The 62,599-nt window shown below is 34.8% G+C and overlaps 3 protein-coding genes across 3 annotated transcripts; 2 read left to right on the forward strand and 1 right to left on the reverse strand.

Annotated features, from left to right (window-relative positions):
* The first annotated feature begins 22,614 nt into the window (after positions 1-22,614).
* LOC130727744 (ornithine carbamoyltransferase, chloroplastic-like) lies at positions 22,615-26,148 on the forward strand. The gene is made up of 5 exons (XM_057578979.1): positions 22,615-22,898; positions 23,139-23,473; positions 24,494-24,625; positions 24,735-25,010; positions 25,769-26,148. The coding sequence occupies exons 1-5, from the start codon at positions 22,730-22,732 to the stop codon at positions 25,949-25,951; spliced, it is 1,095 nt and encodes a 364-aa protein (XP_057434962.1). The 5' UTR covers positions 22,615-22,729; the 3' UTR covers positions 25,952-26,148.
* A 20,723-nt stretch (positions 26,149-46,871) lies between these two features.
* On the forward strand, positions 46,872-50,299 carry LOC130727746 (mannan endo-1,4-beta-mannosidase 7-like). Its single transcript, XM_057578981.1, has 5 exons — positions 46,872-47,310; positions 47,587-47,781; positions 48,270-48,392; positions 49,278-49,471; positions 49,613-50,299. Exons 1-5 carry the CDS (start codon positions 46,996-46,998, stop codon positions 50,040-50,042), a joined length of 1,257 nt encoding a protein of 418 aa, XP_057434964.1. The 5' UTR covers positions 46,872-46,995; the 3' UTR covers positions 50,043-50,299.
* Positions 50,033-54,200, reverse strand: LOC130727745 (glucose-1-phosphate adenylyltransferase large subunit 1-like). Its single transcript, XM_057578980.1, has 14 exons — positions 53,591-54,200; positions 53,390-53,515; positions 53,125-53,298; positions 52,901-52,993; positions 52,716-52,799; positions 52,567-52,622; positions 52,317-52,410; positions 52,020-52,205; positions 51,824-51,904; positions 51,388-51,474; positions 51,186-51,290; positions 50,625-50,731; positions 50,474-50,534; positions 50,033-50,403 (listed from the first exon to the last, which is right to left on the reverse strand). The coding sequence occupies exons 1-14, from the start codon at positions 53,837-53,839 to the stop codon at positions 50,302-50,304; spliced, it is 1,605 nt and encodes a 534-aa protein (XP_057434963.1). The 5' UTR covers positions 53,840-54,200; the 3' UTR covers positions 50,033-50,301.
* Positions 54,201-62,599: the final 8,399 nt, after the last annotated feature.

Below are 62,599 nucleotides of genomic sequence, written 5' to 3' on the forward strand. Positions count from 1 at the left end.
AAACCAGCTGTCCAAGTTGCTTTACAGGTTTTGTGCCTACACTCTATTTTGAATTCACCCTTGTATACTGTAAGCAACAAATTCTCCCTGTAAATTCTCTCATTGAGCATATTCATGTTGTTAATCTCGTCCTCTCTTCAACTGAATTTCAGTTTAATTGAACTTCTCTTTAATAAAGTGGCTTCAAGATCTTTTTGGATTCCCTATGGTAACTTGATGGTATGTGTTTATAAATTGGCCCTTTGTTTGTGTGGTTTCTCATCCTTGGGTTCTTCATTAAGTTTCGTTAGTAGTTTTGCTTTCTCCTGCTGTATTGATTCTCTCCATGGGTTTTTATCATGTGCCCTCTCCCATTCTTCTTTTCTCTCTTTTAAAGAGACAAAAACTACCATCATTCAATGCTATTTGTATTTTGGTCTGTTACTGCAGCGATGGTCAAGTGGTAGAAACAGTGCTCTTTATAACGAGTATGCTCTTTATACTATGACGTTCTTCAGTTGTGTTGCAGACAATTTTAGAAACAGTGCTCGGGATAAAAAGGAATCCAAGTAAGTATTTTCCTCCATTTGATTTTGCATACACGTAGTCTTCAATCTATTAATGCATGTAATATTCACATTCTTCGTAGGATTTTAATCTTGGAAATTTTTAACACAAAGTTATGGATTGAAAAATGCACGAGACACCTAATGCTAAGTTGTTAAGTAACAGATTAATGCTTTCACTAAAGGGGTTTAATGTAATTTTATGTCGTTGTATTCAGGTTCGTGATTTTGAATACAATCCCGAAACACATGAGATTCGAAAGGAGAAGATAGATAAGTTGGTGCAAGATCAGGAAAGTTTGAGGGGTACTCTATCGCAATGGTGCTACACCAGTTATGGAGAGGTATTGTTCATTTATTTATTATGTCATTTAATTTACAGAAACACCCAAGAATATTGTGGGAACAAGCACGTTGAGTTAAATGACTGTTTTCAAGCTGGATTTCATATATCTTGATGTGTGGGTCTCTAGACTACCCTCACATTTTGTGAGATTGACACTGGTATTCCTTAGGTTTCCCTGTTATGTTCAAATTAGTAGTGATAATTGTCCTTAAATTTCTATTTTTCCCACTTCAGTTTATTCTTGCCATGTTATCCTAAAATTCCACGGTTCTTCTCGCCCACTACTTTAATTTTATATCTTCTGAAGGTATTCACCTCCTGGATCCTGAGAGCATTTTGAGATATGGTCTGCCACCATCTTTCTTGGTAGTACTCTTTATAAACCAAAGTTTCGTCTCCTCCCCCTCCATTTTTCTCAAATAAATGTCACTGACCATTGGGTCCTGTACTAATTCCAGGCATGCGTTCTAGCTCCAACTGTAAAAGCCGAGAAGAAAGTACCTTCTATCCTTGAAGGTTCGAGTGATAGCACAAACAAGTAAGTAGCTTCTTTGATCCTTATGTATTTTTCTTCTGAATTCTTTCTACTGATTATTGATTTTGGGTTTTGATGTCAAATGGCGATATATATGTATGTTTTTACTTGTGCCTATCATTAACAATCTTCCTCCATCAAAACTTATTGATCCATGCTCAGTAGCTGGTCCTGCATATGTAATTTTTATGTGCTATCGGATTTGTCGTAACTCTTCAGAATGAAAATAGGACAAAACCAATTCAGTCGAAGCCGAAGAAGTTAATTAATTTTCTCTTCCGCTTCTCATCGTATAACATATACTTTATAAAATGTTAAATATGTTTGCTTTATATGTACATATTACCAAGGAACATAGTCATTAATACATAACTTTGTGATCGTATGTAGATGATGGAATGCTGGTACCAATAATCTGCTGAGGAGAGAATATCTCCTCCAACAGTATGTCCTCCTTCTCCTCCTCCACCAAAGGTAAAGAAAGATTATTTTTTTTTTGAAGTTTTTCTCCAACTCTGTTTCTGCATGAGTACTTGCTTTTCTCATTTTGGTCAAACAAATTATGATTTTAACTAGTGATTATACCCGTGCGATGCACGGGCTCTAAATCATTAATTTCGTTGAAACAATTGCGATTAATTTAATCCAACAACGGTTAATTATTTTATTATCATTTATCAGATCCCAACTACTCATATATTCACATTAATTATTTTTTCACAATGTCAAAACTAAGTACACAAACAGGAAACATCAACACATACAATACGCTAAGAAACATACAATACGCTAAGAAACATAGAATCAAAGTTATTACATACTTCAATTGAAGCTATTAAACCGCCACACACTCAAGGGTTTCGAACAACTACAACTTGAAAAGAATCAGGCGCTTGCAGCTTGAAAAATCTCAACTGATCGGTGAAATTAAACCTGCTTGCCCTGCAATACTCATACCACCCGATGTCTATCATGCATTTAGGGTAGCTCGTTTCGTCCCAATTCAAAAACCACTCAGTAACATAGTCATTTGGCAACATCATGTTAATAAAGGTAGGGCGGTGTGCAAAATGATCTTCTAGTACTCCAGTTGTGATAGGCTATTACGGGAAAATAAAAGCTAACAATACTGAAGGTTAAAACAATTTTAGGATTAAGATGGAAGAATAAAGTACATACCAATCATTTTTCACCCCTGCAAAGTACACGCGTTAAATTTGTTGTCCATATGAGGTCACGACCAGCAGGCTCTCCATGATTAGGGTCAACATAATTTATCTCCATCTCATCATCACCAAATATTCGTATGTCATAATGATTATCATGAATATGGCGGAGGTGAATTATATATGTTCCTTCCAAGTTGTGCTTGTTGCAGATTCTATCAAATACTTCATCAAACTGAACTCATGTTCCACAACTTGTAACCAAGCAATGTAAAACATTCCCAACAGGGTCAAATAAAACTGCCATTTCACTTTGCATAACATCTGCATGCAATGCACAGGGTATAAATCATTGATTTCGTTGAATTTTTTTTTAGTAATTTAATCCAACAATGATTCATTATTTTATTATTATTTCTCGGATCCCAACGTACCTCATATATTTATATTATTAATTTTTTAAATTTAAAATTTTTAAAATTAAAATAATGCTCCAACTACAATTTATTTAATTAATATTTGTAATTATAAGATTTAGATATAGATTTAATTAATATTTAAATCCGGACAAAGAGGTACAAAAAAGAAGCAAAACTCAGTGACTATCAAAATCAACTTTGTGTAGGCATGAAGATCATACTTGATGAAATATATAAGATAACACCTATAAAATTAAGCAAATCAATAAGCAACATGCACTTGGTTGCAATATTCTAAAAAAGACCAACAAAATACTAATCTGCTCAAGTACACCAATTCTAATGTGGCATACTGCCACTACAATGCTAGCAACAGAATTGATGGTTCCATTCAGAGAAGCCATAAGACCTAGACATTCAGAAAATTCGAGCAACAACACCAAACAATCAGGCATAGAATAATACTTGACCGGACATGGCAGATAGTGCATCTTAACCCACTTTTTATAGCAACCATAATCAATAACTTCAGTTATTCAAGCTTAGGGTTAGGGTTAATTTCGGTAGAGATCCTAAGGGTTTATCAGCGAGTTGTCCTTCGAAATCTCCAGGAAAGATTTTGCGGCGGTGGTAGATTCGTATGACAGAGAAGATCAGTAGGAGAGAGTCGTACCTGTTCTACCTAGTAGTTGTATCAGATCATTAAAAAGTAACACATAGAAGACAACCAAAGTACCCTCATCTATTGCATTGCTTACATTCCCACCTATTCCAATCAAAATCTCAGGCAAATATAACCAAGCAACATGTCCAGCATTGTCACCTTCCTAATTTCCTTCTATGCAACCACCTTCCCTTGAAAAGTTTGTAGTTTCTCCAATCATCCTCATATTAAAGGGAAAAAACTTACACTCAAGACTGAATTGGGCCACACTTAGTTTCTCTGCAGACCTGAAGTACACAAAGGTAGTTTCAACAACATTTGTTTTTCTTTTGACTAATGGGGTAGCTTGAGTGGTAACATTTAACTAATTAAAAACACTATCCTAGATTCAAGGGCTGCAAACTTGAGGGGCTTTATATAAAAGGACCAAGAAAGTAAAACTCAGCAATTATGCTAGGTTCTAATCCCAAATGGAATTAATGAAAAGAAAAACACAACATATTAAAGAAGGATGCAAAACACAGCACATAAGCCAGATGTGGACCATATATTTTCTTCTTCTTTTTCTTAATTTCAGCTTCTGTGATGTTTCTTAATATACTTTAAATTAGAGAAAATTCATGGCTATGATAGGCATAGTGTCAAAATACATTCGCTCAAATGGAATATATATTTAAGGATTATGTCTCTTTTATCACTAAAATGGGAATCACCACCTATTTAAACCATTTCTCCTCTTCAGATGCTAACCCTACCTTATCAACATAAAAAAATTTCTTAAAATGTATCACACAATATAATTAAGATTATTTATATAGTCAAAATGATCAATTCATCTGAAAAACTAATGTGAAATAATATTAACACATCATATTATATTTATAAAATCATGCATATAATTTATATACTTTTACCTTAACTATTTTTTAATTTGCCAACAAAATAATAATTTTACAAAGGTATGCCATTATTGGAAAATTGTGCAATAATATTAACGCAGTCAAATATTTGTATGAATTTATTCAAATTTGAAAGATGATGAATTTTTGAATTTGCGAAATTAGTCAACTTAGACATTAAATAGAATTAGTGTAATTATTAATTAGAAGTCGAAATTCAAATTCAAAATTATTCATCAATTTATTCATTATTGCTAATTAAAGCAAAATATCAACACTAAAACAGAAAATCAATTTTCCTATTCACTATTTAATAATTATTGTTTCTAAACTTATTTCTTCCTTCTCCTTTTCTTCTTTTCGTATTTCTATAAAAACTATAAACACAATGATTAATTAAATAAAATATTACTTAATTAATTATAAATATAATTTAATTTAAAATATTATCTATAAACTATATAAAAGAAGAGTTTTTGCAACCTTGAGGGTAAATCTGTCAATCAACAAATAATTTCAAAGACTATGAAGCTTGACCATGGATATTTTGGTAAAAATGTCATTTATTTCACTTGGATTGAATCTCAGCCGTTGATTCACAATAAGTTATTAGTTACGGAATAAATCTCCACCGTTGAAATCCTCCAGCAATCTTGATCTCCTTCTGTATTTCATTGATGTTTTGGTTTCTCATTCTTCATCCGTTTTGTTATAATTAATTCAGATCAGATCTTGGCCGTTGGATTGGATGCTTTCAATCTTGGCTTTCTGTATCCTCATTCGGTTGTTCAGTGTTTGAAGTTTCATCGTGCGTTATGTTTTGGCGTTCTGGATTCTTAGAAATTACCATTTTCATCTTAAAGGAGAGACAGTCGTCATTTACATCTATCAAGGAAGCGTTCGAGCGAAGAAGCTTCTCCGCATCGCATTTCATGATTTTCGTTGCATTTTTGTTTGTCATCGCGTCTGCCTCCTCTGCGACCTACTGCTCGCCTCCTCTTCACCAGGTATATATGTGTTGGTTTCTGGTGAAAATGGGGGAGGGAGCCGTGTGGAGCCAAGCCTTTTGTTCATTGCTTCTCATATTATCCCTCAATTCCGTGCGAACCCCGTTATAGATCGTGTGAGCAGAACTGAAACAGATTGCGAGTGAGGCGAGACAGATGAGATTGACCAGGTTATTCCTTATCTTCTGGGCTTTATGAATCTCTTATTGTTGTTTGTTCTGGTGATTTTAGTTTGCTTCTTGCAGGCGGTGGTGGAGCGACCTGCGATCTACCTCATATGGTTTTTCTCTGTGTGACTCTTCTCGGCAAAATCAATTCATTCATTAACGATGTTGTTTCTACCCTACCTCTACTTCCATCATCTGTTTTATCTGCTCTTTCAGGTTATTTTCCTGATTCAACCCTTCAACTTTATGATTATACCTTTCCAATGCACAGATAGCTCTAATAGTCTTGCAATGTTTTTGTGGTTTAGCACCATGTCTGTGGAGGCTATGGAGGAATTGGTTGATTTAAAATTGTTTTATGATTATTTGTATTCTCAGCACACCTTTCAGCAATATGCTTTGATGGTAAAATGATCAAAATGAGCCACTTTCATCCATAATTTCAGGTTCGTGCCCACGATTTTGATTGTGTGTTAAAAACCATTTGGTAGCTGCTTTTGTTTTCCATTTTACTGCCATCTTGATTATCTGACGTACTCTGAACTAGCCATGGAAAAACACTGCATCTCAGGCAAGATTGAGAAGAAGAGTACTTAGGATGTCCAAAAATATCCTTCTATCTCCATTACAAGGTACTCAACAAGATCAAGAACCCCTGCATCTATTCTCTCTTCATACTCCCTGCTGACATATAATCTGTATGTTTTACTTCATTAACTTTTGCAGATCAATTTTTCAAAGACATGTTCACCTGTGGAAGGAAAAATAAGGGTAATAATGAGAAATTCAAACTATCCTCTTTCTATTTTGTTGTCTTTAGTTTATTTGAATATTTAAATCTTTTATCTCGATGCTATTGCTCACATCTGTTAACAGCAAAGACTATTGCACTAAAAACATGCCTCTTTCATAGATCTTTTTGTTCTTTTGGTGCATTGTGCAGCTCCTTCACGACCTGAGATGGATCCCCATGCAAAGCGGTTCAAACCATGGAGGTTGCACGATGCGGCGACAGGAACCCGGAGCGTGGGGAGTTCCGATCTTAAATCCAGTAAGAACAAAATCCTCCTCCCTTCTCTTGACTTTCTTTTTCCCACCTTCTCCTTTAAACCCCTTTTCTTCTATGCCTTCCTTTCGTTGTTAGGGAATTTTCTTTGTCGGACTTCATTCAAGTTTTCGTTACAAATTTCTGATTAGAAAGTAATTATTGATTAGAACATAAATGAATTACTCTTTTTTCTGTGTTTTGTTTCAATTTTTGAAGCTTGAGAACTGCATATCCAAGATCAGGGTGGAGAATAGATTCATTGCCTGCCAATTAGCCAAGTCACTGAGGTTAGTGAAGTCAAGCTTTTATGAGTTCATATCCTCACTTCAATTTCCTTCTCTAATTTGCTTACAGGAAGATTGAGGGCATGATCATGAATGCTTATTTAATTTAAGCTAGCTAGGTTTGAACCCAATACGGTGATTATTAAATGTGGCGTGTTACAAATAGTTGGTTGTACAATGGTGGATTTCCTGAAGTAGTACATTGTTGCGGAACATGTTGAAAACTATCACTGCAACCACTGTTGGCATAATGCTACAATCAAGTATCTTTCCTTAGTGGAAGGAAATGTGGACATCCATGTCTGAATCTTTTTTTTTTTAAATTAAGAGATAGATAAAGGTAACTGAGGGATGCATAGACATTAGTTGTTGAATCTAGAAATTAACTGTTCTTTATGTTGCTAATTTCTGAATCAGGTAAAACTTGAAAGACAAGGAAGTGTTCTTAACAAGAACTCTGCAATTTTCGTAAAGTTTATAATCTTGATAAGCTACCTTGGTCAAATAGGTTCTCACATGTTCTGAAGCTCCTAAGTATTTCCAAATGTCCAAGGGTTTGTGCGTTCTGATCTGTATCACAAATTTTTATAAGAGTTTATTCGTTTATAGTTCAATCTCTGAACTGCTGATACATTTTATTGCTTGGTTGCAGATTTTGTAACCAATATAAGAAGTTTGTTGAATTATCTAACTTCTAACGTGCAAACAGACCAGTAATACATGGCTTGATACATATCTAATACCATTTCATCTGTAGTTAAGTGGGTGGTGTTTTCCCAATGTAAATTATCAATGTTATAGTTGTAGAATATAGATATTAGTCATGCATCAATTTGTTTTTGAAATCAAGACTTGAAGAATATGCTTTGAGTTTTCGTTGTGATGGCATGGCATGACATGGTGTTACTGTAGTTTTTTATTGCAAAAGAAAAGTTTCCTATATGTACTTTCACTCTTACTTCTTATATGTTGCCTTTGACTCTAAGATATGCTTCCTATATGTGCTTTCATTCTTCCTTCTTATATGTTTCCTCTGACTCTTATGCTCTGTTTGTTTAGGGTGATTTTGAGTGCAAGGAATACAACATCACTAATTTTGGCTAGAAAATACAATTTTGAGTTGTTTGGATCAATCATGAAAATAAGGGGAAAAGGAAAACCATACTGAGACAGGGTTGTGTCATAAATCATCCCTCACATGCGATGAAAATGGGCTAAGGAGCAAGAAAAATAACATTCCTATTATACCCTTCTTCTTCTCCATCTTTGCAACCGGTATGGGGAGAAATTTGGAGGTGACAGTGGAAATCTGTTCATCTTCTCCGGCATGCTCAACCATGTCAGCAGTGGTGGTGGTGGTGGCAGTGTAGAGCATGGCGGTGAAGGCGGTGGTGATGGGGGCAGTGGAGGGTGGCGGTTGATTAAAAGTAGCCTTATACATCACAATTCTATCACGCTTGAGCCATTATTTATTGGGTGGATTGAATAATCCATAATTTTTATGTATAAGAGTGATTGATTGATAAACTTACACAATACAATGTTTGCACCAAACAATGTATAAATCTATAATGTATTGTATAAGTTTATACTATCATGCCTAATACAGGTATCAAACAAGTCCTTAATAAACAAAAAATACCTAATTATCACAAAAAATAAAATTTTCTCCTTTTCATACAAATAAATAATTTTAAAAAATCCATTAAAAACACAATACAAAATAAAAAACAATGCCCCCCGTGCAACGCACGGGTAAAAAATACTAGTATAATTTATATTAATAATATTTTTCAAATTTGAATTCAAGTAAGTTAATAAATTAATAAATGAAATCATCAATACCAAACAATTACTACTACATTCATGACTCTTTAATACAACTTTTATTTCTTATTTTGTATATGTTTAATTTTTTTAACCAATTAAATATTAATAATTCAAATTCCCTAAAAATAAAGAATTAAAGGTATGTGCACCGTCAGTGTAAACAAATTTTACACATTCATCCAATTGAATTCCGCCACATCATAAAATATGTCTTTGTTTTAATTAAAATTTAAAGCGAAAGTTATTACTCCTCCTACATGACATGTTATGATCGGTTGTCTGTGTAAAATTGTTTTACACCGATAGTGCATATTCATTAAACTCAAAAATAAATCAAAATTCTTCGACTATTATTAAATGATAATTTTGAAAATTATATAGCAAGTTAAGCAAACAGGGAAAAAAAGTAACCAATGTCTTCTAAACATTTTGAACTTGCTTACTTAAATCACGGAGGCATTTTGCAATATGTCATCAGAAACTTGATCAATGATAAACATTGAATCAGATTTAAAAAGTTTGCAAAGTGAGTTGCTAGCACCCACTGGCTCTGGTTTTTAACAGTCGAAATAATCTCAAGTTTGGGAGCAAAGGTCAGTTCAATGTGGGAGAAAATCCATGCTATTCACAACTATTGTATCAATAAACCAAGCAAAGAACTCGGTGGCTGCAATGAATGGTTGTAACTGCATCGCTTGCTAAAGAAATGTAATTCAACTTTTCTCATTTCTGTTATTCATGAAGTCCTTATAGCTTGCTGAACGGTTTCAGTTTTTGGCATTTAACTTCCAGTGCTGCCACCTTGAACGGGAGATTTGAGGATGAGGAATATTTGTTATAAGTATTGTAAACGTTTTGGTCTCAAAATAAAACCTTAAAAGCCATTTCAAAAAAATAAAAACCTTCAAAAGCAAAACAATTGGGCTTAAAATTTAAAAAGCAAGTTTAGCAATGTCTTCTAAAAAGCAAAAAAAAATGCTACATATTTTGGGCTTAAAAAATGACCAGCCCAAATCCGAATTAGGGTTTTATGCTACTCAACCCTCTTTTCCACTCAGCCGCAACACTCTTCCTCTTGCTCGACACAGCCGCACATCTCACACACCTGTACAACATCTTCATCTTTCCTCAGCAAGCAAGCTTCACTCTCAGACCCACTCTTTCCTCATGTATCAGCCACTCCCACCCCCTTTCACGCCCTTCTCTCTCCATCTGTCTCTCGCCCTGACCTCCATGCGAAGAAAACCGCTCATTCCTCAAGCCCCCGTGGATGGGCCAGGCTTCTTCCACGGCCGCTGTCGCTTGCCGCCGCGAAATCTTGCTAGGAAACCGCTCCGGCAACACCTCCATGGCCAGATCCACCGCCTCAGCATCTCCGGTGCTCGCCGGCGAGAGAGAAGGTGATGTTAACCGCGGCGGCGGGACGGTGATTGAAGGAAACTCAGATTACATCTCTGATCTCCCAGATGAGTGTTTGGTTGTGGTGTTTCAGTCACTAAGCTCGGCTGATCGGAACCAGTGCTCGCTCGTCTGCCGGCGGTAGCTCCAGGTTGAGGGACAGAGCCTGCATTGCCTCTCGCTCAACGCGCAGATGGATCTTCTACCGGTAATCTCCTCTCTCTTTGTTAGGAAAAACAGAGAATGGCTGATCACAGTTTGGGTTTTTATAGCTGAGGAGGGGAAGATAGAAATCGATTGATGTTTTTATAGCTGGTGCGAATGGCTGATCACAGTTTGGGTTTTTATAGCTGCCATGATAAGCATTTGAGAGAGAAAGAAGAAGGGGGCAAATGGGGAAGAGGTGAAGATTACAGAAGATTGCACTCTGCAGAGAAGATATGCCGTACTGTACTGTTTACGTGGTAGCTACCTGTTTCGGATCTTCCGTGTAGGCACCGGAAAAACCGACCCAAACCCGACCCGTGACCCGGCTCTTGCGGGTTTTCTCTTATGAACAGTGGCCAAATCCCTCTAGCTTTAGTTAGATATAGATTTTGGTTGCAAAAGCTCACTTTTCACAATAGAGTATAGATATTGTGGGCCACCCCTAAGCACACAGCTTAGACTACCCACAATGGTGTTGAATGTGGGTAGTTTAATGTTGAAAGTGGGGTTTAATGGTGTTGAAAGTGAGTGTTGAAAGTTGGAGGGAGGAGAGAGGTGTTGAAAATTTTCAACACTTGTGAAACCTGCAGCATGGGACACGTGGCACGGCCTGGCTGGTGACCGCCAGGCGCGTGCCACACACGCGCGGACAAGGCGCGTTATGGGCAGGGCGTGGCAGCAGGCGGGTCCCAGGCGGACCGGTGGTGGGACGCGTGGCACGCGTCGGTTGGGCACCGTGCGTGCCACGCGTCATAGGAGAGAGAGACGGTCTGATGAGTGACGCGTGTCACGCGTTGATTGGTCCGGGCGATTTTCTTTTATCCTAATCTTTCCAACTCAATTATTTCATTCAAAAAAAATTTTAAAAAATATAAAAAATTTACCAAAATTCATGATTTTTTTTTCTCTATAAATAGAGACTTGGTTCGTTTGATTTGGACACAGAAAAAAAAACCAAGTTTTCCATCATCTTATTCATCATAATCTTTCTACTATCCCTTTGTTAAGTGTTTTAATTTAATTTACGTTAAAAAAATATTACGTTAATTTAATTTAATTTAAATAAATAAAAAAAACATTAAATTAAATTAAATCGATAATAGTTTGTTTAATTTAATTTTTATCGTAAATTTTAATTTTATGAAATCATAAAAAGAAAAATATAAAATTAAATCAAAATATGAAATAAAAGTGGTGGGGTAGGGGGTAGGGTGTTGAATGAAAAACCATTGGAGTGGGTAAAAGTTGAATGAAGTGTTGAACTGGAGAGAGAAGGTGATGTGGAGTGTTGGGAAGAGAAAAAGTGGAGTGTTAAAGGTGTTGAATGTTGAAACCATTGTGGGTAGTCTTAGAGGTTTCCCACGTTCATACACGTCGCTTCTCTCCATTAATGCTTTTGATGACCATTATTTTTTTATTCTTTTTCTTTCCTAGCACTCATCTATACCTCATCATGACTTATCTTTTCCTTCTCAAGACCATAAAAGAAATAAACGTAGCGGAAATAGTAGCGTAAGTGGGAAGAGCGTCATGGTTTGAGAAACACACACTTATATTACATCACTCTCTTATTTATTTAATGTCATACATCATTAGGGATGGCAATTTAACCCGAACCCGTGGGTACCCGCCCGAACCCGACCCGATTTGACTGATAAAACCCGAGTTGACTGGGTATGGGTTCGGGTTCGGGTAAAACCCGATTTAAAAAATAGGGTTCGGGTTCGGGTCTGGGATGTTCACTACCCATACCCGAACCCTACCCGAACACATGTATTTACTAAATTACCCCCTGTATATATAATAGTATTAGTAGAGCTAGCCAGGTAGGGTTATTCTTCATTCCCTCTCACTCTTTCAACCCTGAATTAGAAGTTCATTGACGGCACCCCTCTTCATCGCTCTCTCTTCTCTCACCTTATCATTCTCTCATTATCAACCTGGGCGGCGACAGTTGCAGCACTTGATCTTGGTCCTCTTACTAATTGTGGGTTTCGGGTTCGGGTAGGGTTTACCCGAAACCCGATAGGGTCGGAAATGGGCATTCATTTTCTTCACCCGACATTTTCGGGTAGGGTTCGGGTTAGGGTTTTCCTTTTCGGGTTCGGGTATGGGAGATGCAAAACCCGCACCCGACCCTACCCGTTGCCATCCCTATACATCATAAGGCTTAGGCTATATTACAGGAGTTCGCCCATAATAGCAAGTGATACATCTTCACTTCATTTTATACATAAAGGGGTAACATCAAGTATGGTCGAGGGTCAGGATAGGGAAGTCATCCAAGGTAAAAGGGTCATCAAGTAGAAGGTAGGTCAGGATCTCGTAAGAGCTACTCCAAATCCATCTCCTCTCAGTTGAGTCCTTCTAGCTGTCACTGTTACACTCCATCCATCGGGACTCACGAACTCATCAACGATAGTCGGTACTAGAAGGTCCATCCTGGCCGGGTAAGGTGTCGACATCTAAAAAAAAGGTGTAAGGGTGAGATACATAACAACTCAGACATAAATAAATATATAAGTTAGTAAGTCAAAAGTCAGACAATCAATCATATTCACATAGCAAGCAATCAACAACATTTAAGACTTGCAAACACAACTATAAATCAATCAAGTAAAACAACTATGCAGTTATGTAATGCATGCCACGACGACATCCAATAAACCTCTCATATGAATGTTGGGCCCATTGGCTACACAAAGCCACCTCCCTTCGGAACCTCACTCGGGAACATAGGCACCAACTCTGGTCCTTTCTTTACCGAGTCATGAATACCATTTCAGCTTACAGTCGGGATGACACAACCTCTCATGGCCTTCCCACTCCACTAGCCGAAACACAGGGTACCCAAAATCAATGCACTAGTGTTGAGTCGCACCACTGGTTCATCCCCAGGTCACCTCATCTCTAAAGTGCCACCTCAGGTATCTCGGGTATCCACGCTGGGTGCACTCCAGGGGCTCTGTGGAAGTTTCCGCACGTTCCTTCTCCTTATTCCCCCTGCATAAAACAATGATGCCTGCAAGCATATAATACAATATTCATCAATCATCTCCCTCATACTCCTCAAGACCACACAAGGCCCACATTACTCAACTTTGAGTAATCTTCTTGAATGCATTCATAAATCCTCACTCAAACCATAACCTGTAATACCTGTTATTCAGTGATTGACAGCAAAAATCACAATTATATGCATAAACAGTTCATGCAATTAGTTAAGTCCATATTCACCTAATTAATTTCTAAATTCATTTGCCTATATGCAAAAGCTCTTCATTGCCCTGTTGATCACCGAATAACCATTCCCTGGTTCCTGATCTGCAATAATTCCAAATCACAATCAAACACAAATCTTTTATAGTTATTTTCCAAGTTTTGGTTAATTAAATCTTACTTCCTCTCTGTTCCTATTTAACTGTCCACTTTGGGTGGAGGCACACATATTAAGGGTGTAATTAATTTTGTTGATTTTTAGAAAAGTTAGGATTGTTATGTCATCTCTCCTCATTTATTGTTATGTTAAGCGCATTATATGTAAAAACATCATTTAATGCTCTCTTGAAATGTTAAGTAGAAAGTTAAATAGGAACAAAAAAAATTTCTTAAAGATGAACAGTTAAATAAGAACGGAGAGATTAAATAACTTTTAATAGTCCAAGACTCCAAGTCTTAAGTCTCATGAGCATGGTAATTCAATTAATCCTCATAATCAGTCCAAAGTCTCTATTTTTGGTCTCATCACAGCCCATAATTATGCTCCATACCTGTCCTGCTGTCCAAGCTTCCTCCACACTCCAAGTTACAAAAATTAGTCATTTTAAACTATAATTAGCTATTTTTAAGTCAAATTAACTCTTTTTAATTACCACTAATCAAGCTTGTTCCACAAGTCAGGAAAATCAGAGGAAGACATAGATCATCAGAGCTGAGAATAGAGCTCCCAGAGGTTCAGAGCCTCTGGTCGAGCTGGTCGAGCTCTTCTTCTTCCTCATGAAGATGAAGCCGAGGAGTTGATAAACCTTGTGTTCATCCTCCTCTTCTTGATTCTAGTCCAGTTGCTTCATGAAACCTGTTTATAAAAGTTCCTTCATGACCAGAGAACACCCAGAAACGAAAATATCAAACCTGAATCCTCTGATCATGAAGAACACGCATGAAAAGAGGAGATTTTCGAATTTTCCTTAACCTGCTCTGTTCATGATGAAATACTTCGAATTTCATGAAACTAATGTGATATTTGAACTCAGAAAGACGATTAGAGTCGGGATATGTAGTTTTTACCTAATTCTGGAAGCTTACCGGCGACTTCCCGGCGCAGAAGACGGTGGCAGGCGGCGGAGGTCACGGCGGCAGTAGAGGTGAGGAAAGGGGCGGCTTCGTCTCGTCTCCAGGAGTCCAGTGGTGGTTGTCTCGTGGTCTGGGTCGTCACGGTTTGAGAACGTGGTGTTTTGGCTCGGTTTTGAGTGATTTCTCTGCCCAGATCGAATATTTAGGAACGCAGAAGTGTTTTGTCATGTTATTTCAGAGGTTGGGTGAAAGATTTGAGAGAAAGAGAGGTGGTGATGTTGAGGCCGTGAGAAGGCTTGGAGAGGAAGGAGAGAAAGAGAGAAACAGAGGGTGATAAAGAGGTTGGAGTTTTGGAAAATTGTTATTTGGTCCTTAAAGAAAATCCTATTCACAAGCTTCAATCCTTAAGAAGTTTCTGTTATAAGATTAAGGACCTAAGCATTATTGAAATCTGAATTAATAATATAATTTTCCTAATTAATCTATCTTAATATAATCTTCCTAATTAATCATAAATATCACTATTATTATTATCTAAGCTACTAGGTCTAGGGTGGGATGTTACAGATATTACCTAAAACTATGATTGGTGCATTGTCAAAGGGACCTGTGATTCTAATGTACTATTAACAGGTAATAAAAGGTGAATCACTACCACTAAATTTTCCTTGAACCATTAAGCTGTTTGGTTTCATTTACAAATTCAAATGGTAGTTATTTGCTAGATTCTATAAGTATGTTATTTACTTAGTATTTCTTCTAGAATTCCATCTTTGAAATAATCATGGATAGGTTTATTTAAGTTCAACCATATTCAAATTACACTATATACCTTTAATTTGCAAAATATTGAATCACCAGCTGTGATTTTTATAGCTAATATGGTTGCTTCTAATATGTCAAGTTTTTTGAAAAATGAGAATATTTTGGGGTTGAACCTTCTTTATGTAACATTCTTGATTACGTGATGTTTGTTTTCTATATATGCATACCAAAGTACATTTAAAACATTCTCCTAGAATCCTAAAAAAATCAACTGAGATGGCATCATCCAAACAAGATAAAACTGATGGGATGATTGTACAGTATAAACCACCAGTTGGTGAAAAACTAAAGGGTGTTATTCCATTATTTCGTGGTTTTGATAAGCTTGAACTTGAGCTTTCTGTGGATGGATTAGAAGACATGTGCTGATTTTTAGTTCTTATGTGTATGGATGAAAAAGTGTGTCCACTAAATAATCATTCTCCACTTGTTCTACCAGATTTTTACCTAATGATGTTTCCTGGGAACAGATCTTGCAAGAAGAGAGGTTTTTGTAGCTTAATTATCTGCCTTTATGGGAAATGAAAAATGAGAAAGAGGCATTATCATATGTTGAGTAGATTTTTTTGATAGACGAGACACATATCAAGGTAACCAATGAATGTGTCATCTACGGGTGCTTTGACATGAAGAATCACAAGTTTCTTATTGGTTTTGGAAAATGTGTGGGGTGTTGTCTTTTCATTGTTGTGCAGAAATAGAGTTACATGCACATATTGTGTAGAAATAGAAATATATGAATCGTCTTAACTTAATAGTGGTAAGGGATAAGTAGATAACTATAGGGTTTTAAGTTTCTTGTCTCATATACCTCCTGTTGTTGGGCCATTATACTCCCTTCTTTTCCAGACTGTTTGAGATAAGATTAGTGTTTGATCTTCAACTCTTGAATTTTGTAGGTCTGTGTTAGACTGATATGAATTTGTATCACAAGGCAATGGTAGATTGATATCAATTTGTTTATCGGTGTAGGGCATTGGGCTGCCATATATTTTAATTAACTGACATTAGTTTTAGTAAAGGCTTAAATATGTTGGAGGTCCCTGTAATATTGATGTGTTTTGGTTTAGGCCCCTATAAAAAATTCTTTGGAAAAAGCCCCAAAAGACAAAATAATAGGGTGGTTTTAGTCTCTGCCGTTATAAAAATATGAGTCAGTAGACGGATCTAATGTGGGCCTTTGCCAACTCATTAGGTGGTCGTGATTCGAACACCATTCATGGAGGATCCATACACAAAATCCTTACTATTGAGCCACTGGCTCATTTTGTTATTCATGCACACAACAATATATATATATATATATATATATATATATATTATGTTAATAAAACAAAAATAACGAGAATTCAACCTCACTTAAATCATAAAAAAAACTATTATTTTGTTTTTTCAGTATATATACTCATTAGTACTTGAAAAAAGTCAATATATGAACTCTAATAAATTGCAAGATTTAACTTTTTTTTGACATTTTAAAGTTTTGTAAATTTGTCTTTCTCTTTACATTTTATATTTTATTTTGTTTCAAATTTGTACATTGTATAAGAGCCTAAAAATATGGAATTTTTAGAACTACCACATCAGATTTATTTAGCATTATCAGTTTGTTTTTAAATATATATTTAGTTTTGCACTAAAGTTAGATGCATAAATTAGGCATTGGCTTAGAGGTTAGAGCCTCCCCCATGAACCTCTATGTTTTTAGTTTAAATCATACTTACGCCGTTTTTAAATTTTTTGACTGAAATATTAGCAACTTCAGTTTAAATGAGATAAAAGGTTAGTAACACCTATTCAATGCAATGTTTAGCAAAACAAAAACAAATACTACAAACTCTTAACTTAAACCGAAAACCACAAACAATCCCCGGCAACGACACCAAAAACTTGTTGGTCAATCTATAAGTGTATAGATACCTCCGGGTTTTAAAATATCGAATCACATGGATTGTGAGTGAGAATTGTGGATTTAAGCCTAAAGTTTGCAAGTTTTGAAAGCAATAAAATTATGAAATTGAGTTTGGTTGTTGGTGACAATGAAATTGCAAAAAGTAATAGTGAAAATGTTGAAATTAACAATTGATGAAAATGTCTTGGGTTATCGATTATATAATCCACTCAAGTCTACCTATCCTATGCATGTGAAACCTTGATTCATTCCTTGTTGCTTTACGCTATATAACTACTTATTGATTCCTCACATACGCAATTCTCTCAAAATAAAAGTTTAGTCCAATTCCTTGTGTACTTAATCTTTCATTTGAGGTTTATAACATACATATTCGGGCCAACAAAACTCAAACCTTCATCTATTCTTAGTAGCAAGCATTGAAGGATCTATTTCAATTCATGTCCCTAAACTACAACAAACTTCCGTCATGATTATAATCTAGCCTATAGCAAGCATGCAATCAAGCTAAACATGCATATTGGAATTGAAATACAAGGTAGAATCAAGAACTCATGCATAGAGATAGGATTTAACAACTAAAGTTTCATAGAATCACTTAACTCAAAGCAAAAAAGAAGACTAGCCACTCATGGCTAGTGAATCCATAAAATGAAATGTAAAGTACCTGAGAAAGATAACAAGGTGGAAGCCTCTCACAAGCCCCAAGGTTCTCCTCAGCTTCTAAACTTGATCCAAAATGTGTAAAATGACTAATTCCTTCAATGAAAATGACCAAAGCCTTATTTATAAGCAAAAAAACATGAGTCTGGGCGCTCAAGCATGCTTTGTCATGCTTGAGCGCCAATTAAAAACAACAAAACAGTAGCTTTTAAAGCTAATTGGCGCTCAGACGCCAATAAAGCATGCCTGGGCGCCAATTCCATTTTCTGAAACAGTAGCTTTGGAGCGCCAATGGAGCATGCTTGAAACACTACATGAGACCAAGCCTTTTGACTTTCTTTCTAACAAAGTCAGGCGCCAATTCGCTGGAAAGCCTTTTGATCTTCTTCTTGACTCCTCTTTAAGCATCCCTTCAATTCTCCAAGCCTTTTGACTTTCTTCCTTCATCAGTTTTCAAACCTAGCTGCTTTGGAACAAAGCAAGGAAAATATTTAGGATTTCCAAGAGTTTATTAGCTCAATGGACCCTCAAATCAAGTGAAAAAGAAATGCAAGTCCTAAACTTACTTAAAATGCAAGAAAGGTCTCTATAAAACTACAAAATTACCAAAACAAAGTAAAAAAAATTAACCCGTGCTTTGCACGGGGAATATGTCTATTGTATTTGATACATCAATCATATTATAAATTATAAAAAAAAATTAAGATACTAAGAATGTAAGAACAATCATAATAAAGCAGATGATAAACACATATTAATCATGGAAAAAAAAGAATGTGTCTATTGTATTTGATACATCGATCAATGCTTTAAATTATAAAAAATTTAACATGCAAAGAATGTAAGAACAATTATAATAAAGCAGATGATAAACACGTATTAATCATGGAAAAAAAAGAATGTGATAGTAGCACAAATTAGGCTTGTGAAAGATAAATCATAAAATATGACATCATTTTATTGATTTGATGTCATCCAAGTTTGAGACAATATTGCAGGGTACCTACAAAATTTATGAAATATATCAGACTTTGTACAAAATTTACGAACCTTAAACCGAAAAAAATAATTTTGCATAGATTTGAAATTAGCCAACATAGATTTATTTTGGTAATAAATATTAGGTGCATAAATTTCTTCTCTCCATTTATAACTGAATGCATTCGGTTGGTATCCCATTTGACTTTATTTGAAATTTAACATAATATCAATCAATTAGTTTAGAATATAATGATTGTTTAAAAAAATATAATGATACTTTTTATATAAAACAAAATCTCACGTTACATATACATAAAGAAATCTCTAAAGTTAAAAAGAAGATTTTAATATTTTATGAAAAAGTTTCTCATATTTAAAATTTTTAAATTAGCCAACATAGATTTGTTTTGGTAATAAATTTTTGGTGCAGAAATTTCTCCTTTCCATTTATAACTGAATGCATTCGGTCGGTATCTCATTTGATTTTATTTGTAATTTAACCCGATATCAATAAATTAGTTTAAAATATAATGATTGTTAAAAAAGTATAATGATACTTTTTATATAAAACAATATCTCACGTTACATATGCATAAAGAAATCTCTAAAGTTAAAAAGAAGATTTTAAAATTTTCAGTGTAACACGTGTCAAAATAGGAGAAGGATTTACTTATACATAGGTGGCAACACCTTGAAACATCATTACAACAAACATTGATCTTTGCATGCTCTTTTTTGCCACCATTTATCAAGAAGTGTGGTCCCTTAGAGCTGTATAGTAGCCACCAACTGTATTTAGAATAACACATTTTATACTATCCTTGGTGTAGAACTCAGGCTCCTTTTCTTGCAAATCCATCACAGATTATCAATCATCGTCATGCTTCCTTGGTAGTTGGGAGCATCAATGTCTTTCTTTTACTCTACATTATTGGGAATGATCTTAAATTGTGCAAGATGATGCATGTGTTATAGAAAAAAAATACAAATCAAATTGCAAACCAAGCAAGAGCTTACACTGCACATGTGAGATGGACAAAACAGATTGAGAGGAACAATGAAATAATGTTTAGGTAGTGGAAAACAATTGAATTACCGAAAAAAGGTCAGCAACAGACATGCAAGTCCATAAAACCCGGATAAGAGTTAATAATCTTTTTATACTAAGCAATCAGAAGGTGTGAAGGATATAATAAATTTCTTCCCTTACCGAAGATTGGGATGATAAGTGATGTCCATAGAGCTCAACAAAGTCCCTATCCTCATTATATGAATCCATAACTGTTCATTCTGCCACCAATCTTATATACTAACCCCATTCCACATAAAGATGTGGCTATGAGTACAACTAATACCCATGCATGTGACAGGTATAAGGATGCAGTTCCCGGACCATAACCCCAAACATTCTTGAGCCAAATAGGAAACTGCCTGAAAATCAAATAGAATTAGACCTTTAGTTAAGCAAATTTAGAATTTTAACCCATGTACTAATTGAAAAAAAGCTTCCATTATTGAGATAGTAAAGCAAAATAAAAGAGACTATAGCTATGTCTAAAAGCGATTTACAATTGACAACAAAAAAAAGCTATTAATTAATAAGAAAAATAGCAAAATCTGGAATTGAAAGCAATCATATGAATAAGTATCTTACCGAAATCTCATTTCCTTAACTGAGATCCTGGGTCAAATTTGTTAGACGTCCCTTCTTCTGAAAGAGTTTATCTGCCTTCATGATGCTGACATTGTAGATGAAGTTTTGGCAGCCAAAACTGGAAGACAATGATGCAATTAAATAAACTTGCAATGGGAAGGATAAAAGCATGTAAGTCTGCTATCAATTCGCCGATTAAGTACATTCAGAATAAGGTTTGCATAAGAGGAAACATCACAACATTAGTTTATTTAAGAGATATGGAAGCATCACAAAAATCACCAACAAATACTAAAGCATATATGAAATTAAACAAAACAATCACAAAATAGGGAACAATGAACAAATTAAGAGAAAATTAAAGGCCATGACTTTTAGGAACTGAATCAATACTACCAAATATAGTGCTCACTAATTAAGTCAATCAAATTCAGCAACAAAAAATAACCTTTAGGAAGTGAAGCATAAACATTTATGTCAAACACTTACATAATTATCAACTTACACAATTATCAGCACCACATAAAGCAAGTTGCATACTCGAGTGATCTTCCTCATTTTTCCTCCATGCCAACCGGTTCACAGTAGAGGCATGTAGGGGAGGAGATGACTGATGCAGTATTAGTAAGGAGTAATTTAGGTAAACCTTAGATAATTAAGACAAATCTTTTATGAAAATGTTTCTCAGATTTAAAATTAACTTTAAAAAATCGGTTTCAAGATTTGTTATGGAAAAAAAATTTAGGTGAAGAAAAAGTTTATTTTTAGAGTATTTAATTAAATTTTATGTTAATTTTATTGAATTTTCGAATATTTTATGTTATTTTTATTTCATTTTCGATTTTTTATTTATTTAAGGATTTTATGAGTTTTTATTGTGATTTGGTAGTTTTATTAATTAAATTTTAAGGTATTTTTATTGAATTTTTAGTTTTTTATTTAATCTAGGTAAATCTTAGATAATTAGGGCAAATATTTTAAATTTTTAATATGAAAAAAAAATTCAGATATAAAATTACCTTTAAAAAATCCTAATCAAATCTAAAATTTAAAAAGGTACTAAATAAATATAGATAAAAACAATCAAAATCTAGCAAATCACAATAAAAACTCATAAAATTCTGAATTAATTAAAATTCCGAAAATTCAATAAAAATACCATAAAAATTAATTAATACTCTAAAAATAAATCAAAAATAAATTAAGATAAAATCAAGAAATAAACAACTTAAATCCTAATCAAATCTAAAATTTAAAAATAATTTTTTTATGAGAATTAACCTGAGAATGACACGTGAATTTTTTTTTTATGAGAATTAACGTGAGAATGACACGTCACTAAGAATTAACTTGAGAACGACACGTCACTAAATCAGCTTGATGAGAGTTCTTCTTTTCTAATATATATTGATATTGATTGATATTGATTGATTGATTGATATTGATATTGATATTGATATTAAATTTAGCATATTTATTAAGGATGCAACTTGTAGCCTAGTGGTAAGGATGTCGCCCATTATGCTCGAATCCCTTTCTACGTCAGCAACTTGTGGGCCCACTTGATGAGGTGGCAAAGGTCTTCGTGTGCTGACTCATGTTTTTTTTAACGGTAGGGACTAAAACCACCTATTATTTTACCTTTAAGGGCTTTTTTCAAAGAAATTATTTTACAGAGGCCTAAACCAAAAGACACCAATATTATAGGGACCTCCAACATAAATTTATATATTTTCTATAAAAATGATTAAATAAAATTGATGATTTATATGTTTGTCTTCCCTTCTCACCATATAAAAAGGAAGAAGTGAAGTTTCAGTGAAAACTGAAAAAGAAAGAAAAAGCAGCAAAACGAATTGAAGCTTGTTGTTGGTGGCTGCTGTGAAATGGGTGTGATCTCGGGTCAATGTTACAGCACTCTCGGATCCTACAACAAACCCTTCTTCTCTTCTCAGACTCTCCGCCATTCAACTCCCTTTTCCGTTTCTTCTCCGCCACCTCGACTCAGAACAACAATTTCATGTCGCGCCGTCGCCGCCGAATCTCCCCTCACCGGTAAAGCTACTCTCCGCCGCCTTTTCAATTTACTTCCCAAATTCGTTATCATTCGATTCTGATTTCAGATACCAATTGCATCAAATTAGGGTTTTAGCATGCTATAAAGGGACTTGACAAAAATGCTATAGTTAGTTAGATAGATAGTTAGTTAGTTAAGTTGCATGTTTTTAGGAACTGGGTTGGTATCAAAATCTTATCTTTTGACTTGGGTTTGTTTTGTTTTACTGATTCTCTCAGCGAAAGTTGGGCTGAAAGATTTTATCCACATTGATGATTTTGACAAGGACACCATTTTGAAGATGTTAGATCGAGCCATTGAGGTCAAGGCTTTGCTCAAATCGGGGGACAGGTCGTTTCGGCCGTTTGAAGGGAAGACTATGTCTATGATATTTACAAAGCCGTCCATGAGAACGCGGGTCTCGTTCGAGACTGGCTTTTCGTTGTTGGGTGGCCATGCTGTTTATTTAGGACCTGATGATATTCAAATGGGTAAGCGAGAGGAGACTCGTGATGTTGCTCGTGTTTTGTCTCGCTACAATGACCTCATTATGGCTCGTGTTTTTGCTCATCAGGTATGTTGCTGCTGACTGCTGATGAGTTAGAGTTACTTGCATTTCATTTGGTTTTTCGACTACAATTACTCATGTACTCATATGCTATTAGATGCGTGGTTCATATAGCTGTTTATGCCAAATTTTCGTGGTTTTAAGATGTTATTAATCTTCAAGGCCCTCTTATATTTGATATGCTTGCATAAAATTGCAAAGGAAATATATGTAATGCTTGACCTTAAATATCTGTGGTATGGGCATATACAAAGAAGACCTACAGAGGCACCAGTGAGAAGAGTTGATAACATAGTATTTAGTCCAGTGAAGAGAGGTAGAGGGGAGCCAAAAAGAACATGGGAAGATATTGTTAAAAATGACTTCATTATCAATAATATCCCTTATAATGTGGTTTTTGGTCGAGCTCAATGGCGTAGTGTGATCCATATAGCCGACCTCACTTAGTGGGATAAGGCTTTTGTTGTTGTTGTTAATTGTGTGTTGCTTTTAGATAAGAAGTTCTTAATAGATGTTGCTACCTTTGCGTAATATAAAAGAGCAAATAAGTGAATATGCAACCAAGATACTTATATGGTGCTTACTGAAGAATGATGTCTGGGTCTGTTCTGTTTGGTTGGATAATGCTTGGTTGAACGAAAATTATTTCGTTCCTTTTGCACTAATGTTCATCTGTAAAGGAACTTTTTAGTGTTTCTTTATCCTGTGATATATGTTTCCTCTCTCTTCTCACACATTTGTGCAATTTGTCTCGTACTAAATATCACAGGTCTTTCTGACCTGTACTATTGGTTTTGTGTAATGTTGCGACCTTCAAATGACTGAACAGTATCTAATAAGAAGTTAGCAGTCCCTCCCCTGTGAACCTGTTTTCTGATCTGTTGCAAATTTTGTGGGTTTAATACCATAATGAAATAAGCTCCTTCACAATTGTGCTTGAGAGGGATTTTTATTTTCTCCAGAGATTTGATGAGTCTATCTGTCAATATACAAGAACTTTTGGTTTACTTTCTTTTGTAATTGCAGGATATACTTGACCTTGCAAAGTATGCAACTGTGCCAGTCATTAATGGGTTGACAGATTACAATCATCCCGTCCAGATAATGGCTGATGCTCTTACTATGATTGAGCACATCGGTCGGGTTGAAGGTACCAAGGTCAGGTTATGTTGCTTGTCTTGAAGAGTTTGCTTCTTTCTAATTATTGGTGGCATACTGGCATTGGTAGAATAATTATCTTGATATTGTTCTGTGATACTCATGTCAGGTTGTATATGTTGGAGATGGAAATAATATTGTTCATTCATGGTTGTTGTTGGCATCAGTAATTCCCTTTCACTTCGTCTGTGCGTGTCCAAAAGGTTTTGAACCTGATGCAAAAACAGTTGAGAAGGCGAGGAAGGCTGGTATCAGCAAGATTGAGATAACTAATGATCCCAAAGAAGCTGTTAAAGGGGCTGACGTTGTGTATTCCGATGTCTGGGCCAGCATGGGCCAAAAGGAAGAAGCTGCATACCGTCGTGAAGTGTTCAAAGGATTTCAGGTACTTAATATTTTAGTCACAGAAGATATTGCTTTTGTGTAAGAAAAGATGACATGTTTTGATAAATTTGTAGCTTGAATTGTTTTCTTGTAGCCACTTGGGATTTAGCTCAAAGAGTACAAGTGGGGTGGGTTTGTGCACAAATCATAGGTTCCGTTAGAAAATCTGTGTCCCTGATGTCCTGTGATTCAGCAATGGCGTTTGAGTTGTAGTTAAAAAATGAAATGATTTAACTTCTTTGTAACTCAATTGGCAGTGGCTGAAGTCATTAAAGACTTGGGTGTTCCTGGTGTTTCCCCCTTTTCCCTTCCCATTGCCAAGTTCCTGCCTGTAACAAAAAATGGAAGTATATTGTTCTTAATTGATGAATAATAAGATAATAATTACATAAGTAAAATATTTAATTAGCAGTGCATAGACTATATGGGGATGGGCTCATTTTTTAGGAATCATAACTATTGATTTACAATACCTAAAATCCATATTGAACAACGTCCCACCCTTACTTCCTAGTTCCCACTATAAGTTATGAAACAAGTCGCTCCACGAAATATTTTCTAACACTCTTGATAGGGTTGGGTGGACTGTTCATGGCTGTGAAAAACTCTGTCAACCCTCCCCCCCTCTTTTATCCTCTTTTATCCTTGTTTTCTCTACTTTTATTTCAGTTGTAAGTTAATCGGTTATAAATGCTGTGTCTTTCACATGCTTGAATTGTTTAACTAGCATTTACGTTTAATCACAATTACATTTTGCAGGTGGACAAAATTCTTATGGATATTGCTGGTTCAAAGGCGTTTTTCATGCATTGCTTACCAGCGGAAAGAGGGGTGGAGGTAACTGACGAAGTTGTTGAAGCTCCGTATTCAATAGTCTTTCCGCAAGCTGAGAACCGAATGCACGCACAAAATGCCATAATGCTCCATGTACTTGGCAAGTAGTTTGCTAGATGATAATCTAGTTTGAGGTTGAGCAGGATTAATGTACACTTGCAATAATCATTTCCTTCTCATGCTTATAGAAGTATTTTTGGTCTATAGAGTTGGAATTTGAGTTGCGTTTTTGTTAGTACTAGCCAGTGAAGAACAGCAGAATTGAATGAACATGCTAGTATGAAGTTTCTTTTTGGCTTAAATAAGTTTTTGGTCCCTAACCTTTACCAAATGCTTGGTTTTCGTCCCTCGTCGGAGCAAAGGTGGGTTTTAGTCCCTAACCTTTGCCCCAAGATTTGGTTTTGGTCCCTCTGGAGCTCTGGGTCAACGCCGGAGCTCCGGTGACTCATGTGGCATGGCCACGTCAGTTTAATGAGCTGACGTGGAATTTTTTTTTAAATTAAAAAAGAAATTGTTTAAAATTCTAAAAAAAAAAACTAATTTATTTAACTTTAATCCCTAATCAAATTTTAATTTTAGTCCTAAATTTTTTAACTATAATCCTTCTTCGTCATTTTCACCATAAGCCCCAAGCTCAATCAACCTGCTGCAGCAAGAGGAAAAACGCAGAAATAGGGAACACAAACAAAACAGTGAATCAAACAAAACAAAACCCACCACCATAAACAAAAGGTGCATTCTTTGAGCAAATTGAGCACATAGAAAAAGAATTGAATCTCTGAATTCTTCAACCAATTTCCATTTGCTTTATTTTTTATAAGATTTGTACAGACAAGCATAGGGAAAATTCTATTCCTCTGTTTCACTCACTTTCTTTTCTGAAATTGAGAGCCACCGATATAGCAACTTCTGGGTTTCATAGAAAATTAAGAAAAAAAATCAAATTGTTGGGTTATATTTCTTTTGCCTTAGATTTGTGAGAAGTGGAAATTTTTTTGCAACTTTACCATTTATTTGGGCGCTTGAGTTTGGAATTTGGAAACCCTAATTCCCCAAATTGAAGAAGAAGCTTTTGTTTCATGGCGGTTTCTACTGTAGCTTTATACGCGAGTCCACCGAGCAGTGTGTGTTCAATGCCGCATCCTTGCCCGCCGCACACTTCCTACGACTTCGAATTGGGGTCTAGATCTTCCTCGCCGACGTCGACAGCGACGATAGTTGTCGCATGATTCGGTGGTGAAGGAGAAGGATTTGATGGTTGAGAGAGAGAAGTTGTGGGTGCTGGAAAAGGTTCAGTGGAGTAAGGGTGAAGACGATAGTTGAGAGGAGGTGGATTCAGTGGTTGACGGAGGTCTTAGTGAGAGGAGAATGTGGTGCTGGTGGTTCAAGGTCAGGGAAGAAGAGAAGCTTTTGTTTCATTTTGATTTCCCTTTTTAATGTTTAATTTAGTCAATATATGAAATTAATTAGGGGGTAAATAGGTTTTTATTAATAGTTAGTTTTTTTTTTTAATTTTAAAGAAAAAAATTCAACTTCAGCTCATTAAACTGACGTGGCGATGCCACATGGGTCACCGGAGCTCCGGCGTTGACCCAGAGCTCCGGAGGGACCAAAACCAAATCTTGTGGCAAAGGTTAGGGACTGAAACCCACCTTTGCTCCGGCGAGGGACGAAAACCAAGCATTTGGTAAAGGTTAGGGACCAAAAACTTATTTAAGCCTTTCTTTTTCCTATCCCAGCAGGATCTGCCATTTTTATTTGAGGCCTATGACGTGCCTTGAATATAAATTTCATTCGACAGGATGTATCAATTTTTCATGGAGCAGATCCTCATTTTCGTCCCCAACTTCATATTAAATCTTTGTGAAGGTTTTAGACTTATTTTCTGACTGGTCAGTGACGTTAATATCTTGCTAAGGACTAATGTGACTGACATAAATAAAGTATTAGTACTAATGCAACAAAGGTTTTAGACTGACATCTTTTAATCACTTGTGAAAAATTGTTTGCTCTTTGAGTTCTGAGTCTACTCTCTTGTACAAAAGTCATGAAGTAGGCCTCAAATTACATTGTGTTCCCCGCACTGTTCTCACCATCGCATATAAGCTTGTTCTTTAGCCAGTATTTCACTCTTGCCTCTACCACCATATTTGTTTTTCTAGTTCAAGCCAGTAGGCTAGTCTTGCAAGAACTTTGAGAAACTCCTTCAAATCATTTTGCTTTCTTTTTTAAAATTATAATTTTGCTATGTATTGTTAAGACTCTTATAAGTTGTTTGTGCTTGATAACCCTTTTATGTTATTGTGTTTGTGCAAATGTGTGTTTGGTAAATGATACATAAGGTGTTTGTTGATTTTTCTGATCCAAGTTTTTTGAACCAATTCTTTTAGATAATAACATATCTAAGCTGTTTGCACATTTTGTCTAGTTACTTTTTGATTTTCTAGCTACCGTAGAATTTTAAATAATTTAGTGTGGCATGAAACTTTTTGAAGGATTATTATTTCAAATGAACTAGTATTTTAACCCCTGCGCGAAATTTATTATTGATTTAATAAATCAATATTTTGATAATAAAAAATTTACGATACTAAGAATGAAAATACAATCATAATAAAGATGTAGATATGTAAAAAAAAAACATAAAAAATGCCGGCAATTCTAATGTATTGCTCCTCATACACCGATTTAACAAATATAAGGATACCGAACCTAAATGAATTAATTGTCCATATGGAAATATTTTACATGACATCATCAATAATTTTCTTTTCGTAACAATCATATTAATCTAAAATTATTTTTAGAATTATAAAAAAAGTGCTGAAATTATATTTGATTTTCTTTCTATTAGTTTGTACATAAAAGAATTTTATGTATAATGATCCTCTCGGTGAGAGTTTTTTAATGGAAAAAAAACAAAATCATACAAAATTTATTCTTATATAAATTTCAACATGAATGTGATAAAATACATGCTGACACATAAGTAGTTGGGGTCTGATAACCTCTAGATATATAGATACTTTTCATAATGGCAATTTCTCTCCAGTAAAGAAAAAATTAATAAATTATGATTCATGAGTTTCTACTATAATGCTATGCCAAAAAAATGAAATATCATGAACGTGAGCAATTGGTTCTTGAATTTGACCCACTGAAGAAATAGATATCCAAGTGTTGTTGTTTCTCTTGAACCCACTTTGAATGCAGAACACTTTTTTCAGCACCTAAAGAGTCTGACCATGTGACAGTTTCAACATGTCAAGTAACATGATGAAGAAGATGAACCTTTTGCTGAGTCAACCTTCTTAGGTTTAACCCTACAAATACAAAGGGGCATTTAAAATGAGGGAAATTTAAAATTAGGGAAACATTTATCAGGACTTCCCACAATGTAAGCAATAATAAGCTGAAAGAGGCAATACCAGCACATTAAGAGGTTAGCCACTAAGTAAATACAAAAGTAATGACAAAGATCGCCATAAAGCAACATCATAAAGATCTCCATTGTATATTTGGACACTAATAATTGGAGAGAGAGAGAGAGAGAGAGAGAGAGAGAGAGAGAGAGAGAGAGAGAGAGAGAGAGAGAGAGAGAGAGAGAGAGAGAGAGAGAGAGAGAGAGAGAGAGAGAGAGAGAGAGATTTGTGAGTTTTTAAAACAAAAAAAAAAGGAGAAAATGACACTTGGATTATTTTGGAGGGAAGGAATGTGGAGCTGCCGCCTAGGAATTCCACTAAAGAATTCAACCAATCAAATAATCAAATGAATGAGAAAAGACACCTAAGCAAACACTCTTATAACCCATCATGTTTTAATAAAGTTATAGATGGATAGATGTCTATTATAATTCATCTTGCTTCATTTATTCAATCTATATAACACAGATTCTATAGTTTAAAAAAGATCTTAAAATCACAACGTCGACAAATTAACCCTAAAACGTTGTACTTTGCGACATCAACTTCGCCAAGATTGACCTCTCTTTTTTTAGCAAAAACTTAATATTTTTGAAGATTTAAATTAAAATATTGAGATTATTCACTGCAACCAAGACGGAATAAATACAGTTTGAAAAAATACATAAAATTTACAAAAAGATTAAATAATAAACTTCACAATATTTTTTATAAAAACAAAAACTTCACACTCACTCGTGTCACATTCACTCACTGCGATACAAAGTTACAAACTGTCACACTCACAAAATCACACTACGCTACAAATCCTTGAGTCACCTTTCAACCTTCAATGGCGAACGATATTTTTGGCTCCTTCTTGTTAGACAGCATGACAACCTCTGGAGCAAGGTGATTAAAGCTCAATTTGAGGGTGGTATTTGTGCCTCTCCCTAGTGGCGGCAGGTGAACTGTCTGTGCTCTGGTGATAATTTGAAGGGGTTTGAGGCGGGTCTAAAAAAGGTGTTGGAGGAAGCTGATGTAACTAGATTCTGGTTGGATAATTGGCTAGGGTCGGGTACTTGGGAGGGAAAATTTCATAGACATTACAATTTGTCACGGAACAAATATGCCACTATAAAGGAGATGAGAGGCTGGTTTAGTGGGGTCTGGGGTTGGAGGTTGGCTTGGAGGCGTGAGTTACGGGGTAGGGAATTTTTGTGGTTACAGTACTTGCTGAATATTTCTGATGTTGGGAGGTTGTGTGAGGGGAAACATGATAGGCGGGTGTGGGCGCTAGGGGAGGATGGGCTCTATTCAGTTAACTTTGCTTATTCTTTTTTCAAGTACAAGACCTTGTGGGTCCAGCCGTTGATTTTATTTATGTTTGACGTGCTCCTGCACCGTTGAAAGCTTTTGTTTGGCGATTACTAGGGAACCGTATTCAGAGGGACAATCTAAGAAAGCATGGCGTGAACCTGGTTGATTTTTCTTGACCATTTTGTCATGAGGGTGAGGAAAGTGGAAGTCATCTCTTATTTTCTTGTTCTTTTTCTATGGACGTGGGGCGTGCAGTCATCTCTAGGGATTGATGTATTTTCCAATGATTTCTGTTATTTTAATGTTCTTAATGTTTTTAGAGTATCCGAAACTCTAGGGATTAATGTATTTTATTCTATGATTTCTGCTTTTTTAATATTCTTGCTGTTTTTTGTGTCTACAAAACTCTAGGGATTGAAGTATTTTATTCTTAGTTTCTTCTCTTTAATTTTTTTTTTGTCCTTTGACCACCAGTCTCCACGGGGGAAAGATGCATCACATGACTAATCTGACTCGGGATTCGGTAGTGTGTTTTTCTATTTCTCGAGACAAATATGTGTACGACGATACCGCAACTTACGAGATGATGATTGTTGTCCTACCTAGGGCGTTCTTCTATAGGCCGCACCTATTGGGTTCCCAGGAACTCCTGCGGCCCAGAGTGGGGCCTAGGGTCTACATTCTTATGTGCAGAAACCCCAACCTTTGGTCCGGAACATACAACATTAACACAAATGCTTTTTATCCTACCAGGTTTATTATTGTGCTTTCTTTTTCATTATGTAAGTTCAATAGCTTTCTTTATACACTGATAGAAAGTTGACCTAAACCCAGAAATGTTGTTTGGTCTTTATGGATTATGAGAAATGTCATCATATTCAAGGATGAGGAACTGGGGAATTCACATGTTGTGGATTTCATTCAAGCTCGTTCATGGTTTTGGATTAAGGTAGAGGTGGGAGGCTTTCACAAATTTGAATGGAAGACAAATCCATGGGTGTGTCTCTTAGTATTGTAACTTTGTTGGGAAGCTTTGTGGGTGTGGGTGTTGTGTTTTATTGGTTTTTGTCATGTTGGTGGGAGTTATGTGGTCTTGGTTTCATCTATTTGTTGTGTTGTAGCCTTGTAGGGGTGTTCTTTGACCATGTTATTTGTATTGCTTTGAACTCCTAGATTAGGCTAATTTTCTTTTATTTTTCTTCTTCCTCTTGTATATAGGTTTGACACCCCTTGTGCTAAAGTTGAATACAATTCATTGGCTTATTGAAAAATATATTAGACTTTGCCTCCATAAATCTTGGGATTAATGCTGCTATTTTTGAGAGATGAAAAAAACATTCGCTTACATTAGATAAGTGTCATACTGCATCACAAATTTTAATGCATTACAAATTTATAATAGAATGGTCTCTAGCATTCCAGACTCGACTCTAAGAACTTAGTGAGTTTTGCATCTGTGCCAGTACTTGTAGATTCGGTAGGGGTTTTCCATCAGTGGCAATAGCAGCGGGATTGTACCCTACACCAACTTCTTCAAAACCTGCTGTGAATGTGTAATTGTTATCTTTTGTTGCTTTGTGCCATATCTGTTACACCTCTTTCAGCGTCTTTCCCTTCGAACTTTTGAAGGGGGTTCCTTCCCCTACCAAGATGTTATCATAAAACAATCCATCAAAGCCATATTTATCCGCATCATTGACAGCAATAAAAATAACCTGCCCTTTATCTGGTGCTTGCTTATCAAAGCAGCATTGCATTGTGCTGCGGCCTTACAGCAGTCCAGGCAAATTGTGAGGGTTACCCCGAATGGAATATTTTGGATCGCCTCTTCCCATAATTCTATTCATGTAAGATCATATTAGGCTTCTTATATTATATTTGAAAATAAAAAAATGATGAATCATACCTGATACGGCTTCCCATTCACTGCTAAGGAAATACGCTTTACCTTCATTATCTTCAATCCCATATTTCCCGTGGGCTGAAACATATATGAAAAGAACATCATCGGCTTGAGAGGTTCCCACCAGCATATTCACCTCGTCTGTGATGTTTTCTCTTGTTGGCCTTTTGTATTTATCTCGTCCGTTCACATAACATTTTAATATTCCTTTGATAAAAATTGAAAAACCAACACAAGATTGCAGAAATGATTTCAATTGACTTCAAGCTGAATTCCAACCTTTCCTTAGGGACACCATTGCGATACGTTATCCCAATTAATAAAGCCTTCTTGCAAGGTGGTTTTTGGCTTCTCGGTTTTTTCTTAGTTTTTGGCTCCCTTTTACAAGCTTTTGGGATTTTTGAACCATGCTCATGCTTGTTTACCTTACTGGCCTTACTGAGTGTCATTGAAGTTCTTCGTACAACGAATTCGACGAACAGTGTATAACAATAAACCACAACTTACCGGCTCACCATCACCCTCGCCGCCGCCAGAGGCTTCCTCCTCCGGCGCTGCCGGCGCTGAAGGAGCACCGCCGCCGCCTCCGCCAATGGGAGAACTCTTTCCTTCGCCACGTCGGCCCGTTTGATTAATGCTGCTATTTTTAGTTTTGCATTGATTTTTCTTTAATGCTATTTAATGCTGCTATGTTGTTACTGTTTTAGTGTCTCCGAAACTCTAATGATTGATGTATTTTATTCTAGCTCACATTGATTTCTGCTATTTTTATGTTCTTACCGTTTTAGTGTATCCGAAACTCAAGGGATTGATGTATTTTTCAATGATTTCTGCTATTTTAATGTTCTTAATGTTTTTAGAGTATCCGAAACTCTAGGGATTAATGTATTTTATTTTATGATTTCTGCTTTTTTAATGTTCTTGCTGTTTTTTGTGTCTACAAAACTCTAGGGTTTGAAGTATTTTATTCTTAGTTTCTTCTCTTAAATGGTTTTTTTTGTCCTTTGACCACCAGTCTCCACGGGGGAAAGAGGCATCACATGACCAATCTGACTCGAGATTCGGTAGTGTGTTTTTCTATTTCTCGAGACAAATATGTGTACGATGATACCGCAACTTACGGGATGGTGATTGTTGTCCTAGGGCGTTCTTCTATAGGCCGCACCTATTGGGTTCCCAGGAACTCCTGGGGCCTAGGGTCTACATTCTTATGCGCAGAAACCCCAACCTTCGGTCCGGAACATACAACATTAACACAAATGCTTTTTATCCTACCAGGTTTATTACTGTGCTTTCTATTTCATTATGCCAATTTGTTCCTTACTATGAAGTTCAATAGCTTTCTTTATACACTAATAGAAAGTTGACCTAAACGTAGAAATGTTGTTTGGTCTTTATGGATTATGAGAAATGTCATCATGTTCAAGGATGGGGAACTGGGGAATGCACATGTTGTTGATTTCATTCAGGCTCGTTCATGGTTTTGGACTAAGGTAGAGGTAGGAGGCTTTCACAAGTTTGAATGGAAGACAAATCCATGGCTGTGTCTCTTAGTATTGTAACTTTGTTGGGAAGCTTTGTGGGGTGGGGGTTGTGTTTTATTGGTTTTGTCATGTTGGTGGGAGTTATGTGGTCTTGGTTTCATCTATTTGTTGTGTTGTAGCCTTGTAGGGGTGTTCTTTGACCATGTTATTTGTATTGCCTTGAACTTCTAGATTAGGTTATTTTTCTTTTATTTTTCTTCTTCCTCTTGTATTTAGGTTTGACACCCCTTATGCTAAAGTTAAATACAATTCATTTGCTTATTAAAAAAAAGTATTAGACTTCGCCTCCATAAATCTTGGGATTAATGCTGCTATTTTTAGTTTCGTATTGATTTTTCTTTAATTCAATTTAATGCTGCTATGTTGTTACTTTTTTAGTTGTCTCCGAAACTCTACGGATTGATATATTTTATTCCAGCTCACATTGATTTATGTTATTTTAATGTTCTTACCGTTTAAAGTGTATTCGAAACTCTAGGGATTAATGTATTTTTTTCTAAGATTTCTGCATTTTTAATGTTCTTGCTGTTTTTTGTGTCTCCGAAACTCTCGGGATTGAAGTATTTTATTCTTAGTTTCTTCTCTTTATTGCTGCTGTTCTTTGACCACCATTCTCCACGGGGGAAAGAAACCTCACATGACTAATCTGACTCGGGATTCGATAGTATGTTTTTCTATTTCTCGAGACAAATATGTGTACGACGATACCGCAACTTACGAGATGGTGATCGTTGTCCTAGGGCGTTCTCCATAGGCCGCGACTATTGGGTTCCCAGGAACTCCTAGGGCCTAGGGTCTACATGCTTATGCGCAGAAACCCCAACCTTCAGTCCGAAATATACAACATTAACATAAGTGTTTTTTATCCTACCAAGTTTATTACTGTGCTTTCTTTTTCATTAGGCCAATTTGTTCCTTACTCCGAAGTTCAATAGCTTTCTTTATACAATGATAGAAAGTCGACGTAATTAGATTGCTTGATACACGCCCCCCATTATGACCTTGTCTTTTTCTATCATCTTTTGTTAGGTTTTTTCTTATAAGCCAAAATTGTATATAAAAAGAAGCACTATGGGTGCTTCAACCATGTACAAAAAGTCCTAATTCTCAGTGTAGATTGCCACAGAAAAAGGGGCAAAGCACAACCAGGAGACAAGTATAAACACATTCCCTCTAAGAATCAAAGTGACACACCAACAAGCTAGTACCCAAAACGAACAACAAACATCCAAGGAACCAGCGCCAAACAAGCCATGAAACCTTAGAAAATACAGCCAGAAAACAGGGGATCCTCGTGAACAACAAAGGAAGAAGAGGTAGACATCTGTTCTCTTACCTCAACAAATTTAAAGACGACTCAAGCAATATTTCGGATCAACAGTCCAATCATACATAGTGCAGCGGAAGTCCTTCATCTTGACATTTAACAAGCTCCAAGTGCGTAAATGTGCTAGTTCAAAAGCTCTTCCTGCATCATTTTTTCCCTCCTTAAACACGTTCTGGTTACGAAGTAGTCAAATGGACAAAATCAGTGCTAGCTAAATTGCTTGAGCTCCTCTCCTCTGCCTCTTATTTCGGAATTCAGAACCATGTTGCATGAAGTGAGTCTAGCAATCTCCTAGGAGAACCGTGAGTTATCCCAGCCAGCGGTGGTAGGAGTTCCACACTTCAACAGAGAAAGGGCAGGTGAAGAGAACATGTTCCAAGGATTCTTCTACTGTCAAGCAAAAAGGGAAAAACAACGTCGTCTCCCGATGTAAAATCCCTCTTTTCCCCAGGTTTTGCCGCGTTTGGATTCACCCTGTCAAGACCCTCCAACCAAAAGCAAGCACGTTTGAGGGGGCTGCTGTTTGCCACTAGGATTGAAACGCCAAGATTGACTCTTCCATTCGAAAACCTTGAAGAAACGAGAAAGCTGATTTGACTAAGTAGTGCCCTTCGTCATCTGGCTCCCACCTCCACTTATCTTCTCTGCCTTCTATTTCTCGAGACAAATATGTGTACGACGATACCGCAACTTACGAGATGGTGATTGTTGTCCTAGGGCGTTCGTCTATAGGCCGCGACTATTGGGTTCTCAAGAACTCCTGGGGCCTAGCTCTACATGCTTATGCGCAGAAACCCCAACCTCCAGTCCGGAATATACAACATTAACATAAGTGTTTTTTATCCTACCAGGTTTATTACTGTGCTTTCTATTTCATTAGGCCAATTTTTTCCTTACTATGAAGTTCAATAGCTTTCTTTATACACTGATAGAAAGTTGACCTAAACGTAGAAATGTTGTTTGGTCTTTATGGATTATGAGAAATGTCATCATGTTCAAGGATGGGGAACTGGGGAATGCACATGTTGTTGATTTCATTCAGGCTCGTTCATGGTTTTGGATTAAGGTAGAGGTAGGAGGCTTTCACAAGTTTGAATGGAAGACAAATCCATGGTTGTGTCTCTTAGTAATGTAACTTTGTTGGGAAGCTTTGTGGGGTGGGGGTTGTGTTTTATTGGTTTTGTCATGTTGGTGGGAGTTATGTGGTCTTGGTTTCATCTATTTGTTGTGTTGTAGCCTTGTAAGGGTGTTCTTTGACCATGTTATTTGTATTGCTTTGAACTTCTAGATTAGGTTATTTTTCTTTTATTTTTCTTCTTCCTCTTGTATTTAGGTTTGACACCCCTTATGCTAAAGTTAAATACAATTCATTGGCTTATTAAAAAAAAGTATTAGACTTCGCCTCCATAAATCTTGGGATTAATGCTGCTATTTTTAGTTTCGTATTGATTTTTCTTTAATTCTATTTAATGCTGCTATGTTGTTACTTTTTTAGTGTCTCCGAAACTCTACAGATTCATGTATTTTATTCCAGCTCACATTGATTTCTGCTATTTTAATGTTCTTACCGTTTAAAGTGTATTCGAAACTCTAGGGATTAATGTATTTTTTTCTAAGATTTCTGCATTTTTAATGTTCTTGCTGTTTTTTGTGTCTCCGAAACTCTCGGGATTGAAGTATTTTATTCTTAGTTTCTTCTCTTTATTGCTGCTGTTCTTTGACCACCATTCTCCACGGGGGAAAGAAACCTCACATGACTAATATGACTCGGGATTCGATAGTATGTTTTGCGAGCGAAAAATATTTATAAGGGGCCTTTTCCAATTTTATGAGTTTAACAGGGTACGAATAAATGTGGGGAGTTCGAATAACAACTCCCAAACTATAATGTCATGTCTCAATCCAAGGTAAGCAACTAGTTTGTCATTAAATTCTTGTTGTAACAAAAAAAGGCAAACATTTCATTATAAAAGCGTCCATGGCACAAATGAGAAGGCAAACAACCTCAAACTTCTGCCTTAATTGACGCCTTTAACTTCCACAAATTGTAGTATTTTTGACTAAATAATCCATAAAACCTACAAGTATAATTAAATTTCCCATTCTTTTTCGGCGTATACATAGTACTAGATATAACTAGACTAAGACCCGCGCATTGCGCGGGTGATAAAATTGAGGTAATTGCATAAGAGAGATTTACGATTACAATATCTATCATCTTCTAAGTTTTTCAATGAAAGAAGATCAACCACGACAGTTAAAAAAGATTTGTTTAGATCAATAAAATGTCAATCTCACTTTGGATATCTATCTCAAGATACTAATTAAGAAATCCTTTGTTTTCTCGCAAAAATCCTACATTTGAAGTGTTATTGTGCTATGTGCTCTACCATCCACTCCTTTCTTTGTTAGAATGAAAGAGCTCGTACAATGGAATCAATAAAAGAAAAATGAGGTACTTGCAAAGAAGTCATTCATGGTTGAAATCAAGCAAATTGCATCCTCATTATGTTTGAGTTGAAAAAAATCAGCCAAAGCTACCAAAAAAAAAACACTACTCATTTTGTAGTTCACTTGCCAAGGAAATTTGTATTATTTAAATATGTTCTTATTTACCATGTGGAGGTTTATTTAGTTGAAAGAATAGTACGTCTCATATTTAGCAAGCTTCTTTCCAAAATAATGAAAAGTTGGATTCATTTAGCATTTTTATATTAAAACTTACCTATCCGGTTAACCAAACATTATTATATATCTTAAGAAATGTATACAAGTACATTAAATTAATGAACAATGCTTCTTTTGCAGAACTAATGCTTAAGGCATTTCCATCCTGCATAAGGCTCAATGTTTTCTTTAAAAAAGTTATTTTTTATAAGTAATTGAGACAATTTCATCCTGCTTAAGACTCAAGGTCTTCTTCAAAACGCTTAATTTTTCAAAGGATTTGTTTTCTTTCTCTTCCTCATTTTCACTTTCTCTTTTTATTTATCTCATTTTCCTATTAAATCTTTTATTTTTCTAGCTGTTCTTCCTTTCTACCTAAAGTGTAGGTGAGATTGAAGTGAGAATAAAAACTTATTGTTTTCCATAACTTATACTCAGCAACAAAAACACTCATAAATTGTAACACTTGGTTGTGGAATGCATTAAGAATGACAAGAGAACCTCTTATATCAAACCACATCTTTCTTTTTTAGCATTTTAGTAGTAGTGATAATTTAGGAGAAAAGCTTAATATAGAGAACAAACAGAGCTAATAGAGAGAGAAAATAGAAAAAAAGGAACCTTAATTTTCGTCAAGCTTTAGCATGAGAAATGACTACTCCTTTGCATCATACTAAATGAAAAAATAACAGATGAGTCATGAGATAACTAATTGTGGGTTCCAAATAGCATCATTGTACTGACATACTGATTATTGACATATGTATTATAGAGATTCAGGATATTTAGCAAGAAGTAAATAACCATATATAGGGTGTCAACCGATTAAATAGCAAACGGTTTTCTTTCTGAATCAAATAGTCTTGTACTCTTGTTGGGAACCATATATTTAGGATCGTTCTTCAGGCATGTATTTAAAAGTTCAAATAATAACGGTTTTTTTAATTTAAGTGGATGTTGAAGATTAAAGAAGATGAAATGATACTTGATAAAATGTTCATGAATTGTAGAAGATGGCACATATGATAAAAGGCTGAGGTGGACACTTTTGCAAAGAGTAATAAAGTGAGGTGTCATCACCACACTACGCGCTTCACAATTCCTATATTATAATAGAATAGATAGATAGATACCCGTGTGTTGCACGGGTTTTTTACAATACTTTTTAACATTATAGAAAAATTATTATACTTTAAATGACTATTAAAATAACTTTAAATATAAGTATTATAAAATTAAACATAATTCTCGAGACGATTTAGAGTTTTATTTGTATAAAAAATACTCACTCAAGTTTAAAATTTTATTTTAATAATTAGCATTGAATTAGTTTTAGCAATTTAATAATTCATTTATTTGTTTACATGAAAAATAATTATGCTAGTTTGAAATATTTTATATTAAATAATAAATTTTTAATATCATCAAATAATATATAATAATAACATTATTTATGTGCTTTTTTTCAACAAAAAAGTAATTTTAGATTTTAAAATTATAACAAATTTTAAATTTAAAAGCTCTTTCAAAAAAAACTTAAATAGCGTAAAAAATAGGGGTCTTGATCTCTACTATTGTATTTAATGATATGGTTCAAGTAGACATTGCTTTAGGGGAATAAAGGATCTACAAATATATTTTAAATCAATGTTTTATTAAAATATTTATTTACATAAATTATTTTTAATATTTTTTATTATTATATAACTAAAAATGTTCACATATAAATTATGAGTACTTTTATCAGTATAACTTTTTGGTCGATAAACATTAGTGTGACTTTTTTTATCAGAGTGTCTTGTTTCAGTCTTTTTTAGAGAAGTAAGTGTTATGTCGTGAAGCCTTTTGTCATGTTTTGTTCCTACCTTATACAACAAATATGAATATTAGTTGGTAGTTGAATAACTTCTTGATTTGAAATTTTTTTTTACCAGTTTTTAGTTTAATGTATTGAATACAAAGGAGATTTTTTATTTTTTGATGTATTTATAACAAAAATTCAATTGAGTTTACATTTTAGTATGTAGTTGAATAGCTAATGCCTTAGACAATTTTATTCAATTTTAATATTTTAATTTAATTTATTTAATACAAAGGAAAATGTTAATACAAAGTTCAAAGTGACTCTTACATTTTAGTAGGTAGTTGAATAGATAATGACTTAGGAAATTTTAATTAGTTTTTTATTTTTTTATTTCAGATATTAAAAGAAAGGAAATGCTTTTTCATTTAATGCATTTAATGTAAAAGAGTGCAACTAAACTAAAGTCTCCTTCTCCCTCTGGGCCCTATTTCACGCGTGGGAAGAAGGTTTGGCTTTTGGGACAATATGCGAGTTTGGAGTTCCCCGGCAACGAGGAGGAGACCATCCGTGATCTAGCAGAGTTCCTTGGAGAAAATGGACCTGCAGGTTCATAGAAGTCTTGTGTCGCTCCGTTGTTTTTGTGGCTTTTTGGGGCATTGTTTGGTTTAGTGTGGCTTTTGAGTCTTTTAGGGCTTCTTTGGGTTTTCTTTTGGTTGGGTTGTGATTCTTTTGGCGGGTTTTTGCTGGGTTTTTTTTCCGCTTATTCTCCTTTGTTAGGGGATTGTACCTTCTTTTATTTATTAATAAACTCTTTGCTCTCTAAAAAAAAACTCAAGTCTCCTTTACACATATACTTTAATTGTTGCTTTTTTTCTTCTTCTAATTATGTTAATAACTAGTATTTTTGACCCGTACGATGCACGGGGGATATTCACTTTTATTTATTTTGTGTTTTTATTATTTTTGCGTTATTTTCAAGATATTTTTGTATTAATATATTATTTTGTATAAGAATTTTTTAAGATTTTTTTATAAATGTGTTTTTTTGTTTGGTCGTGGCGTTGTGATGGATTTAGTGTGTCTTTGGTGTCTTGTCTCCCATAAGACGACACACCACGTCCTTTTAACTTGTCTTGTTTTACAACCCTTGTTGTTTGCGCGTTACCTTGGCAATATAGTGGGTTGTATCACTTATATGCAGGATTTTATGTTATTTGTTTTTACCTTGGTTGATGTTACTCTATTCAAGAGGATTGAAATACATGTTCCGTCACCAGCCTGTCGCTTCGTTGGGTTTTTCGTTGTGACGTGCTGCTGCAGGCGTCCATCTTTGGTGACAACAAATACCCATATGCGCCCAACCTCTAGGGAGCTTCCTCCGGCCTGGGCTCGACCTTTTCCAGATGTAGTGAAGGTCGATTTTGATGCTTTTGTTTCATCATTTATTTCAGCTAGTTTTGACTTTTTGTTTTGAATTATTATTATTATTTTTTTAATTATGATACAATATTTTCATGAAGTTGAAACTTCCTGTTGTTATTGGCAGTCCACAACAACAACTTCTCCTCCAAAAGGTTGGTTGAAATTGAACTTATTAGTAAATATTTTAATATATTTGATTGTTCAGTCTACAACTTCAAAATAATGCTTGCGAATATTGAGTTCTTCGTCATTTGATCTTATAGCTGTTGTTTATGCTCTCCAAATGAAAGTTTTCTCCGTTCCTCCATAACAATAGAAAAAAAAAACAACTCCCATTTATCTTAATTAATTGTTGACATGATCGTCTCATAAACACTTTTTTTATTCTAGTGTCATGTTAGATAGAAGATGTACATACTATGTTGTTAGATCTTGTCTATCATAATATAATTCATCCATAATAAGCTTATTTTGAGAAGTTGGTATTGAAGACCTATCAATTTAAGTCATTTGGGGGAAGCCGACTAATGACCTGTTGTTGCTTTGAATAAAGTGATTATATTTGCAAATGCGAAAATTTTTATTTGCTCCTTAGTAAGTTTAAATCTACAACAATATAAGAAGTAGTGTAAGAAAATTATTGCATTATCATTTTTATTTGAACAGTGGTGTTTTTATTTTTTGATAGACAAATGTTAGTTGTTAGTAATGTTAGTAAATTAGTCACTCCTCAGGATTCTAACCTTGAAACCTTCATCCTTCATTTTACCCAACCCTTATGTCTCATAACTCTTACAACTTGAGCTAACCTTGTGGAACAGTGGTGCTTTATATAGTCTTTGTTTTAAATGCACTCACCTCTACGTTATATAAGAAGTCTTTGTCTTGCAAAATAAAGCATCATTCTAAGAACTTTTTTTTAATTTTAAAATGACATTGTTTATTTTTTATGAGATCATTTTTTTTAGCTTACACTCATAAAAATCTGATTTTTTTTATTTGGTCTATGATTACTAAATGTTATGAATACCGTTTTAGATATTAAATATATGTAAATATTACACACGTTATGTGGAGTTATGAAAGTGAAAAGTTTTTTGCCTTCTGAATTTAGTTCTTTATTTTTTGTGATGATTAGACATTTTAAAGGGATATTTAAACTCAAGAATTGTTATATCAACCTTAATTATTCATTCAATTACACAATCAAAATATAAATAGATTAAATGGTATTTAAATTATTTTTTTCAATTTTAATTTAATTAAATTTCTAATTGTTGTGTTTTTAATGACAATAAATTACATTAGCTTTATGAGTAAATGATATTGAAATCATTTATTTCAATCTAATTGAATTTTAAATCAATAAAATATGAATTAAAATTAAATTAAAATTTTTATTTGTTTTAATTTAAAACTGTAATATTGGATACTTAAAATTAAAATTAAAGGCAAATTTTCTTTTAAAATATAACGTTTGTATTTATTTCAATTTGAACATATACTTTGGTATGATACATACATCTCTGACATTTCTTCCTTAAATATTTTTAAATTATTTTTAATCAAGTTTCATATATTATTCTTATAATTTAAAAAAAATTCCAACATTTTCGCATATCTCATTTATATTATTTTTTCCATCCTACCACTACAATAAAAAAAATGAGTGTCATATATTAAGATTAACTATGACATCAATTATTATAATTATTAATAAAGAATGGAACTTGAAAAGTTTGTATTCTATATACTATAAATTTATTGAATGCACTTCAATTTTATAACTTATGCCCCTTTACAATCCATTTGCAAGCTTCACTCAAATTCCATGTAAATGACATTGTTTCAGGTTCTATTACTCATATAAATTTATCAATTTATGATTAGATTTAAAAATATTATTTATATTTATATGTCTTGGTCTGTTATTTATTTTTTGCAATAGTAACATAGAACAATTTATTTATTTATTTTATCTATTTGAAACAAAATATGTGTTTTAATATATTTTCCTTAAAATTGGAACAACATAGAGTTCACTCTATTTAACTCATGAGTTGTCAATCAATCTAATGTAGTGGTGCAATGCACAAGGTCGTTGGACTCTCGACAAAATAGATCGGGAAAGCAAATAAACATTGTCCACTAACAATCACCAAATGTAGATAAAAAAGCATTAACCACTAAATTATTGCCTTAGATCAAATAAAAATATTAAACAATTTAAAAATCTTTGTTCGAAGAGAAAAATGTATAGCACCAGATAGAACCCCCCAAAACATATATAATCTAGTCCCTTAGTGTATCAACCCCATGTTATAATAAATTTTAAACTTCTTTAAGACAAAATATCCAATTCTTTTATGCAAAGAGGTTCAAAGACAAAACTAAACTTCAATTTACAAATAACACCCTAAACAAATTCACATATGCTTCATTACTTAAGAACATGGATAACTCATTAGTTTCAATCAACTTCTCTATTATATTTTTCAACCCATTGTGTTTCAATTTTAGTGTTAAATTTCTATTATGTTAATAAATACATATTAATATGTAAAACTTTTACTATTATAATTACTAATAATATAAATAAAAAGAAACAATATACCAATGAACTTGAATATTCTTCTATCAGATTTAAGTAAAATTTGTAGATTTAACATTTGTTTGGAGTAATTCAAATTGATGCACTTGTTGCTTTAACATTTCTCTGCATCACTACCCCTCCAACTTTGTTTCATTGTCTGCCATACTTTTATGGTTTTCATAACAGGCTTTGCACTATATAGACTTTATGAGCCACCAGAGTTTTCAATCTTCTTCCACGAACTTACAAAACCTTGATGAACAATGTTGGGGTCTTCAACCATCGACTATTTCATTCTTCTTTAATCCAGACTTCTAGATGTATGTGTCTTTGTTTTAGTTGGATATCTATCATTCTTTTTCGCTACCAATAGAACAAATCACTTGAAATACTTAACTCAAATTCTTGCCCATATTAGAACAATATATGGATGAGAGAAAATGATATGAATTTTTTAAGGATAAAAAAAGTATAAGAAGAGTGAAGGAATAGATACCACATCATGTAAAGATAATAATCATGAATTGGAAGTTTGGTCATCCTCAGCAATCGTATCGTAACTGTTGCAGCAACTACCCTTCATAGCCTGCATTTTCCTAGGCAATTCAATTTATCTTCCAAGTTGTTCAACTATGGAAGCAAGAGTTCATTCATCTTGATTATTTAAACCAAATTCCAAACACAGATTTTTATTTTGGTGTTTCAAAGCCACGTCAAAAAATGATGCAAGTTGAGTCTTCACCCAATAAAATAACAATTTATAAATTCAAGCATGGAAGTTTAAAGGAAAGAAATACAAATTTATTAGATAACTTTCAAATCATGATTTCTTTACACATGTGTCTTACTTTACTTGTTACCTCATAACAATCTAATTTATCCTCTTCTCCACTGGCACAGTTTGAACCTGAAATTAACAAAAACCAAATTATGATATTCTAAATTAGAAGCTCAAACGTTGATAGACACACTCACTTTTTAAAAATTTGGCAAAAGACAAAGAAATAATATAATAGAAGGAAAAAGCAAAAGATACAGTGAAAAACCATTCACTATTTGAGAGTTTGATCAAGCTTGAAGTGCCTATGACCGAATCTACTATAAACCATATATAAAGCAAAGATAAAGGTAAGAAAAATGGCAAAAAAAAAACTATGGAGCAAAGGGGTATTTATACTTGTAGTTTAAGCTTTGAAAAAGATGGAAGGTTTAAAAAAACTGAAGAATATTGAACGTTTCTTCAAAGATTTTTAGGACCCCATATGAATGAATGCATTGATTTTTACAATTAAGTTTAGTGAATGCATTTGGGAATGCAAAAAGACAATGAGATTGCAATGAAACGGACGGCTAGGATTCAATCTAAGTGAAATAAAATAAATTTTTACTAAAATATCCATGGTCAAGCTTCATGGTTTTTGGAATTAATTGTTGAATGACAGGTTTTCCCCCAAGGTTTCACAAACTCTCCCTTTATATAGTTTATAGATAGATAGATAGATAGATTGATTTGAGAGAGATTGAAGAAACACATTTTTAATATCACTGCGATGCAAAAAAGAAAAAAGTATATAGAATTGTTGCCATTCAACAACAAATAAAGCAAATACTTTAGAAATAAAAAATTATCTATTAACATCTTCAATGTGTAGCATATCGTGACTACTCACTTCGTCTCTTAATTTTAAAATTAACATTTCAACTAATGCACAAAAATGAAATATATTTGGTAGTCAATTGTTTACTGTTTAGTACGACAGTGGCGGATCCAGGACCCCCGGCCAGGGGGTTTAAATTTTTCACATGAACATATCGGTAAAAATATAATTAAAAACAACTTTAATATGTTTATACATCAGAAATTATACAAGTCATAGTTGTCCTCTACGTGATTTCATATTATGAAATCGTTGAACAATTTACACTAACAGTAGCAATTCTTTTCTCCCCTCAATCGAAGGAAAACTAAATAAAGTTAAATCTTACATAAAACTTGCAGAAATATATAAAAGCGACTTTCTCTTATTATTTTACTTACTAACGAAAATAGCAGCTCAAATAAGTAAAAACAGAGGAAAAAGTACCTGCCACTTGAAATTTTGTATATGCAAATATTTATGTATATATGCACATGTATATGTATGTATGATTCATTAATATTTATGTATATATGCACATGCAAAATATCTTAGTTTAAATTGACCAACTGAGGTGAGAAATCTAAACTGAAAACACCAGAAAAATATATTATTCTCATTGAACGTTTCCAATTCAGTAAAGATCAGATAAATGAATAATTTGATTGTCTTCAAGGAAGCATAATTTGAGATTGAACTATTTTGCATACGATGATTCTGATTGCAGTTCTCACATCTCAGTTGGGTGAGACTTAGGGTAGCGAGAGAAAGAGGATGAGTGGCTGAGTGCGCGTGTGTGTGAGAGGAGTAAGTCTTTAGTGCAAATAGGTGCAAAACTTAGTCTACTAGTGTAATTTAAAAATTTCAGGGGGTTCAAAAAATATATTATATAGGGGTATAAGTGAAAAAAAAATTGTTCAGGGGGTTCAATTGAACCCCCTCACTTACAAGTAGATCCGTCCATGAGTACGAGTATAGTGCAAAGTAATTATTCACAATTACTATTATTTGTTAGAAGTCCTACATTCAACCCTACTCTTATCTTAAAAGAGAAAAAGAGAAAAAGAGATGGCAAAAATAAATGACAAAATCTCAACTTCTCACACGGGACGGTATGGGAATGGCAAGTAGTATTTCAACCACCACACCTTTTTCCATTGTTGTGTTTATGATTCATTTGACGTTAAATAAAAAGGGGTACATATGGTGGCCCCTCATGCTCGTGCCCAGACCACAGTGACAGTGACTCGTAAGGTTGAGCTTCCACTACTGCCATGTTCACCAGGCCCACCCCATTTTCTCTTCACTCCACTACATTAACTACCATGCCTGCCGGCAGTGTAGTTTTCATCCATAATTTGAGCAATAACAAACATTACAGTAAAGTAAACCATTATTCTAGTACCTATTTATTTTTCTAATCCAGTTAATTTCCTATATACACTTACTTTATAAACAAGTATAGAATCTAAATACATTGCATTAAAATTTGAGAGCAAGGAAAGGACAAAGCCAAGAGACACACACAAGAGAAATGATGAAGTTCTTTCTGGTTTTCTTAGTTTTTTGTGTGACACTGAAGCAGGGGATTGCAGATGATGATGGTGGGTTTGTGAAAGCAAGAGGAGTGCAGTTGATGCTGAATGGGAGCCCTTACTATGCTAATGGCTTCAATGCTTATTGGTTAATGTATTTTGCCTCTGATCCTTCTCAGAGAAACAAGGTTTCTTCAGCTTTTCAAGAGGCTGCAGATCATGGACTTAACATTGGCAGAACTTGGGCTTTCAGTGATGGTGGATATAAACCCCTTCAATACTCTCCTGGGTCCTATAATGAGGAAATGTTCCAGGTACGTCTTCAATCTTCAACTTTGTTTTCTCAATCTTAAATAAGAAATGATACTTACACCCTCAATCAATTAGTACAGACACTCCACAAATACCTCAGTTTCAGTCTCTATTTCTCTGTGTTGTGTTTGTAGGGTGTCTTCACTTTAAAGATATCAACAAATCAATTTCCATCTAAAATTTATGAAAATTGTAGAGAAAAACCTTCATATCGCACACCCCCAAATAGTTTTTGTTTTTCCTCTTTATCTCAAGTTGTACACTTCTATTTTCATTAGGGGTTGGATTTCGTAGTAGCTGAAGCTGGAAAACATGGAATCAAGCTGATCTTGAGTTTGGTGAATAACTATGAGAATTTAGGAGGGAAGAAGCAGTACGTGGAGTGGGCAAGGAGTCAGGGCCAGTCCATAAATTCAGAAGATGATTTCTTCACAAATCCTGTTGTCAAGGGATACTACAAAAACCACATCAAGGTAAACACTTTATTTTCTCTTTATCTTGTTTTCCCTATTTCCATGAACATTATCCATGTTAAGGGTCAGGATCTAGATAGACAGTGTTACTCAGATTTGATAGTAATTTTTTTAACTGAAGGGGGAGACGGAGAGATTATGAAATATGAGGTTAATTTCTTATATTCACTTGACAGAGTTATCAATAATATTGAAGAGTGAATAAATCAATCACAAAAAAAAAAGCAGATGAGTGAAAGAATATCAATGGAAGACATTAAATTTCTCTGGAACTTAAACTTAAATGTTCTAATATTCTAGTGGCTGGTCAAATATTTGATGAACCTAACCAATTATTGTGGTTAAACTGCTCTGAGCATAAATGTTTCCACTTAATATGTTCAAACTTAGACCAAATAGATGCCATGAATGACACTTGTAGAGTTGTGAGTAGTTTGAAAAGGTAAAAAAGAGATCTAACATTGGAGTTTTTATCTCCTTTACTATAGACTGTGCTTACAAGACATAACAGCCTCACTGGAGTTGCTTACAAGGATGATCCGACTATAATGGCTTGGGAGCTTATGAATGAGATTAGATGTCCTTCAGATCAATCAGGAAATTCGGTTCAGGTAAACCATGCATCTTCAGCTACTCTAAATGAAATAATATATACATGATACATCTAAGTCTTGAGATTATTTTGTCAAATGTATTTATGTTTGGTCATGTAAAATGAGAAGGTAATAAGAGAATTATAAAAATAAAAATTACCTTGTTTTTTAACTTCGATGACCATCGAGGTGTTTAGACACCAAGAGAGAGAAAAGAAGAGAATAAAGATAAGTAATGAATGTGATATATGATATGATAAGAAATGAGAGATTAAAAGGAAAATGAAGTGTTTAACTTTAATGAGTATTTAGACATTTGGTGATGTATGTTTCATAACTTTTCAAACATATATATATTTTTTCTTTACTTTTTCATTTTCCTCAACTCATGCAGTTTAAAGCTTTATGACATAAAGAAACAGGCAAAGAAGCTTTATAACATGTTTAGATTCACTTTTAATCCTCCTAAAACCACTTTTCCACACACAAAACATAAGTTTCTCCTTATAATTAATTTTGGCCATAAAATCAATCATAGAATTATTTCTAATCATGCTTATTCCAGAATCAATTCTTCATCAAACTTAGAAACCTACCAGGTTGAAAACCTACACTTACATTACATTAGTATATGTTGTTTCATTTTACAATAAAGGAAGATTATTCAGTCTTACAGCCATCAATGTTTGGTGTAGGTCTTGTACATTGATTGCATTTAAAACAGAATTAGTTGTTTTGCTACTCTGCTTTTTGTGGTGATATTAATTCCAGTCCATATTTTTTTTTTCATAAGACCTATACATTAGTACTAGTTTGTTATTGATTAATTGCAATTAAAAACGTAGACAATTTTATTTTAAACATTGGAAGAGATAAATTGGATTTCCTTTTCACTTTTGACAGGGTTGGATTACTGAGATGGCATCATACTTGAAATCCATAGATGGCAACCACTTGCTTGAAGCTGGTCTAGAAGGTTTCTACGGGCAGTCAAAGGCAGAGTCTAACCCTAACTTCCAAGTTGGTACAGATTTTATTGCAAACAACCAAATCCCCGGCATTGATTTCGCAACACTACACTCCTACCCGGATCAATGGTTTGACACTTTGACTTTTTAATTTCAATTCTTCATTTTTCTTTCAAAAATCATAATGACATGAAGTGAAATATAAATACATTAGTACTTTTTTTATGTGATGATAATGATGAATTAACTTTGTTTTCTTTCCCTTTGCAGGCTAACTAGTTCAAGTTATGAAGACCAAATGTCTTTCTTGAGTGGGTGGCTCAATGACCACATCCAAGATGCACAGAACATCCTTCACAAGCCACTTCTATTTGCTGAGTTTGGGATTTCCACAAAAAATTTGGGTACCAACACAACTCCAAGGGACAGGTTCTTCAACACAGTATATTCAGCAGTATATTCATCAGCAAGTGGTGGCGGAGCCGCTGTTGGCGGCTTATTTTGGCAACTTCTGGTTGAAGGAATGGACTCATTTCGTGATGGTTATGAAGTGGTCTTAGGTGAGAGCCCCTCAACAGCTGCCGTGATTGCTCAACAGTCTCAGAAACTCAACCGAATTCGCAAGATGTACGCCAGATTGAGAAACATTGAGAAGTGGAATAAAGCAAAGGAAATTAGAAGCTCACAAGGTGGAAAATGAGGGCCAAAATGACCTATTTCTGATACAGCGTTACACTTAGGTGTCCTACAAATACTTAATCTTATAGATATAACTCTTATCAGCTTATAACAGCTGATAGAAATAAGAAATATACTATAATCTTATTCAGAAACAGATGAGCTCTTAACTTCTTATTTGGAAAACATTTCATCTACCTATATGTCGGCGAGTTAACTACTATACTAAAGATTTATGTCTAAACTCTGAAGATTAATACCACTGGATAATTTGAAGTACTTCAAATGACTGTTCCATCTTTAATTGTTGCATTCTTCAGTGTAACTGTGATGCCCGACCTGATGTAGAATCCTTCCTTAGGTCTTTCCGCTTCTTGAACACCCTGAAAAGTCAATATATTCAAGATCAGCAAAGAAGTCAATATATTTTGCAGTAGTTGAAACAGCACTTACGTCGGTATTTGCAATAACCACATTTCTTCCTATCTTGGCATTCTTGTCGATTATGCAATTCCTTAAAAAATGGTCGAGAATGAAATTAGAATAAACCAGAAATAGGTTAGCTAGGACGAATCAAAATGGTTGTTCAAGAGAATGATCTTACCTGATTTTGGTATTTTCTCCAACACCAATTGGAACCTTTCCTTCTGCCACCAGAGATGCAATTTCCGTCTCAGTTTGATAGTAATCAGCACCCATCATCATGGTATCCTGGATGGCAAAGTCCATATAAAGGCATAAACATTTATCATGATTGCTCCACGATAAAAAGGTGATTACTCAGTTAGAATAACATGAGCAGCATGTCTGTCGGGACAGCGTCTAGAGATACTTTTCCTACAAATTGTTTGAGTTAAACAAGCGTAAATTTTCTGTCCTCCTATGCACTCTACTATCTTTTAAGGAAAAGTAAAAATCAATTCCTACAAATTGGCAAAAGAAATAGGAAGGTTGATGGCTGAGAGAGGTGATATTTTTATGTACTCAACTCCTGAGAAAAAAATGCTGTGATGCAGGATAAGTGTGTGCATGACGCAATTTCCCCCTTCCCCAACAATTTTAGGTGGTACAGAGTATAGGCACCATCTTTTGAAGGATTATTATGTCATCCTCCACCCAGAAACACCAAAAAAGTGATAGCTACAGATGTGTATGAAATATTTACCTGAAGCTCCACACCAGACTCTAAACGTGAGCGTATTCCAACAATAGAATGTTGAACATTACACTCCCTCAAGAAGCAGCCGTGAGAAATAATTGCATCCACAATCTATAAAACAAATCCATTACTCAGAGTAAGATCAACAACAGAAACCAATGCAGCACTCAAATCCCATGAACAAACATGAAAATGCAGCCTGTCATACCTTGCATTTTTCTACTTTAGAGGGTGGTAGGAATCTTGGGGAAGTGAAGAAAGGTGTCTTTGGATCATAGAATTCAAATTTTGGAGGCTGCAAGTAATAACATATATGATCAGAAAATACATTCTTCCTTATGAATGAAAACTTAGTCCATAGTAAAATCACTTTTTCTCAATACTATTATAGCAAAAGCTTAGGTAACGTAGCATTAAGGCTTCTACATTTTGAAAGCTTCACTAGTTCTGCTTCACTAATAAAAATTTGACCAACTTCCATTTCTGCAGTTTATAATTACTCAACAACTGGCTCGTGGTTGAGTTTCTAAACATGCAAGAACATATAAATTGAGTGATTACCAAATTAGTTATTGTCATGGGAGACTAAGACTGATCTTTAGAAATATGAAACAAAATAATAATTACAAGATAGGTAAACAGACATGTTCTGTTAGGGCCAGATTTGCATCAAAGAAGGACTTTATAGTTCCAATATCTTCCCAGTAGTCATTGAACAAATATGCCTGAGAATGTAAATGGAAGCAAAAACATGAAGTTAGTTACTGCTAAACCTTACTTATTTTTTATTAGCATAGAAAGATTTGAAAAACGAAGAGCAATAAGAATATTCCCTTTCACCTGGACATTGTGATCACTCACAGCAGATGGGATAATTTCAGATCCAAAGTCATTGCACGAAGAATGGCTCCATCTTAATAGTTTCAGCAGGACCTCGGTTCTAAACACGTAGACACCCATGGATGCAATGTAAGGATTATTCTTTGCTTCTTCTGGAGATAACCCTAGGAGGGTAGTGTCAACATGCTGCAAATTTTGGCAATGCATTAGCTAAACAACAACTAGATTAAACTCTCTCCTAATTATTCAGGCAACAGGGATGTAAGAAAGGCCAGACTTGATATATTATTAATATACCATTGCCTTCAGATCCGATCCTTTAGGTTTCTCTGCAAACTGCACTATCCGTCCTGTTTTATCAATTTTCATCAGCCCAAAGTCTGATGCACGGCTACAGGAAAATTAACAGTTATCAATCCACATATAAATCAATATAGAACAATACAAAATGATATTATTGTCAGAGAAATTTCCTCAAGAAAATCAAGTGGCATGCCTTCATTATAAGAACTAGATAAATCAAATCATGCAGATTTTACATGTATACCTGTCATCCATGGGTAAACATGAAACCGTGATATCAGCATTTGTGTCGATATGTTTCTGCATTGACAAACTCCATCAAAATCACCACCAGTTTTACAAAACTAAATAAGGTACTAGTTGTAATCTTAGATGAGAAATTGCTATTTTTACCTGTACAAAGTCCATATAGTCCATCCGGTAAAGATGATCCCCAGAAAGTATCAAAATATGCTCAACATTCTTGTTCTTGGCATCCTGCAGGATATAATCCAGAGTTCCAGACACATATTCAAAATACTCCATCATATGAAACCAGCATTTTCAGCTAATAAGCAGATATCATAAGCTTCTTTTACCTCAAAAACCCATATGAATTGCCTCACAGCATCAGCTGTCCCTTGGAACCATTTCTTCCCTGCCTCTCCAGGTGTTTGAGTAGCAGCCAAGACCTGTTAGCATGTAAATCACATTTCAACATTACAATCACCATGCTTTCATGTTTGATTTGTGTCCTTTAAACTTGATAGTAAATCTCACTAACTTTCAAATGCTACAAATAACATGTATAGAATAATCTCACCTCCACAAAACCGTTTCCAAAATTCATGCCATTTCCAAAATTGTATGCCCGGGCCAAGTGGCGATTGAGGGAGAAAGAGTTGAACTGTGTTAAAATGAATATTTTCCTAATGCCACTATTGATGCAATTGCTCATTGGTATATCTATGAGCCTGTAACATCCTCCAATAGGGACCTAGAAATTGCATTCAAATACATAAACTTAGCAATTTCAAAGCAACCACTAGTAATCAACACTCAAACTCAAAAGGAAATTATATACATACTGCAGGCTTGGCTCTTCTGCTAGTAAGAGGAAATAAGCGAGTTCCTGCACCTCCACCCAATATGATGGAAGCCACACTTTTTGGGTCTGCTTTAGAAGTCTCAAAAGTGTGTGACTCCTGAAATGCCTGAAATCAAAACCAAAAAGCATCAATCAAACATTGAACTTAAATGCAGAAAATCAAACAGTAGCAATAAATTACCGTGGACTCTTCTTCATTGATGTCTGATGTGATAACAGCGCGTGCAACCCCAGTTCCTCTTGGCTTGAAGTTTCTAACTTTGATATGGGTTTGAGAAATCTTGCTCTTGCATGATTGAATACTCAAGAAACTTGCTTTCTGACTCCCTCTTGTAGTCTCACCCCAGAAACCACTTCCAGTGCTTCTTCCAGCTCCTTCACTGACTTTAACCAGATTGGTGGCACTCATGGCTGAACAAACTGAATCCATCACTGAATCTGATGCTGTTTTTTTTTTGTTCACTGTTTCTGTTTCTGGACTAGTGATTCTGTTTCAGTGTGTAGCTTAAGAATCCAACTATGATGATCATAGAAACAACACCAAACTTTTTGAGACCCCACAAGTGGAAGAGTAATCAAAACTAGAAAGAAGATTTTTCATCAATGATTGGGACCATGAAAAGGTATAAGTATTTATAGCACACAGTTTCTGATTCGGTTGAAGGTGGTGGGACCTGGAACAGTGTCAGGACATGTGACGGAGGAGAAGAAAGTGCAGACTGGAGAGAGATGAAAATGCATTGAACTTGAAACCGACTACTGAGAAGAAGCCTTCAAACTCGGTCTATAGTCGTCTTTATCACTGATCAGTAGGGGGCTACAGATTTCTAAAAGCATCTCGAATGATGGTAGGAACTTATTTTGGGACTTTACTCATTTTTTGTGGGACCAGATTGCCACATAGGATTTAAGACACTCATAAGGTCTTTATGCACATTTCGCTCTAGTGGTTGAGATCTTATTTTACTTTTGACCGGGCCCACAATACCCAATATATTTATATTATTTATTTCCCTCCTTATTTTTCACTTTGGTTATGGTATTGGAGGAGAGAGAACAAAATATTATTTTATTTAAGATCTCACATTTGAGAGTACCTGAGCTAAGGCACGGATGCTAAGATCTCATGCCATGTAGGATAGCTCCAATGGTGGGATCTAATAAGATTCGGATCTTATTTTAAGATCTCAAAATAAGGACTCCATTGGAGATGCTCTAAGTCTTGCTTGGTAACAGTGACACATCCATCTTCTTGTCTTTAATCGTGTTCACTATTTATTTCAACTAGTTCAATAGTTTATGTCGTGATTCAAATTTCATTGAGAGGAATTAGGAAAGAAAAGAAAAACGGGTCAACATTTTAATGTGTATTTTTGAGAGATCGTTCTCAACTTGGGCTGCTGAGGAGTGTTCACACTTTGTTTCCTAAGCAGGTGATTGTAGATTCGATTTTTAACTCTAGTGAATGTAAAAAAAAAAATCAGAATTAGTCTCAGGACTATCGGTTATAGAATGTGTAATCTGCTTGAATACATCATGTGATGTTTTAACTTGTGATATAAATGCATGTTTAAACTTGAATTGCAAATTTAAATAATTTGTTACACAAAATTATGGCAAATCAAAATCAAAGTAAAATGTATATAGCCTTTCCATTTTGAGGGCTATCAAAGAAATTGCTATAGAAAAAAAATATGCATGCTATTCTTTTTTTGTTTTGTCAACAAGTCAATTATCTATTCTATTCTTGGATCATCCGAAACAAGTGATTTGGTCTTATTGGATATTTTTCTTTAGCCCAGAAGCATTGTTTGGGTGGGGCTTTACTTTCAACCCATTTGCTCTCTGGGCTCTCCAGGCCCAAATGAAATCTTATTATATTTTTGTACATTTTCTTGATTTTTTTGGTACATGAAATCTTATTGTATAATTCCATGGTGATTGATTTCTGATTTTCTTTAAAAAGAAAAAAGAGAAAAGAAGAAATACTCTGCCATATCACAAACCGAATCTCATGTTAATTTTGACAAATATTAAAACGTCAAATACACCCAAAACTCCATAATTTCCTTTTCAAAAGAAATTAAAACTCTTCAATCAAGGATCTCAATCTAAAAAAATGTTATGTAGCAATTTCCGCTTTTTCAATTTCTCAATCTCAAGATGGAGTAATATGGATTTGTTGTAATATTTTTCAGTGAATGGGAAAAATGTATTTGTTGTAATTCATGATAGTTTTAAAATTATAAATTGTAGACTAATATAATAAAATATTTAAAATTTCTTTTTTCGCATAATAAACCCTCATAGCCTATAATTTTCTTATTGTCTTATATATACTATTGAAAAAAGGAAAATATACCAACAACAAAAAAAAATGAAAATGATAGGTGAACATATACTTTTGATTCAATATATGGCTTTGCGACGGTTTTTAACTGTCTGCAACGGCTATAAACCGTAAATAAAGTGTGTAGTTGCTGGATGTCCGGTCATGTGGTCATACTTATATGCAGGCACGGACCTACGTTATAAGGGGTGGGGGCAAATGCCCCCACGTGAAAAACAAAAATAATTTGCCACTACCATGTTCGTCTGTATTATATTGTTACAATGCTAGCTAAGTTTATCTGATTGCCCCCCACTATAAAAAAGGTGCCCAACGTAAGAAAATTGTGCCCCCCATGGCTTTTCATTTATTCCATCAAAAATTCAAAATTTATCTATTTTTGTTTTTAGTTGATTGTGTTAATCACTAAAGATTTATTTTAGTAAAATTACAGTAACTTAGGTGGTCAAATAATGTTTTGGCATGTATTTAGAAAATTTTAGCTCATGGAAAAAATCTAAATATTATTGGGTCACCTAAGCACAGGCACAGACCTACGTTATAAGTGGTGGGGGCAAACACGTGAAAATCAAAAATAATTTGCCACTACCATGTTCATCTATATTACATTGTTACAATGCTAGCAAAGTTTATCTGATTGCCCCAAAAACAAAATAGGTGCCCAACGTAAGAAAATTGTGCCCCCATGGCTTTTTATTTATTCCATTAAAAATTCAAAATTTATCTATTTTTGTTTTTAGTTGATTGTGTTAATTACTAAAGATTTATTTTAGTAAAATTATTGTAACTTAGGTGGTCAAATAATATTTTGGCATGTATTTAGAAAATTTTAGCTCATGAAAAAAATCTAAATATTATTGGGTCACCTAAGCATATAATAATAATAGTTGTACCTAATATTTACCTTATTTTCAATATTCTAATTTATCGTTTTCTTTTCTTCCTATTTGATTTTAATATTGACTTTGTCATTCTAGTAGAAGACTAGAAGTCATCTGTCTTGATTTTGGTTTATCTTTTTCGGATCCGGATCCTCTGCTGCAACTAGTCTCTAAATCTCTCTCCTGCAATATTTTGGGTTGTTGGATTAATCTAATGGTCAAGATATTTCAAATATTTAAAAATAGTTTTAATCAAAGTAAAGTCACGCACGTGACTTCGCTACCCGGGACGCATCATCGGAAACGCCGAAATGAACCTCTGGTCCGGCGGCGACATCGCAGGAAACAAACCTTTGCTCTGCAATCTCAACGCACACCTTCATCAAAAGCCAACACCACATACACAAGCTTGCTCCAATTCCCATCAATCCGGTGCTGCTCAACTCTCAACCAGAAGAACAACATCAATCTCAGAACTTGCAAGAACTGCAAAACCCAATTCGACCCTGCCCTCAATCACCCTCGTGCTGGCCGATTTCACACTGCCCATAATGGAGCTACCCCAGTTAATGCATTACTGAATTCCATTTGTTATGATTGATGCCATGACATATGCAAAATGCTTTGATTTTTTTTTCTTTAGGGAATCTAATTGGAGTTGGATAAATTTTCAATCTAGAACAGTAGAATGTTGATATTGAAGAATATGCAAAACTGGGTTTTGATAGCTGAAATAGCCTATTATTAAATCTCTTTGAAAGATGCTAACTTTTGCCCTTGCACCAAGTTTAATGTTGAATTTTATAATGTGAAAGGAAGAAAGAGGCATTCTATAGAAATGTTCCCTGATTAATGTGGATAAATCTCTGAACAGATCACTGTCTCTATACATATAGTCCTAGATTTTAAGATGTTTAGTATGTGTCTGGAACTACATTTGACACATAATCGGATGCATGCTAAATGCTAAATGTCTCTAAATGCATGCTAATCGAATTGATGCATTCTTGCTGTCTTGTGGTGTTACTGTGGCTGTCTAGCTTACTGTGGCTGTCTAGCTGCACTCCTTGCTCAGCTGCTGGTTTTTGCTGCTGTTTTAGCTAGTTTTTTGGGCTGTCCAAATGCATTTTTGCTGTTAGTGGTGCTGCTGTCATGTTACTGGAATTCTATGCTGTTTGTGATGTTGTTGTGGTTGTCTAGCTGCTTTCCTTGCTGTTGTTGATCATGCTCTCTCTGTTGCTGTTTATGCTGCTGTTTACGCTGTTTTTTGCTGGTTTTTGGGACTGTCCAAATGCATTTATGCTGTCTTTGAAGCTGTTGTCTTGCTTCTGGAATTCTATGTTGCTGCCTTGCTTCTGGAATTATATTTAGAAGACCAAGAATAAAGATTTAGCCTTTTTGATGTATTAGAGTTTGGTGGTTCAGATTTCCTATTAATTCATAGAAAGTGCTCAACCTTTCTAACCTGCAGTATATTTGTAAATTTAAGCACAATGTTTCAAAAGGAGGATGATCAAAGAAAGCAAATGGGCCTTGCACTTCCTGTCATTTGTGGCACATTGAAATTTTTTGAGACAAATCTAGAGTTTTTGAATCTCATTTGGAACAGATTCAAAAAATGAATTCTACAAAGCACTGAACATTGCAGTCCTTCAGCTTAAAAGAGCTTCACGGGAAAGGTTCCAAAGAGCTTCCAGTTTGTGTTAAAACTACATTGTAATCTTTTTATTGTTGCAGCTACTTTTGGACAGCATTAGAGTAGGAACTATTGTACTCAAAATATATGCATTAATGTAACAAAAGCTGTTATAGCTAAATTATAATCCTTCTATTATTGCAGCTGCTTTTAACAGCATTAGAGTCCAAACTATTGTACTTGAAATTTATGGATTGATGTAACAAAAGCTCTCTTTGCAATAAAATGTAGCAGAAATTTTGATTCAAATCTCTCTTGCACATTTCTGTCCTAGTAAATTGGAGCAAAATTACATCACATGTGTCACATACATGCTAAAAAACACACAAACTTGCTGTCAAACTTCCACCAACACTATTTTTTGGAAACAAGACCAAAGAGCAATTGTCTAGCTTTTGCTTGACTTCTTTACGGGTTGTCTAAAGTTGTGATATCCTCACCAGCTTCTGCCTACAATGAAATTTAAAGATACAAGTTAAAATATTAATGTAAATCATCAATAGGAAGTGATGCTTACATAATTTTTAAAGCTTACCATCAATAAACTTGTAAAACTATTGATTCCAAGTTGTCTTGAAGCGTCATTGCTTCCCTACAGTCAAAACAAGAGCACTTAATCACGAAAATATTTTCAATTCACTGTCAAAATCAGAATGCTATTAGCTTACCAAAGATTGTTGATTGTATCCATCATTTAGCCATGTAAGTGCACTTGTATTTGGAACCTCGAGTTGCACTTGAGCTGCCGTGACATTTTGATTATATGCAAATTGTTTTGGGGTGTTATTGCTTCCCTACAGTCAAAACAAAAGCACTTAATCACCAAAATATTTTCAATTCACTGTCAAAATCAGAATGCTATTAGCTTACCAAAGATTGTTGATTGTATCCATCATTTAGCCATGTAAGTGCACTTGTATTTGGAACCTTGAGTTGCACTTGAGCTGCCGTGACATTTTGATTATATGCAAATTGTTTTGGGGTGTTATTGCTTCCCTACAGTCAAAACAAGAGCACTTAATCACCAAAATATTTTCAATTCACTGTCAAAATCAGAATGCTATTAGCTTACCAAAGATTGTTGATTGTATCCATCATTTAGCCATGTAAGTGCACTTGTATTTGGAACCTCGAGTTGCACTTGAGCTGCCGTGACATTTTGATTATATGCAAATTGTTTTGGGGTGTTATTGCTTCCCTACAGTCAAAACAAGAGCACTTAATCACCAAAATATTTTCAATTCACTGTCAAAATCAGAATGCTATTAGCTTACCAAAGATTGTTGATTGTATCCATCATTTAGCCATGTAAGTGCACTTGTATTTGGAACCTCGAGTTGCACTTGAGCTGCCGTGACATTTTGATTATATGCAAATTGTTTTGGGGTGTTATTGCTTCCCTACAGTCAAAACAAGAGCACTTAATCACCAAAATATTTTCAATTCACTGTCAAAATCAGAATGCTATTAGCTTACCAAAGATTGTTGATTGTATCCATCATTTAGCCATGTAAGTGCACTTGTATTTGGAACCTCGAGTTGCACTTGAGCTGCCATGACATTTTGATTATATGCAAATTGTTTTGGGGTGTTATTGCTTCCCTACAGTCAAAACAAGAGCACTTAATCACCAAAATATTTTCAATTCACTGTCAAAATCAGAATGCTATTAGCTTACCAAAGATTGTTGATTGTATCCATCATTTAGCCATGTAAGTGCACTTGTATTTGGAACCTCGAGTTGCACTTGAGCTGCCGTGACATTTTGATTATATGCAACTTGTTGACTTTGTGAAGAACTTGAGGTACCATTTTTCTTTCTTTTACCAAGTTGACGCTCTACCCAACCTTTCATGCGCTTTGAACCTTTTTTACCTTCTTTTTTCTTGAATCCCTTTGCTTGTCTTGAACTATCTTTGGTGTTTGTAATCTCCTTTGCTTGTCTTGAACTATCTTTGGTGTTTGTAATCTCAGTAACTTTACTAAGGAACCCATCAACTTCACTAGTACTTACTTCCTTATTTTGGAACTCCACTATTTGCTTTTCCAACAAACCAACAACTTTTCTAAGAAAAATGCTTGTTTCTGGTCTTCTACATGCTTCAGTGGCTATCCGAATAAGGCGAGGACAAATCTCCCCATACCATTCTGTTGTTGTGCGATGAGCATCTTCTTCTTTGCTTGTCTTGAACTATCTTTGGTGTTTGTAATCTCCTTTGCTTGTCTTGAACTATCTTTGGTGTTTGAAATCTCCTTTGCTTGTGTTGAACTATCTTTGGTGTTTGTAATCTCAGTAACTTTACTAAGGAACCCATCAACTTCACTAGTACTTACTTCCTTATTTTGGAACTCCACTATTTGCTTTTCCAACAAACCAACAACTTTTCTAAGAAAAATGCTTGTTTCTGGTCTTCTACATGCTTCAGTGGCTATCCGAATAAGGCGAGGACAAATCTCCCCATACCATTCTGTTGTTGTGCGATGAGCATCTTCTTCTGTATTATTAACACCATTACTGTTGTTCCTTTTTTTTAAGTTGTCTGCATTTTAGCTAATGTATGTGTGTGCCAAGATGTAGGACCAGATGTTGTAACATCGTGCTGTGACATTTGTCCCTGCGGATCTGCTGTGTGTTTGGCTGATTTTTCTAGAAGCTTTGGATGGGTTTCGTGATAATCAAGTTAGGGTTATTGAAGAAGCTTCTCTGTGCTATCTGGAATATAATATAGTGGAATCAAATCTGTTGAAGAGGATTTGATTTGGTTTAAATTGTGAAAGTTGTTATCTTTTGTTCAAATCTTATTTGATAAGATTTGTTACTGGTTTAAAAGATTTGTTCCAGATCTGTTTTGTGGACTCTATTTTCGTGCAAGCTCATTGAAGATCAAGACCTGAAGAATGACTATTTAAGGAGGCTTAACCCTAGTTGCAAAGTGTGCGTTGGGCACCCAAGGATTGGGTTTTTAGGGTTTTGTTTTGTGAGTCCTTGTTCTGTTATTTTGTACACCTCTCTACTGCCTCCATTGATAATCATATGACTTAGATTTGGTTTGTTTAGTTGAGTTGTAATCTCTTCAAATTGTTGTTTGATCATGAGATCTATCTTTCAATCTCTTGTAAGGGATCGGTCACTGTGGCAGTGATCATTAGGAGTTAGGGGAAGTTTTCTCATAGCTTAGAGGAGAAGGGCTAAGCTAGATTCACTTATGTAATAGTGGTAGACATTGAAGAGGCTCTATACTAAGGGGGAGTACTTAGGTATAGGAGGGACTTTCATGTGACCTGAGAGCTATTATTTGATAGTGAATTGACTCCTGGATTGGTATCCTCCAGATGTAGGTGATGTTGCACCGAACTGGGTTAACAATTCCCTGTGTTTTTTTCGTTGATTTAATTTATGTACTGTTGTGCAATTGTCGAACCGATTGTCCCAACATCGCGTTCGACATCTGTCCTGTGTGAGAACCAGAATTTCAATTGGCATCAGAGCAGGCACCCTATTCTTTTTGGGTGAGTTCCAGGGAATATATTCTGGTTTCATGGACAACGCCAAGGAAGGAGGTATCCGCTGCTGTTTATGTTATGATGTGCAACTGATAGTTGTTGATGAATATTTTCTCCACCCCTGTGCTCACAAGTTGTGTTAGCCAAAATTCTGCTAATAAGGGGGAGTATTAGTATGTGTTTTCTGAGATTGGTTTTTGTGCATAGCTGCTGATCATGGCTATGTTGAAGATGTTTTTGTGTAAGCTACCTTGATATATTCTGTTTGCTCTGATCTGATGTCTCAAGCTGCAATATTTCTAAAGAGCTTTATGGTAGTGGATTGTATTAGCTAAAATTTGACAAAGGGGGAGATTGTTGTTCCTTTTTTTTAAGTTGTCTGCATTTTAGCTAATGTATGTGTGTGCCAAGATGTAGGACCAGATGTTGTAACATCGTGCTGTGACATTTGTCCCTGCGGATCTGCTGTGTGTTTGGCTGATTTTTCTAGAAGCTTTGGATGGGTTTCGTGATAATCAAGTTAGGGTTATTGAAGAAGCTTCTCTGTGCTATCTGGAATATAATATAGTGGAATCAAATCTGTTGAAGAGGATTTGATTTGGTTTAAATTGTGAAAGTTGTTATCTTTTGTTCAAATCTTATTTGATAAGATTTGTTACTGGTTTAAAAGATTTGTTCCAGATCTGTTTTGTGGACTCTATTTTCGTGCAAGCTCATTGAAGATCAAGACCTGAAGAATGACTATTTAAGGAGGCTTAA

Source organism: Lotus japonicus, chromosome 1 (genome assembly GCF_012489685.1).
Source record: "Lotus japonicus ecotype B-129 chromosome 1, LjGifu_v1.2".
NCBI classification, from domain to species: domain Eukaryota; kingdom Viridiplantae; phylum Streptophyta; class Magnoliopsida; order Fabales; family Fabaceae; genus Lotus; species Lotus japonicus.

Coding starts and splice junctions, on each gene's coding strand:
- LOC130727744 (XM_057578979.1), top strand. CDS start 22,730: ATGGGTGTGATCTCGGGTCAATGTTACAGCACTCTCGGATCCTACAAC. Junction 22,899..23,138: donor CGCCGAATCTCCCCTCACCG/GTAAAGCTACTC, acceptor TGATTCTCTCAG/CGAAAGTTGGGCTGAAAGAT. Junction 23,474..24,493: donor CTCGTGTTTTTGCTCATCAG/GTATGTTGCTGC, acceptor TTGTAATTGCAG/GATATACTTGACCTTGCAAA.
- LOC130727745 (XM_057578980.1), bottom strand. CDS start 53,839: ATGGATTCAGTTTGTTCAGCCATGAGTGCCACCAATCTGGTTAAAGTC. Junction 52,623..52,715: donor ACTATATGGACTTTGTACAG/GTAAAAATAGCA, acceptor TTGTCAATGCAG/AAACATATCGACACAAATGC. Junction 51,905..52,019: donor TGAGTGATCACAATGTCCAG/GTGAAAGGGAAT, acceptor TTACATTCTCAG/GCATATTTGTTCAATGACTA.
- LOC130727746 (XM_057578981.1), top strand. CDS start 46,996: ATGATGAAGTTCTTTCTGGTTTTCTTAGTTTTTTGTGTGACACTGAAG. Junction 47,311..47,586: donor ATAATGAGGAAATGTTCCAG/GTACGTCTTCAA, acceptor TATTTTCATTAG/GGGTTGGATTTCGTAGTAGC. Junction 47,782..48,269: donor ACTACAAAAACCACATCAAG/GTAAACACTTTA, acceptor CCTTTACTATAG/ACTGTGCTTACAAGACATAA.